This window comes from Mustela nigripes, chromosome 5 (assembly GCF_022355385.1).
Source record: "Mustela nigripes isolate SB6536 chromosome 5, MUSNIG.SB6536, whole genome shotgun sequence".
Taxonomy (NCBI): domain Eukaryota; kingdom Metazoa; phylum Chordata; class Mammalia; order Carnivora; family Mustelidae; genus Mustela; species Mustela nigripes.
In genome coordinates, this window is record NC_081561.1 from 80771965 (window position 1) to 80832912 (window position 60948).

The following is a 60948-nucleotide window of genomic DNA, read 5'->3' on the forward strand; positions in this document are numbered from 1 at the left end:
CTTTCTCAAAGGGCCAGGTGAGTACCAAATGTGTTCTTGAATAACTGAAATTCATAACAAAGTCTCGGACTTCAGAATTAGTAAGGTAAGGTGTTAATGTTAATGTCTGCTAAGCTCTGTTCCCTCGGACAACTGGGCCTGAAATATATATATTTTAAAGTCCTTTTACCATTTTGCAATGTTGGAGAATTAGGGTCACAAAATCACTTATTCTTGTGGCTCCTAATCTCAGCCGCGGCCAGTTGTATTTGAATTTGCTACATTTTTTTTTTTGATTCTTTGAGAGAACATATTTTTATTTGAATGGAAATGGACTGTGTCTGTATTATAGTTACTCATTGAAATTCCCATGTTCTCGTTGCTTTGGGTTTCATAGTGCCTATGCAGAAGCGAGAGGCTTTTAAGAAAACGCATTGGTTTAGTCATCTGTTAATGCCTGGAAACCTCTCATGGATTGGCAGCAATTTTCAGACTTCTTTTAGTCTGCATAACCTAAATGTGATTGCTTTATGCAACTTGGTGAATGATTCGTGTTATTTTGAGGGCTTTCACAATCCTATGAAAGTGTTAGTTCATGCAATAGGTAGAAAACTTTATGTATCTCTTTTTGAGAGAGGAAAAAAGAAAAAGGAAAGAAAAGAAAATCCAACTGGAAGTTGGCAACATTGAAGGGACTAATGCATTTATGAAATCCCCAGATTGCCAACATGTTCCAGCAGCCTTGAACTTTGCAGCCCTTTCTTCTGGGGAGTGCACTCATTCTGGAAAACATAGTGTGATTAGAGACCTCAGCCTTCAGCAGGTGTCTGTGCTTAAAGGGGGAAAACAAGGAACAAAAACAAAGCAAGTAAAACTCTGAGGGTTGATATTTTGTCATCGTGGTTGTTTCAAACGGGGTCGTCTCCGTCTTCCAGAATTCTCTTTGCCTATTTGGGCAGCAGTTCACTCCTCTTAGTTTTGAGCTCGTGCTTGGCACTCCGGTGTGTTATTGCAAAATAGATTGGGAGAGGTCAGAGGGTAGAGACCCAAACTGCATTTGGACTATCAGTAAACACTGCTGCACCTCTCCTGGTCATCCTTCAAAGCTCTCTTCCGGAACACAGGGACATTTTGCCGACATGGAAGTGTCTAGTGCTCAGATTAATCATAAAAACCACAATATACTCACCTCTTCTTGCAACAGGTTCTAAAGAAGGCAGAGTGAAAATAACTGATTGAAAGGAAGAAAAGGAGGAAGGAAAATAAAAATTTAAGAAGGAAGAAAGGGAGGCAGAAGGGAGGAAGTGGGGGAGGTAGGGAGGCAGGAAGGCGAGCACAGCCTGAATATACCCTGGCCCTTGGTCCTCACCAGAAGATTTTATGCTACGATAATAATGGCCCTTTGATAGTATTTTGAAATACAGCCTGAGGTTCAAAGAAGAGGCAATTACATCTGCTCTGGGAAGGAGGTGTCTGGGGGTGGTCACACTAGAAAGCATGCATGGGACAGAAGGGTGGTGGAAACTTGCCGCCTGGAACAGGAATGGGACACCCACCATGTGCTTGGCCACGGAGGCAAGTCAGCTGTCATCAGAATTAGATAGACATAGCTGCTTTGTTTGGGGCCACGGCCCCAATCTTAGGGACAGACACACGTGTCTTTTGGCACCTCTTCTGTTGGGTAACCCAAAGTAGCTTCCTGTGTCTACAAGCCTTGCTGGAAGTCAGAATCCGAGAGCTACAGAAGAGAACTCTCTGTTTAGGCTTCTATTCTGCCAGGAAGCTGGAGAGGATGTGTGGCAAGGAGGAAGTGTGTTTGCTTCTCTGACCTGTGAAAACAGCAAGGGGAGGATTCTTGTCAGTCGTGCCGAAGCAGGTCAGAACCTGAAATACCGGGTTGGTCTTTGTGGATTCAGCTCCCAGGTGATGAATTTCTGTGGCCTCTTTTCTCCCCGGGAGCTCTCTGACTTATCGCCCGTGTGGACACTCACGTAGAGCTCTCTAATGCAAGGCTCGATTGTTTTCTTAGGCTTTTACTCAAGTTTTTCTCTGGGTTTGCAAAGTAGCTCCACCACGCCACCCCTGTTCCTGAAAGCTTACTCATGTAGCAAGACTCAGCTGAAATGTCATCCACTCCCTGCAGCCTCTCCTGGCACCCTCTGTTTCTGTCCTGTTTCTGGGTCCTGTTTCTGTGGTTGCGACCTCTTGTACCGGCCCTGAAGCACATCTCCAAGGACTGTAATTGGGGTTAAATATACAAATTCCCCCATTAGCTCATGAGTTACTCAACACGAGGCCTCTCTTTTCAGTTGATTGCCTCTCTGACTCTCAGAGTGCTTTAGCACAAGATACGCGTTCACCATGTTGATAGCGTGGTGTCTGTCACAGGAGAGGAGACACGGGTTCTGGAATCCAAGGATATGAGCCGAGGCTCTGCTGTTTGTTAGCTGCGTGCCTATCGGAAAGTGACAGCCTTTCCCATTCGAGATCTGACCCGGGACTCATTCACTCTGCCTGACTTGGAGATGGGGTAAATCCCTGGCTCTGGAGGAACTCTGAAAACGATAGTTACTCTTCACCTGATTAAAGAATGAATAGAGTTTCCGTTGTGGGCATCTGATCATGTCTGAATTATTTTGTTTTTTTAATCATTCAGCCGCGAGGAGGGGTGGAAGAAGGCCCCACAGCGCTGAGAAAGGCCGGCCTGCTGGAGAAACTGAAAGAACAAGGTAATTTTTCCACTGGAAGATGACCAGCCCGCTTTCCTTCCCACAGAGGGGGTTGTATGTGGAATGGCATTTCTCACACAGAATGGCAGCACTCGTGGTAACTTGAAAGGTACAGCCTATTAAAAAAAAAAAAAAAAAAAAAGCAATGTATGGAGAAAATGCTCCATAAGTATTGTTGGATGAATGTTCTCACTCAGATATTTTGTCTTTCCAGCCAGGAGATATAAAAGAATAAAAAAGTATAAAAGAATGTGTGAGCTAGAACTGCAGTTGGGTGAGGGGTAGGGGCGTCAGGGGAATTGCAAAGGGAAAATAACGAGCAGCAGAAAGTACCGGGCTAGCAGGAGGACTCCTGTTTGTCAAAGGAAATAAAACAGTGATGGTGATGAGGAGGAGGAGGAAGAGCTATGTGTGTATGTGCATTTGCATACATGATACATACACAGAGTGTGAGCTTGCAGATAAAAAATCACATGGAGGGGCGCCTGGGTGGCTCCGTGGGTTAAGCCTCTGCTTTCAGCTCAGGTTATGACCCCAGGGTGCTGGGATCAAGCCCCACATCGGGCTTCCTGCCCAGCGGAGAGCCTGCTTCTCCCTCTCCCACTCTCCCTCCTTGGGTTCCTTTTCTCGCTGTGTCTCCCTCTGTCAAATACATAAATAAAATCTTTTTAAAAAAATCATATGGAGTTTAAAAGTATAGGCTAAAGCAGATACTGTCTTTATATATAAAATCCTGATGAAGTGTTGGCAAGAACACAAAGCCACTGGAACTATCACGTTTCTGGGGGGAAAGCTTAATGATACAGCCACTTTGGAAATCAGCTTGGCAGTTTCTTGAATAAACATCCAACTGCCTTCTGGCCCATCAGATCTACTCCTAGGTATTTCCCCAGGAGATATGAAAACACATCCACACCAGGACTTGTATCTGAATGCTTCTAGCAGCATTATTTATAATAGCCAAAAGAACGGAAACCACAAAATATCCACCGCCCGGTGAAGGGATAAATGATGGGAGGTACACCCATACTGTGGGCTAGGACTCAACCATAAAAAGGAAGGGGTCACGGACATGGGCAAGAACAGGGATGAACGTAAAAGACAACATGTTAAGTGAAAGAGAGCAGACACAAAAGACTACCTACAGTATGACTGCTTTTACGTGAAATTCTAGAAGAGGCGAAAGTCTAACAACGGAAAAGCTCATCAGCAGTTGCCTTGGGGTGGGCGCAGGGAATGAAGAGGGGCATGAGGGAATTTGAGGGGGGGTAAAGGAAGTGTTCTAAATCTTGATTATGGTGGTGGTGCCAAAACTGTAGATGTTCCTAAAACCCATTGAACTGCAGTTAAAATGGGTGAATTTTAGTAAATAAGAATTATAGGTCATGAAGCTGAGAAAAGGAGGGGGATGGAGAAGAGAAGGGTTGTGTAAATGGACTGGACTAGTCTCTCCGTCAACAAGCATCATCTGGTCAGATTTTACATCGGGTTCAATCTCTTAAGGGTGTTACTGAATCCTGGATACGCACAAATATATAGTAAATATATCAGATGATGAGCTTAGTTCAGAACACTGAACTGATCTCATGTCACAGTTCTACCGGAAACTCTGTGCTTTGAAGCCTAATGAAGGCCTTCTGGGAGGTGCACCCAGGTCCTTAGGAACCTTGGGTTACCTACAATTTCTCCTTATTAAAAAGGTATAGTAATTAACCTTTATTTCTTGAGCTCAGTGAACTGTTAAGCTCGTTGCTATCATATGCTTACTGAATTCTAACAATACCACTCTGAGGCAGGTACAATCCATAGAGGAGGGACCCGAACTGCTTCAGCACAGGTAACAGATTGGATTGAAACCAAGGACTGTCAATCATAGTCAGAAAATTTAGAAAATAGTGGTATAACAGGTGTATTTCCTTCTGGGCATCTATATAATACATAATGCATAGTACATAATATATAATAGGTAATCTATATATTCTTTAAAAAAACTATTTGTTACAAATACAAAACATGCTTATTGGAGAAAGGTAGAAAGCACATAAGCAGAGAGGGCCACACGGAGATAAACACAGCGAGGCCGCTTATTAAGCCCCAACTGGAAGATTATCATGGTCCTACTCTGGTGTCCAGCCTCCATGGAAGGATCACAGAAGTATTTGCCGAGAATCTAGTGTACAGATGAGATGACGATATCAGGCAAAAACAGACACGGTTTCTACCTTTGCAAATTTTATGGTCCTTCTCGATGTTTTCTCTGCGTATCCTTATAAAAAGTACACTGTTTTGTAAATTTGGAATCATCTTACACAGACTTTGTAATCTTTTTTTATGTAGTAACGCGAAGCTTTTGGTTTTAACTACAGAGTGTGATGTGAAAGATTACGGGGACGTGCCCTTTTCTGATGTCCCTAGTGATCCTCCCTTTCAAATTGTGAAGAATCCGAGGTCTGTGGGAAAAGCGAATGAGCAGCTGGCTGGCGTGGTGGCGGACGTCAAGAAGAGTGGAAGGACTAGCCTGGTGCTGGGTGGAGACCACAGGTCTTGTTTCATGATCCTCTCTCTGAAGTCTGGCACAAATGGCGTAAGGGAGTATAACCAAAACCCCAAGAGAAGAGAAAATGAAAGGGAAAGCACGGATCCATACTTGATACCAAAATTTCTGCCTTTTCTTTTAATTGTTTCAGTTACTATTTTCTTTTTTTTTCCCCATTTAAAAAAGTATTTTTTTTTTCAGTGCTCCAAGATTCATTGTGTATGCACCACACCCAGTGCTCCATGCAATATATGCAATTACTATTTTCTTTTGGAAATAGAGAACTCTATTTGAAGTCTTGCATTATCTTTATTACAGCAGAAAGTATATGACATGAGTGGATTTCAGTAAAATCCTCAGCACAAATTTACATTCCTAAATGAATAAGCATGAGGAAGTTCTTAGCCAGGTTATTGTACTTGATTCCTGATAGCAGGAACAACTCATTTAAGTCAGTATTTTAAAGTATGTTTCCCATTATAAAAGTAATCATTTCCAACTCTTTGAAACACACATACACACACACACACACACACACACACACACACACACACACACACAAAATAGTAGTAATTATATTTCCTAACAAGCATTTCAAGTGAAATTGCAAATCGGGCATCTTTCCTTTGCCATACTGTTTCCCTTGTACCCCTCTTTGTTTAACATCCCTGTTATCTGATACTTTGTTCTTTTTTTTTTTTTTAAGATTTTAGTGATTTATTAGACAGAGATCACAAGTAGGCAGAGAGGCAGGCAGAGAGAGAGGGGGGAGCAGGCTCCCCGCTAAGCAGAGAGCCCGATGCAGGGCTCCATCTCAGAATCCTGGGATCATGACTTGAGCCAAAGGCAGAGGCTTTAACCCACTGAGTTACCCAGGCACCTCCCAATACTTTGTTCTTAACCTAAAGTACAGATTTCCTTATGTTACCTCATAATGTATATAAGCATAATTTTTATTATTGCATATATCAGAGTATTAAATCACTATACATATCCATATTGTCACGTACTCACGTAATTTTAAAATTTTCTTGATTATAAATAATGCGGCAAAGACCCTTTCTGCGTGTGAGCCTTTTTGATGTCTACTCTTGAGGTCCCCAAATACCTCACGAGAGGGCTGACCTGATCAGAAAGTACAAATGTGACAATGGCTCTTGATGCCTGAGTCAATCACTTCAGCTCCCTGTTTTCCTCCACAGCCAAGCCATTTCCAGGGCTCCTGTGTGACAGAACTTTAATTGAGAAACTGGGGCTCAGTGGAAAAATTTGTACGTGGAAATGTTAAGAGTGGCAAATAGCCACAAGACAAGAAATCTGAAGGGGAAACAAGTATTACGCTGGATAAGCAATATCTAAGCTTCAAGGCAGGTTGCCTTCACCTTGAGCATCTATCTATAAGTTCACAATTCCCTGAATGACACCTGACCATCCGCAGGTGGGAGAACACAGGCGCCAGATGGCAAATCCTGATCTTTGAACTTTTATGTAAGATGTTATTCAGTGCTTCCATCCTGATAAATTTTCTGGAGCTTGGAGTGTTTGAGGTGAACTTTGAGAGTTCTGGACTTGGCTAAGAGCGGGTCGTTAAATGTGTGGCAGGAGAGTAGAAAGTTCAGGCAGAGCCTCTGAGGGTTGAACAGCAAGTGAGCACCTAGGAAATGCCGGCTGAACTGGATGCAAGGATTTCTGAGTGGTTCTCCCCAGTTGTACAGTAATTGGATTTTAGGAAAAATGGACTCCGTGGTAATTCACTTGAGAGAATGAAGTACTTACCAAGACACAGGAGCATAAAGGAAACGAGCCTGATTTAATCTTGAGAATTAAATAATGTCTCATGCTAAGGAATTTCTTGTGTGGCTAGTGTTTTTATATAGATTTAATTTCTGGTTAAAACAATACTTTTATTAGAAGGTGGTTTCCAAAAAAAATAAAATCACAAGTTTTTTAGTAAGACCATTAATGGAAACTTAACTTGTTAGTAAGTAAGCATAACCTATGCTTTTCTATTGTTATTATTATTTAATTGGCACCTGCAATTAAAAACCCATTAGAAGTACCAGCCATTTTGACTTAAAGGAAAACCAAGTGGGAGCTGAGTTAATAATATGTTGGTTGGAATAGTAGTGCAAACCTGACGTTCACACAAACTTTTTTTCCTCTCAAGTATGGCGGTCGGAAGCATCTCTGGCCATGCTCGGGTCCACCCAGATCTCTGTGTCATTTGGGTGGATGCTCACACTGATATCAACACTCCACTGACAACCACAAGTGGGAACTTGCACGGACAACCTGTGTCTTTCCTCCTGAAGGAACTAAAAGGAAAGGTAAGGGGCTGGTTGGTATTCTATTAGAAAGAAACCATCTTCTCTTCAGCAGAAGTTCAGGAGATAGAAGGGAAGGAAGAAACTGGTGCCATCTCATTTTGGTGTAGTCTCCAACTATTTTCTCAGCACCAATAAGCTAAGGGTTGATAGAGACATAAAGGAAGTGAGGGTCTGTGCTTCTACCTTACATGACAGTTTGCAAACTGACTTTACATATGTCTTCCCTTTTGATTCTTAAACTACCCTTTTTAGTACATGAGGCAGAGAGTAATCTTTTCTAAGCAAGTTAGCATACGTTCAGAGGTTAACTGACTTGCTCAAGATCACATGCCAAGCACATAGCAAGGGAAGGGCCAGAACTGGTCTATAAACTACCTCTTTCTACATGTGCCATACGGCCTCTCCTGTTTCCCAAGCTTCCCCTCCACATCATGGGAACTTTTTCAAAAATGGGAGTTTTAAAATGTGGATTACAATGGTTTATTATTTTACATCTTTACTGTAGAAAGTTCATATCTACATCATAAGAAGAACTAACTCCTTGCTCCATTCTAAAAAGATGTGAGATGACATTCCAGATTAAGATTTAACGTTGTGGTTCATATTCACTAATATTCTGTAGCATATGGATAAAATGATATTAAATCACTATCCATATCCATATTTTACCATTTTTATCTACAGCTGTAGAATCTTGGTTTTTATTATGATACCTGGAGATTCAAACCCCCTTGTTAAGGGCTCAGAAGTAACACTTTCTGAACTGATGACCAAGTGCTAGGTTTATAAACTTCCAAAGTGTGTAGTTAGCACACGGGAATAGCCACCCTTGGCTCCAGGACATTTGGAGAGTAACAGAAGGGCTGCTTGAAAATCTCCCTCACTCTAAACGGTCCTTGGGAATAAGTCCTCACTGAGAAGAGGAATAAAAAAGGAAGCCAAAAGAGTCATGAGAGCACACTGATCTCTTTATAGCAGAGTTTTGGGGAAGCAGGGTGCTCTCCCATTCCCAGGGTACAGAGCCAGGTAAATGCTGACAAATGATTCAGGTCAGGTCAGGGCTACAGGGGGAAGGTGAGGAAGGCCAAAGTCATCTAGAGTAGCATAAGGAGAGGCAGGCATTCTCTTCTGAATTTTCTATGGTGTTTTAATGGTTTCTTCGAAACTTATAATCTAAATATAAGATATATGCAATCCAGTAAAGGCCCTTAACTTTCAATGTAAGATTTGCTCAAGAATCATATATTCTAATCAAATGAAAACATTGTAATTTTAGATCCCCGATGTACCAGGATTCTCCTGGGTGACTCCCTGCATATCTGCCAAAGATATTGTGTATATTGGCCTAAGAGACGTGGACCCTGGGGAACAGTAAGTTTATTCCTTGGAGTGAATTACCTTCATTTTCTCTCTGTTGCATGCTAGGCAACCTGGCCAAGCCTATGAGAAAAAAATTATTTTAAGCACCAAGTATATATATCAATACCTATATACCCATATAAATATTTGTCTATAAATCAGGTGATTTTTATACTAATTGCCTTGCTGTTAAAACACATTGATATAGGGACACCAGGGTGGCTCAGTTGGTTAAGCATCTGCCTGCCGCTCAGGTCATGATCCTGAGATCCTGGGATCAAGACCCACATCAGGCTTCCAGCTCAGTGGGAAGCCTGCTTCTCTCTCTGCCTGATGCTCCCCCTACTTGTACTTGTGCTGACAAATAAATAAATAAAATATTTTAAAAATATACTGATATATACATATAGTTCATAGGACTTATTTTATGTATCTTACCACAATCATCTTTTCTTTAAAAAGAAACAAGAGAGCATAGACTCTTTATTAATTGCAGGATTATCTAATTATCTCCTCTTTCCTAGCTACATTTTGAAAACTCTGGGTATTAAATATTTTTCAATGACTGAAGTGGATAAACTGGGAATTGGCAAGGTGATGGAAGAAACACTCAGCTATCTACTAGGAAGGTATGATGCTTGTGTGTATGTAACGTAAATATTATTAAAAGGACTTACTACTGATGTTAATGTAAATTATTAATAAAGCCTTCATGTAAAATTACGGAACGTCACTGGATTGTTACTTTTTATAAAGCGAGGCAAGAACTATATTTATGTGCTATGTATTAAACCACCAACTTTAAACTGAATTTCTTTCCCACCTCTTAAAAGAAAAAAAAGGCCAATTCATCTGAGCTTTGATGTTGATGGACTGGACCCATCTTTCACACCAGCTACGGGCACACCAGTTGTCGGGGGTCTGTCTTACAGAGAAGGTCTCTACATTACAGAAGAAATTTACAAAACAGGTATATATTTATACCTTCTGATCTGAAAATCAAGCCCCCATTGGATGCTTCCAGAATGCCTATCACATGATGTAATCACCACCTGTTTACACTCCTGGAGTGTACAGAGTACTGAGTGGACAGAGTTAAAAATGTCAATTATTTAACAAATTATATTATTTTCCATTGTTGTTGCAGGGCTACTCTCAGGATTAGATATTATGGAAGTGAACCCATCTCTGGGGAAGACACCTGAAGAAGTAACTCGAACAGTGAACACAGCAATAGCAATAACCTTGGCTTGCTTTGGAGTTGCGCGGGAGGGTAATCATAAGCCTGTTGACTACCTTAACCCACCTAAGTAAATGTGGAAACACCATGTAAAAATCTCACAGCTAATGTCATAATTAGCCAATCTAATAATTTACTTAAGCTTACAGTTATCCTCCCCCAAATTTGGTCTTTCTGAAAAATGTTCTGCCTTGGTAAATACTGGTATAATTAATATGAACTATCAATTCCCTCTTGGTGTGAACTCAAGATTTGGAAATTGTAAGTTTTGTATAATTAAAGACACACACAGAGGCGGACTCCTGATATCAGGAGATAGAACTATCCCACCTGAAAAGGGACCATAATCCCATGTTGTTCAAAAGATGTGATTTTTATAACAAAATCTTTATATTAAGGTTCTATTATGTTTATATGTTTCTAAACACACGGATTTACTAAGGATTTAAAAAGCCCTTAGTGAAATCATCATCCCCAAAACACTGTAAAACTGGTGAGACAAAACTCTGCCTCCTGGTTTCTTCATCTCTAAAACAGGTTAACAGTAAGGCCTTGTGAATCTTTAAGTTCATTAATGTTAGATGACCATGATTTACTTTTTTCTAAACCTCAGACATGATATTGGCTTACATTTGAAGCAAGCCTGCTATTCAGGTAGCCTTTTTGGAGGTAGAAAAGAAATCAAACTCCTATTTGTGTCTGAGACCTTCTAATTCAGACAGGAATTTCACCTAAAATTATCTTTGGCTTTCAAACACTTCCCTCTCCGCCCCTTCACTCATTGCAATTAGTGTCTCATTGGCTGCAATCTTTAAACAACCCCAAAACTCATCTCAGCTCTGGAATATAGTAAGGGAAATGGAATAAAATGAATAAAGAGTAAACTACAGTTGACCCTTGAACATGGATTTGAACTGTATCTGCATGGGTCCACTTACACACGGACTTTTTTTTTTTTTTAATACAGCACAGCAATGTAAATGTATTTTCTCTTATGATTTTCATAACATTTTCCCTCTAGCTTTATTATAAGAATGCAGTATGTAATACATATTATATATGTATGTTTCAATAAAATATGTTAATTGGCAGCTAATGTTATCAGTAAGGCTTTTGGTCAAAAACAGGCTATCAGTAGTTAAGGTTTTGGGGAGTCAAATGTTATAAATTTCCGACTGTGTGTGGGGGTCAGCACCCCTCACCCCTGCGTTGTTCAAGGGTCAGCTATATAATCAAAGTCAGGGAAATAAACTCTTCCCCTTTCCCCCAGCTTATACAGAACTCCAGAGGACTCTGTAAAGAAGCTGGTCCCATGAAAGGATTTTTATTTCTGTAATGGCTATGTGTTAAAGAGCCTCTATAATCTGATGTTTCAAATGCAACCCAGAATCTTAAACCTAAGTGTTGACACTAAAAACTCAATAAGAAATATCTTACTGAATTACTTATATGGAACTTAAAGAATAATGTTCAGTAATGTAGGCACATGGGGTTATTTAAATTAATTAAAGCTTAATAAAATTAAAAATTCAGTTCCACATTTCAAAAATTCAATAGGTACGTGTAGCTTCTGACTCTGTACGAGACAGCACAGACACAGAATATTTCCACCACTGCTGAAAATCCTTTTGGACAGAGCCACTCTGAAAATGACTATTAATTTTCAGAAAGAAAAACTTTTAGGATACAATGAATATAAAGGCATTGTTTTCCCCTCAGGTGCATTCCAAAACCAAATATATCTATCTCCTTCTAGTGTCTGATTAATAATTATTTTAAAAGCCTATTTTGGAAAAATCATATTCCTATATTTTTAGTAAGAGAGGAAAAAGGGAACTTTTAATAAATTAACTGGAATGTATTTGTCCTTGAGAAAAATGGTACTGATTTTCATTTCTTTTATTCTGCTTGTATAATACCAGTGTCACAATTATTCCTATTCTATGATCTCAACACAATACATTCTTTTTTTTTTTTTTTTTAAGATTTTATTTATTTGTGAGAGAGAGAGAGAGAGAGCGCAAGCACAGGCAGAGAGAGTGGCAGGCAGAGTCAGAGGGAGAAGCAAGCTCCCTGCAGAGCAAGGAGCCCGATGCGGGACTCGATCCCAGGACGCTGGGATCATGACCCGAGCCGAAGGCAGCTGCTTAACCAACTGAGCCACCCAGGCGTCCCCATCAACGCAATACATTCTTCAAGGCAGCAAGAATATATTGAAACTATGTTAAAAGTAATACCTGAATTCATTTCTAGCATTAAACTTCTGGAGAATTTTAAGAATATCATTAACACAGAAAAATTACTTATACTGTTATAGAAATTTTAAGCTGGACTTGCATGGCAAATAAAGATTTAATGATCAGAATAATATGAACCACAAGGAAGACAAAGGTCTAAGAGAAATGTATTTGGATATAAAGATTTGAAGTAGAGTTCAAACTTCTATGATTCTTTAAAAAAAAAAAACAGTAACTCTTAAGTCCCAAGCCAATGTTAGTCACCAACTGTAGTGTACATCCCATAGCAACGGCCCAGTCTCTGCAGTCAGCGCACTGCCTGGAACACAGCAGACACTCACTCAGATTGAGTAAGTCATCAGTTTATTCATTAAGCAGATTTTACTTACTTTTCAAGGCTTTTACAATCTTAATGCCATTTCCCCCCTCCCCAAATTAACAGTTTGTCTCTCAAAATCTGATAAACCTTAAAGAACCAAAATGTATGCTATATTTAAAAATATAAATACTTAAAAATTTTAAGATTATAAAAATTTAAAGAATTGCATCATTGGCTAGATGAAAGTGTCAACCTGGAAAGGCAAGTAATTTATTTTTAAAAACAGAGATTGGAGAGCACCATTTAAGCATAATTTTATTAAGTTTATGCATTTCTATGGTATTTTCTTACAAGGCTTCCAACTCATTTCATACAGTAAGTTTGAGTCCACAGCAAAGGCAAAAACTTGCCAATCTGCCTTGATAGAAACATTAACCCATTTCTTTGGAAACCTATGGTAAAATTTTTAAGTCATTTTTAAAAGAATATGAAACTGTGCTCCTGCAGTGCAATGAAATCTAGAGTCCTTCGCTTGACAAAAATCTCTTATCCCAAAGATACACCAAGAGGTTTACGTATAAAATGATCAGATAACTATTTCACATGTGTGGTGCCTTTAAAACAATGTATTTGAAGACTGAAGTCATTAACAATAAAAACTGAAAATAAGACCAGTGGCTAGAATAGTAAAGACTGAAAGTATCTACAAAAGTCATTTGATCACAGACGCCTCCTTATTCCTAGGCAGATCCAATAAACTATTATGGATATGAGCAGCACGCAGCTTACTTGATCTCTTAGAGACAAAAATATAGATAGGGAGATGGGAGCTATAAAGTATCAATAGATTCATCATTAGAATCAAAATAAAACAATCTGAACATCACTGCTTCTACTACACCACTATGTAGCATGACCATGTTCAGATTTAACAGGTTTGAGTCCACTTTCAAAGACAAATGTGTTTCCATTTTCACCACCATACACCCGGACTTCATGGAGTTACTGGTCAAGACCCTGGCACCTGATTCGCCTGAGGTGCCGGAGACCCACTACTCATGGCCTGTGGAGGCACGGCAGCTGGTTCCATCTTGCTAATGTGTGTGATGAATCGAAGACGGAGTTTTAAAGCTGGTTTTAAGTTACAGATAATCTTCTCTACCTAAGAAATAAAAACGTTAAAAAATATTTCAACCAGGGACACCTGGGTGGCTCAGTGGGTTAAAGCCTCTGCCTTCAGCTCAGGTCATGATCCCAGGGTCCTGGGATCGAGCCCCGCATCGGGTTCTCTGCTCAGTGGGGAGCCTGCTTCCTCCTCTCTCTCTCTGCCTGCCTCTCTGCCTACTTGTGGTCTGTCAAATAAATAAATAAAAATCTTAAAAAAAAAAAATTTCAACCAGAGAACTTCAATTTCCCACCTTTAAAGAAGTGCTTTACTTCTATCTGGAGATAATAAACTAGGTAGTGGAATAGGCTACATGAGAAGTTTCTTTCAGCGTTTTATGTTTTAACAAAAGCAAATACAATTATTTCTCTCTCACATGAGTAAAAAAATGTGTTCTCCCTCACACACATTATATGTGTGCATATAATCTATGTATGTCCACATTTACAAAAACATACTCACCTAGTTAGCCAGTTATCCCACTGTCAAATGCTATTATAGTTTACACTGGAAATTTTATGTATCCAACCAGTTCACCATCCTTTTCTTTTTCTTTCTTTGATATATATTTTTTTAAGATTTAATTATTTGAGAGAGAGAGAGAAAGAACAAGTTGGAGGGGTAGATGGAGAGGGAAAGACTCTGAAGCAGATTCCACACTGAGCACGCAGCCAGTCACAGGGCTCCATCTCACGACCCCAAGATCACAACCTGAGCTGAAACCAAGAGCTGGACACTTAACCGAATGCACCACCCAGGGACCTGGTTCACCATCCTTTAAAATGCCATCATCACAGAAGCATGAATCATGATTATATTTTGAAGTTCTTTGAATAACTTAGGTCTGTAACATTTACCTACAAAGCTAATTTTTTGGTTTTGATTTATACTTGGAATTCAAACAAAATAATATTAGATCTACTTTTACTTAAAATACTAAAAAAAAAAAAAAACAGTAAGCAGTACCATGGCTTTCTTAGCTTTATTCAAATGCTCTTTGACCTTACCAGGAAAGAGCAGCTCAATAATTTTTCCTTTCTGTATTCCCTTGTGTCAAAGTTTCTCAAGCCCAAATACAAAGGATATGCTAAATCAAACATTTCTGTACTGGTTTCCACTCAGAGAACTCTGACAATCCTGCTGAGGAAATAAAGAAGTGAACACCCTCCCCACTCCATGTCCCTAGCTCCAAGGAAAGAATCCAGTAGACTGAGGTTCATAAGTTTATACATCAGTTTACCTTCCTTTCCTGCCAGAGAAAGAAATAACATTAAAGTATGGAGGGGAAGTCACCTCATCTATCTGCCCTACCTCCACCCTTCTAAAAGAGCCAACCTTTCTGTTTCCCACAGATAGGACACAGTCATGATTCAAGTTACGATGCCCTTTCCACTTACAGACGACTTTACCAGAAAGTGGCTCTTTATATGCTGAGTCAGAATGTGCTTCCCTTTAACTTCACTGGAGTTTATATGCCTTTTGAAGCGGCACAGAACAAATCTAATGCCAGTTCCAAATGGCAACCCTCCAAATAGTGAGAACATGTACAATTCCCTGGGACTTTGAAAATTTAAGTTAAGTATCTCCAGTTCCTTCAAATACCCTTTATGAATTATTCTTTTAATTCCCCTGGCTTCCATCTTCTAGTTATGCTGTAATTTGTCCAATGTCTCCATGGTGTACCCTAGTCACTGTGGGGAAAAGTGGGATCTTCTTCACTCATTACACAGCACCTCTCTGGTCTTAAAAACGTAGCCATTCTGTACTGTTTCTTCCTAATGAGATTACTGTTAATCAACCACCTAAGTCTTTTTCAGATGACCTGTTGCAAATATCAAAGCGAAAAAGTGTGAGAAATTATAAAATATATTCACTAGTACTTGAATTATATATGCAGAATAATGTGTTCACATAGTCTAAAAAGGTCTAATAATATCAATCCTTTCCCCTAAAAGAAAAAAAAATAACAAAAGTACTCAAAAGTTATCATCATATATTGAAGTTTTCTAAACTAAACATCATTAAAAGATAATTAACTTACTTGTTCTTTTACGCTGTCACCAGTAAACATATACTTCATATGATACAGGAAGTCACAGATGGGATCCATGTAATTTAAGTGGGCACTACACTGGTCTACATTCAGCAACATGTCATAAAATGCCACTCCGATCTATTTAACAAATAATATAAAATTATTTAAGTGGGCAAAAAAGGTTCAATTATTTGGAATGATGTAGCGGGACTCCATAATAAGACTAACACAGGGATAACACATTTGTTGAAGAACTGTCACTGATTACAGAAATCTGGATGGGCTATACGATAGGATCTGCATTTTTTTTTTTTTTTAAAGATTTATTTATTTATTTGAGAGAGAGAGAGGAAAAAAAAAGTATGTGAGAGTGTGCATGTGAGTGGGGGGAGGACCAGAGGGAAAGAATCTCAAGCAGACTTCCCACTGAGCAGGAAGCCTAACATGGGGCTCGATCCCACTACCCCGAGATCATAATCTGAGCTGAAATGAAGAGCTGGATGTTTAACTGACTGAGTCTCCCTGGCACCCTGATATGGTCTGCATTTACAAAAGAATCCAGACTGCTACAAAATGTCCCCTAACAGGGCTTAAATGCAATTTCTCTTCATAACTCAGTAATGTCGTTTAAAATATAAGAGAGAGACGATTTCCATTCTAGAAACCATTTCTCCATATCTGAGATAACTGCAGTCTCAGGGATACTCTACGTTGTATCTTCTTGGTTCCATTTGTTGGCTCAGACTTCAAAGTTCTATTCTTGTCTCATTTTCTTTTCTCTGTCCTCTTGTTAGGTGACTGATTTATCCATTCCCATGATTTTAATTAATTCCTCTGTACTACAGCGCAGGCTCTCAAATGCACTTCTCCATCCTTAACTTTCTCTTCAGCCTTAAGAATGAGTATTTCCCCTGCATTTCCAATTTAATACATCCCACATCAAACTCATTAGAGACACGGGCACACTAAATCCCTTAAATTGTTCTTAGATCCTACTAAACTAATTTCACTAATGGTTATGATATATAGTTTGGAAAACCCCGGGAAAGAAACATCAATAGATCTTTTAGAACTTAATCTTATCACAGACAACACAGGTTATATTTTACCTCTATCATACAACGTGTTCTCTCTTGCTGAAATCTTTGTAAAAATGGTCCCACAAGATGGTACACATAAAGCAACTGGAATTCAGTCTTCACTATAGGAAGAAGGACTTCAGTGAGAAACCTAAAATTTGAAGATTAGAAATAAAAATTTCTTGTCACTTCAAATCAGCTGAATTGTTTGAACTTTGTTGATACAGCCTACCCAGGCATTTCCTAAAATTTGTAATTTTTTGCAAAGTTTCTTTTTCTAATTAATCTTACATTCACACTGGCTATGGTTTTCCTTTGATTATCAAAATAAATAACTTCAGATTGAGGAGTCATTCTCAACAGTAAAAGTACTGAATGTGAACTACGGTATCCCCTGCCTGCTTTCTGAAAATTTGTGTTATGCCACTTTGCTTTTACAAAAGGCCTACATTATTATAGCAATGGCTTTTCTCGTAACAGGAAAAATTCTCTTTGGTTTTCTTTAGGTTATCAAAAAGAGATACTAATGTAGGTTTTCTGTACAAGTAAATTGGTATGACATGAACTTTCAGAAAGGGCGGCATGTGCTTCACTTTATGTCATTTTGGCTTATGGAAGGTTTCACAGGAATACTTTACTTTTGAATAGCAGGAAAAACCTGTATTTGAAATAAAAAAGAGAATAACCAATCTAATATAAATGTCATTCTCAAGAAATTTGACTCTAATTACTACCAATTTTATAGTCAAGAAAAGTAATCAGAAAATAGCTATTATGAGTTATTCAGTTCAAAATGCAGCTTTTGGGATATATTCTGGAAAAAGCATGCATTTGACTAAACCTCCTGAAACTGTAATGGAAAACTAGATGCCAGACTATTTTTTGCTCATACAAATTAATTTTTTTAATCTTTTTTTTTTTAAGATTTTATTTATTTGACAGAGAAAGAGATCATAAGCAGGCAGAACAGTAGGCAGAGAGAGAAGGGGAAGGAGGCTCCCCGCTGAGCAGGGAGCCTCATGGAGGGGCTTGATCCCAGGACCACTAGACCATGACCTGAGCTGAAGGCAGAGGCTTAACCCAGGGAGCCACCCAGGTGCCCCATACAAATTAATTTTTTCAAACAATTTTGAAATATGAGAGCTTTCTCATTATCTAGAAACTCTACTTAATTAAAACTCACTTTGAAAGCTACTCTATTGAGATATATACCTCCTGTGTAAATGAGATTAATAAACACAAAATGAAAAAGGTCCAGTTTACTTACAAAATCACAATACCTACTTGGGAATGAGAGAGAGCTGTCCAATGCTAGAATGGTGCCACACAGCGTGTGCAAGAGCTAACGTATAGCTGCAGCTCATCTCAGAGTAGGACTGATGACAAGCAGTGAAGTCAAAGAGGCGGAATGGATAGCCAACCCACTCTGACTCGGATGTCAGGCTGGGACTGCTGATAACACTCACAATTCGATCATGCAGGACAATCCAATATGGTTCCTTTAAAATCAGAGGAAAGCCTGATGAAAAATATCCCTTATCAGGTATTCCACCCCATTTCCAATATTCCACTCCAAAGCCTAAACTCATGGCACTTTATTGTTCTTTAAAGTTTTTTACTTCTCTAGCACGTTGTCTTGTGTAACGGAGATTTTGAAAGCAAAATTGGGTGTCTTCATCGTTAAGTCAAATTAAGTCAACAAGAACCTGGGGATAAGTGTCTGTGAGTTAAGAGGGCTCTATACATGTGTCTGCCTAGTTCGTTTAGTATCTGGTATTTACTACACAGTAAATTGCTTTTACCAATACCTATTATATAAACAACACTACTACACATAAATAACTCAAATAAATATATATATTTTGGAGGCATATAAGGAAAAAATGACTGATTTGGAGAGGTGAATAATCAAGTCGTAGAGCACAGAGCTAAGACAGTGTTACTGACACTGAAAGATAACTGCAACAGTCAACTGTGTAGTGCCGAGTAGACACAGGTGGTCACAGAAGGGGGACCTCACATGAGGGAAGGTCAGGGAATGGCTCACTGAAGAAGCAGGACCTAAGCTGGCAAAGAATGAATAAGCTTTAGAAAAACTGACAGAAGGAAAGGGGTTCTGCATGTCTTATTATGCAACACATCAGAAGTACTTAAAACATATCTCAACAAGAGCTATTAGCATGAGCAAAGCCTCTAGATACATAACATGTTAAGTGGTCAAAAGTTGATCAGACTTTAATGTCAAAGCAAAGTTGGATAGATAAGGTGGGACCAAAGGATGCAGGGACTCATAGGTCAGATAGGTTTTTAGATCTCAGGGAGAAGGCAAACAAAATACTCACCGTAGGTTTCTGAAGCAGTAATACCATAAAAACTTAAAAAATATGTAAACACTTAATTGTGTGATGTCCTTGTACAGGCCATCTTACATGCATCTTATTCTTGTGACCAACAGGGACAACTGCATTCCATTACTACATATAAATCACAGTTGTTAACTCACTGGTAATGCAGTAATGATCAGTCCAATTGCATTCATCCATGCTGTAATATTCTCTCTTGGCACTAATGGCTGACTAAAAGTGAAGAAAAACAATTAAAAATGTGAAATTACAAAAATATTTTTATATGGTTGATAATGGATCTTATTTTGAGAATACATATAATTCAGGCTAACAACTGACCTACTTCAATAAAACTACAATGGAATTTTTTGGGGGTGCCTGGGTGGCTAGTCATTGGGCGTCTGCCTTTGGCTTGAGTCATGATCCCAGGGTCCTGGGATTGAGCCCTGAATTGGGCTCCCTGCTCAGCGGGAAGCCTGCTTCTCCCTCTCTTACTCCCCCTGCTCATGTTCCCTTTCTTGCTGACTCTCTGTCAAATAAATAAATAAAATATTAAAAAAAAAAAAAAAACAAGCTATACTGGATTTTTATTGAGTAAAAATTTAACATACCCAAAAACTAAGTAAGGCTTTTCTTAGTTGTCTCCTTTAACAATGGTTGCTGGGATGAAAGACTATTTCTACTTATTTATACTTTTCCAATCATTACCCTCTACTTTTTGTTGATCTTCAAGAAAGGAATCTTGAAGGCTATCTTCAGTGAGATGTTAACATTATTCCTAAATTTATTAAATGTCAAATAGCTACTGAAGAGTAGAGGTGGGAACAAACCCAGGTCTTCTGACCCTGTCCAGGGCTCACTCCATTACATCTATATCACAAAGATAAAATCTGGGACCAAAAGACAGTTATGCATCAGCCCTGGGAAACAGGTTTGTCTAACAGTTCCAAATAAAATATCATTCTTTTTTTTAACAAATAAACAATGAATGTTATTGCATGAAACAGGATACATACCTTTTCAGGACGACATTTAGAAGAGCATTTCCAACATCTTCACCTGAAACGGCCAAGGCCATGAGCTCCACACAAGTAACATGCAGTGCATGCGCAGCTGGGTTGGGAAACTCATTGAATCTCCAGTCACAGTTTGGAAATGGACCAGGAGATTTGCCAGCCATCGGTGCAGATGGTTAAAGCTATAACTGTTTGTTTATTTTGAGATTAACAGCTCACATCTGTAGTGCTTTATAGTTTTAAAAGTGTTTCCCATGTAAACATCTCATTTTATTACCAATTTATCTGATTATAAGTCCCCAAGAAGTGACTGAACAGAAATTAGGCAAATAATAGGAACCAAACACACATCAGTTTGACATAACTGAAATGTACTGACAGCAACAATGTGATTAACCACAGGTATAAATGGTTGTTCTTATATACCTGTGGTTTTGTAACTGTGACAAGATAGCTAGAGAGGCAACAAGAGTAGCCCCAGGCTGCATCCAACCATTTCTTTTAATAGTTATAAGACAGCTGATAAGATTACTTTATAATGAGTAATTCTTTTACTTCAGGAAACAAATGCCTTCATGTAGCAAAACAAATCACAAAACAGTAGCATGATGTACAAACATGATAAGCACAGTGTGCTAATAACTTAAAACATGAAATCAAAATAAAGAAATAAAAATACATATATAGCAGCCTTTTCATTATAAAAGAGAGAAAATAAGTTTTATTGTCTATTAATATTTTAAAAAAGCATTTAAGGATTTATTTAAAGCAAAAAAATTCTATGTTCTCCAGTAGCAAACAGATACATTTACTATAATACAGAGTATTTTTTTTTTTAGGAATATAATTTTTTTCTTTGAAACAGCCTCATTAGGTCTATTTTTTAGATATAAAATTTAATGAAGTGAATGTGTGCCTATCAGGCAGCTAACCTGATGCTAATTTAAGCTTTCAAAATCTTTACAAAAGTAAAAATAAAAATAATTGCAAAAAAGAACTGAAGTTTTGGAATATATAAAAATATTACCTTGAAAGGATAATATGTATTCTTACAAATCAACATTTAGTTATTTCTGAAGGGTCTGGAAAAATCACAATGAAAAGGATATTATCTACTAGTCTGCCAATCAATCTGCAATAGTAGGAGTCATCTGGGACCCAAGGATTTTCTTCCCGTGCATTCATGCCACACTTTAGGTATGTGTCACTTAGACACCAGCCTTGTGGTCGATTATCCTTGAGTGAGCCAATGATGGCATGGACAAGCTTTCTCTTGAGATGTGGGCGTTCTCTCAGATGCATTTCATAATAGTGCAGAGTATTATACAAATAAGTCACGGGGCGATCTGCCAAGAAGAAAACACATTATCACAATGTTAATCTGGTTACCCACAATGAAAAACTAACCCTCTGTTTTCAAGATTACCAAAAAATAGCTCAGAAACTCATGAAACTATTTCACATGCTGGGCAATGGCATACAATGAGTATTTTTATTTTAGGACAAGGCAGAAAGCTTCTAATAATATATACATGGCACATAAAGGAATATCCACTGCAATGCTGCTTATACTAGCAGAAAGATTCAAATAGTCCAAATGGTCAAAACAAGGTAAATCATGGCATGTGTGGCACGAATGAGTTTTTTAGGTACTGATACAAAATAATCAATCCTAACACATTATAAAGGCATTGAACACAACATGCAGAACAATGTGTATATCCTATATTATTTGTGAGGGAAAAAAAACTAACCCCAGGATATCTAAGGAAGGATACACAAGAAACTGGTAACAGTGGTCTCCTACAGAAAAAGAAACTGGGCAGCTAGAGATCATGATGGAGTTAACTACTTTTCACTGCATACCCCTCTCTACCATGTGGATGTTACCTAATTCTCCCGCCCCTTCAAAAAATTTTTTGAAAGGAATGCTTGCTTGAACTTCATACCTCTTCTGTAGTGCTAAAATGCAATTCAGACTTCTGGTTAGGAGGACGATATCTAGACAAAGGACTGAGAAGAACTGCCCCCCAGAGAAATTTACTTTGTCCCCACAGTTGCTGCTCCAGGCCTTTCATGCTCCTGTGGCTGACTCCACCATTCTCCAGTCACCTGGTTTAAAGCTTCACAGTTGTCTTTGACATCTTCTTTTCTATAGTCTCTCCATGAGCAGCTAATCAAGCCCTGTTCCTTCTTCCTTGACTATCTGTCGCTTCCTTATTTCCAATATTATCATAGCTGTTCAGGTACTAATCATATAACTGAATTTTTTGACGGAAGTCTTTGAAATTGCTTCTTCTTTCCGAAACATGCTGCCAACTACAATTAGATTTATCTTTCTCAAGTAATGCTTTTTATCTGCAGGTTATAAGATCAAAACTTCTCAGCCTGGCACTGAAGGTGATTTATAGGTGGGTACAAAGTTTAAATTCTCAATTTAGCCAACGAGGAGACTGTCTTCAAAATGCTGTGATTTTTCCAAAGGATTCCTTCTGTCTAGAGTGTTCTCTTTTTCTGCCTGTTTATATAAATCACACACATCAACAGCTTGAATCCTATCATCTAGGAAGCCTGCTGAGTTAGTTCAAAGTCACATCAGTCTCTTCTGAGCTCATATCATACCATTCTCCTTCTCCACTTATTTGGCAACTAATCACACTCTATGTAAAAGGGGTCATCTCTTGCATATCACTTTTATTTCTGCTATTTAATACATTTGCCATGACCTACCTATTCATATTTTTATGTCAACTATTTTATACTTCACAGCATCACTATATAGCACTATTGTCAAAACACTTTTATTGAAAAACGATTAAAATATAATGTTTAAACCATGATTACCCATATGGTCATGTCCAGACTACTTTTGTTTATTGAGTTATTAGATGGAATTATAATTTGAAAAAGCTTACCGTGAAATTTATATAAGCCACCAAGGTGATCTAGTAGAGTTTCCAGTGATTTGGAAACTGGAAGCAACTCTAAAAATCTGTGGATGACTATATCAAATACTGGGAGAAATCGAAGACACACATTTCCAAAATAGATGGGTAGATAGGGAGACTGGATCTGCACAGGAGGATCAACCTGCTCCGCCAGGCCCTCAAAATACAGTTTCTCAGGGTATTTCTATGGAAGTGAATAAATGGCAAAAGTTCAGGACATCTTTTTCTATTCTCTTAAAAAAATAAAGCTAAATAAACTTGTCATTTTTAAAAGAATATGAAAACATTTTTGTTTTTACAATGCAAAGAAATAAATCTAGAGTGCTTTACTTGAAGAAATATTATCCCAAAGACATAGCAAAAGAGATTTATGTAAAAAGAATTTGTAATAACCCTTTCATTTTGTAACTATTCACATCTACTAAAACTGCACTTTCAATAAATTCCTAACAAAGAGCTACTCTAGAACCTTGAGGCAGTTTAGAGAGCTAATTTCCTTCTATATAGATTAGAGGGAAAACAGAGAACCAAAGAGAAAATAGCCAAACCAATTAGCCAAATTCCTAAGAACAGCATAAACAAGATTCACTGAAGCACTGAACTGAATTAGTACCTTGTGATAACTCATGTGCTTGGTGTGCCAGTCATTCTGTAGCCAGTGTTCTGGAGAATTTTCTTTCACAAAGTCACTTACTCGATTTCTAAAATCATTTGGTTTGAGTAATAGCAACTGAATTATGAAATAACAAACCTGGGCTTCATTTCCTTCATGACTACGCATGGCCTTTGAAGAACAACAGAAAAATGGTATTAAAATGTCTGACCTGTGCAAAAGCATGGGTCTGCTACTAGATAGTCTATATGTGAATATAGTAATATCTCACTATTATTAGAATTTTATTATATGTCTAGTCTACCCCTAACCAACTGTTCAGAATTCCCTAAACATATTTGACTTTCTTGCCCATTTTTGGTTCTCACCATTGCTTTTGCCCAAAATGTCCCTCTTTTTTTTTTTTTATTAATTTTTTATTTTTTATAAACATATATTTTTATCCCCAGGGGTACAGGTCTGTGAATCACCAGGTTTACACACTTCACAGCACCCACCAAAGCACATACCCTCCCCACTGTCCATAATCCCACCCCCTTCTCCCAAACCCCCTCCCCCCAGCAACCCTCAGTTTGTTTTGTGAGATTAAGAGTCACTTATGGTTTGTCTCCCTCCCAATCCCATCTTGTTTCATTTATTCTTCTCCTACCCACTTAAGCCCCCATGTTGCATCACCAAAATGTCCCTCTTTTTTGGTTGAAATTCAATCCATCCTCCAAGATCTCTCACCTAGATAGAGATGGTCTCTTATTGTTGGCAGGCAATATTTTCCTTACACCTCTATCTTAGCCTTCTATTTTACTGATTTATAGATTTAGCTCATTTCTCCTACTATATCATAACCATACTTATATTTGTGTTTCACAGCTAAGAGGTTAATCAACTAAGTCACTCCAAACATCGTCATTATAGTTTTTAAAAAGTAGCATTTTCCAGCCTGGTTCTGTGTCTTCTCTTAAAATTTTGCCTGAAATAGACATCAAGTGAAGAGGAAAAATAATATGGGGAATATTGAGTGGCTATGAGAAATATTCAGTTCTGAATATGGTTGCCAAAGTGTAGAGTAATGATTATTAGCACTCTGCAAAAAAATACAATGACTTTTTTTTTTTTTTTTTAAACCACTTTCTGCCTCTAGTGGCAGCCTTTGGAATTCAACTCAGGGGCTAATTGCTTGTACTTTTACAGTATCACAAGGCCAGCACCATGACTGTCTTATTTATTTATATATTTTCTATGCATAGAACACAGTAGAAATTTAATACACACTTGCTGAATGAATGAATAAAGACAATGGGAAATCTCTAGTTCCTTAGGGAAGTGATAGCAATGCTTGATAATAGTATAATTTCATTAAATCCTTAGAAGCAATATAGCTAGATTAGCGCAAGACCTGTCAGTAGCACACCTTGATCCAAAAGAGAATGAAGCAGCTTAGAAACTTATTCTCAAATAAGCATATTCTTACCAGGCAGAGAATTAATCTGTCCAGTGTAACAATGTTATACTTCCATACCATGTCATTAAGAATTTCAATGCATTTGTTGAGTTGCTGACCCCCAGCTGATGTAGAGAACTCATATACTAAGAAATCTGCAAATGTTCTCACATGGGCTACCAGGGCCCTGGCTCCAATTCTTTCTAATACTCTAGAAAACAAAGAGTAAAAAATAAGTTATATTGCTATATGGTATAACAGTTTGTCAAATGGAATGCAGATCTAGGTCTCTGGCTTACCTATAGCCAATTTGATTAATATGATCTGTTTCTAAGAGCATTTTCCAGAGAAGACAAAGGAAGAGAGGAGGAGAGCCTTGCATAGAGAAGTGGGTAATGATGTCATTTTCATTGGTCATTGACTTCCACTTCCTATATTCCTCCTCCACATTTTTTTTCAGATTAAAACGGCTTTCCTGAGGTACATTATTTTGCTTGAAGAATGCCTAAAAGGAAGATCAGAAGTTTACGTCAAGGGTTATATTAAAAAGAAGAGCACTCGCTATATTGTCAAGAAACCAGTTCTAGGCTTGATTCTGATACTAATAAACTTTGTGTGACCTCAAGCAACTTAGTAATCAAGACCTGAATTTCTATAATGGGAAAATACACAGGCTTGAGGAGATTATCTCAAAAATTCCTTTCCTAGATTTCCTAAGCAGAAATTCCAAGCAGCCTGAATTCAGAGCCTCCTCAATCATCTGATGATCTTCTGTTCATCTTTGAAAAAGAAAGAAAGAAAGAAAGAAATGTATGTACATTTTCGTTACATATTTTGTTATCTCTATAAGGAAAATCCATTATACTACCTCAGACCATCAGTATCAGTATCACCTGGGACCTGTAAGAAATGTAGACTTGGGCCCCATTCTAGACCTAACTGAATTCTAAGTTCAGCAGTCTATCTGAACAAGCCCTCTAGGTAATTCTGGTAAGTTTGAGAACTACTGCTCTAGCCCTATTGGCAGTTTTAAAAAGCAGATGCCCACGGCGCTTAAACTTTTCTCTGAAAAGCAGAGGACAAATGAGGTTTTCCTTTCTCCATATCATAAAAGCCAAGTTAATAGTTTTTCTGTGTGATTAAAAAAAAAATTCAGGGACGCCTGGGTGGCTCAGTTGGTTGGACGACTGCCTTCGGCTCAGGTCATGATCTCAGGGTCCTGGGATCGAGTCCCACATCGGGCTCCCAGCTCCATGGGGAGTCTGCTTCGCTCTCTGACCTTCTCCTCGCTCATGCTCTCTCTCACTGTCTCTCTCTCAAATAAATAAATAAAATCTTAAAAAAAAAAAAATTCAGTCAAGTGTAACAATGTGTATTCTGTGAGGCTCTCTTAAGCTGTATTTCTCCCTATTTCAATTCTAAGAGAGAGACACATTTTTTCAGGTAATGTGTTAATTCTCACAAGATTCCTAAACTGTTAACTAATAAGATAAAACAAAAACTTTATTTTTAGGAATATATTTAGTTCTGGAGTAGGAGAGGGAACAACTCAAGAGACTATGGAATAGCAAAGATTTTTTAAAAAGGAAATATAAGCTAATTTCCTTTGGAAATCACTTAAACAAGCTCTCTAGAATAACACTAAGTGGGAAGAAATGAGTTAATGGGGAAGAATGATTTCATATATATTAAATGGAAAAATGACTTTGTATACATTCAATATGTAATTAAGACCAAATTACCTGTAGTGGGCCTGGAAAACAGCTAAGAGTGTGTGATGCCCAATTATGAGGAGTAAAACTCATGATGGTCTGAAGAATGTCTTTACACCAAGTTCCTTGAATTGAATCAGAGCCTGTAAAAAAATCTAAACATAAACAAATAGATGTAATCCAGATATAAATGACCCACAATTTATAAGTGATATCATAAGGAAAGTAACAATTATGTACACCCATTGAATTGCATAGCAATACGCTCACTGCTTAACTAGTTATATTCAATTTAAACTTTCGTTCTCTTAGTTTATAAATAATTTGAATGATTAATTAGTAAATATGAGCACAATTTATGAAAAGAAGACAAAAGATATTGCAATCTTTTTTTTTTTTTTTTTAAGTAGGCTCCATGTCCAGTGTGGAGCCCAACATGGGAATTGAACTCATAACCCTAAGATCAAGACCTGAGCTGAGACCAAGAGTTGGACACTTAACTGACTGGTCACCCAGGTGCCCCTGCAATTTTTTTTTTTAAGGTTACAGAGCACCATGACTGCTCATGTAGTTCACTCTGACAATGAGGTATCACCACTTTCTTGAGCCAAGGAAACAGAATTAAGAAAGTATCTTTTCTAGTGGTTGAAATAGCTACAGACTTTAACTCTCTAAATCAAGAAGGTTAATTTATGTAAAATAAGATAGTTCACACAAATGTATTTGAGGTTACTAAATTCAATAACTACTTCTTTAAAACAGCAGTTTTCAAAGTATGGTCTGCAGATTCTGTGGGTCCCCAATATATCCTTTCAAGGATTTGATGAGGTCAAAACTATTAAAGTAATAAGAAGATAGTACTAACCTTTTTCTCTGTTGATATGTGCACTGATGGAGAAAAGGGAATGGTAAATAAAACTGCTGGCCCCTAGAACATTCAAACAGTGGCACCAGACTATACTAACAGCCACTGTAATCTTCACTACGCTCTCATAGGAGAGAGGGGCTATAGAGGGGAAGTGCCAGTTTTATTCAATAATATCCTTGAAGTAGTGAAAGGAATGTATCTTATCCCTTAAGTACATCTAATTTTATGTTATGATAGAAATGGAAATATGCATAAAGTGTCTTAGCTACCCTTCAAAAGATGATGGGTATCTTAAGGAAAAATACTTGCAATGTTGTTTAAATATTCAGTTAAATCTCTTAATGGCCTTTTGGCTAAGATCATGTGTGGAATATTGAGTTAAGTTAGCTCCTTTTTTTTATTGGAATTCCACTTTTATTTGAAAGAACATCTGACAGAAAACTACAGTTATTCGGATTTGGGCATTAAGCAGAAATTTTCTTGAAAATTAACAAAGGGAACTTGTTACTTCAAGGAAAACAAATGACAACATCTTTTGCCAATGATAAAATTTGACTTTTCCAGTGAAGAATCAAAATTTTGGAAAACCTGTATCCACTACTATAAGCCTTATAGTTTTCCAAAACTTAATGATTTTCCTAATAAAATGTGCAGCGATATTAACAAATGTGATTTTAAGATACTGCATAGTGAAGTGTGCCCACATTTATAAGATCTATGTAACACAGTAAACCAAAGCTTTCCAAAAACTAATTCATGAAGTTATAAAATACACGTTTTTGTTTTTTTTTTAAGATTTATTTATTCGACAGACAGAGATTACAAGTAGGCAGAGAAGCAGGCAGAGAGAGGAAGGGAAGCAGGCTCCCTGCTGAGCAGAGAGCCCAATGTGGGGCTCGATCTCAGGACCCTGGGATCATGACCTGAGCTGAAGGCAGAGGCCTTAACCCACTGAGCCACCCAGGTACCCCAAAATATACATGAACTTAAAAAATCCACTAGGTGTGCAAAAGAGATCACAGGATTATAAAGTAAGAGTACACAAAGGTCACTGATAGAACTTTGGATTCTATGCTGCAACTAATGTTTGAGAAACCATCACTTGTCCAATTTTTTGTGACATCAGAGAATATTCACAATTATTGGAAAAGGCCATTAAAACACTCCTCCCCTAAAACCTCTTACCTGTATAGGGCCATATTTTTTTTTATTTCTAAAATAACAGATTACAGTAGATGATATGTAGAAGTAAATATGAGAATCCAGCAAAGCTTCTTTTACAACAGGTATTAAAGAGAGATGCAAAAAATGTGAAACAATAGTGCCTCTTCTCATTAAAGTTTTGTCTGGAGAATATACAGTTTATTATTCACAAAAATATGCCATTTATGTTAATATATATTAAGTTTATTATTTTTAAGTGAGTCAAAAAACATTAAAAAAGCATCCAACTAATAATACATTGTATATTACCTAAATTGAATTTAAATGTAAAAAATTTTTTAAAGTGTCTATCTTAGTATCTAATAAAGTAAATATTGATAGATAAAATCCATATAAATAGAAAATCTTTGGGAATTTCATTTTTTATTTTTAAGAGTGTAAAGTGGTCCTGAGACCAAAAACCTCAAGAACCACTACCTAAAAATGATGTAAAATGGCTGAAAACTGAAGCTCAATTCAGTTAAAATAAGAGTACACAGAAGAACCTACATTAATGACTAAACTGGTGAAAGTATTAAAACAAGCATTATTTTTTCCAAACAAATGAAATGGGTCTTTTCAGTATGTTATCCCCTTAATAATCAGTAGGGACACTGCATGCTCTAATTCATCTGTTTTTGTCAGTGGTAACCATCATATTCACTGTACCTGTTACGTGAGTTGCTCTAGCTAAGGTCAATATCAAGGCTCGGTTCAGCTCTTCGGATTCTGCGGACAGCACTGTTTTGGGATCACTTAGGAAGCGTGTGAACTGTGGCTGGACCTCCGAGCTCCCTAATGCTGTTATAAGCCTAAGTGCGGTGCTCTCAACACTGAAAGGTGGGAAAAAAAAGAAATGAAAAAGTTAAGTTACATATAAAGTTTCAGAATTATAGATTTAAATCTAATTCTAGATTGAGTAAATGGAAAAACATGAAAACCATGAATTTCTGTTCTTTGATTAAAAAAACACCCTCCTCCTTTGTGTGAGAATGAGCTTTGTTTAGTTTTAAAAACCTGAGATGCCAAAATAAATAAATAAATACATACATACATACATACCGAGTTGCCAAATTTTATAGCAAAACCATCTAACACTACTCATTTGAAAAAGGTAGCTCATAGCTTATAGGATTACAAAATTTCACCTGGATATATAACATTTCAAAAATCACATTTTTCAATCTGAAAATATATTTTCACTTAAAGCTAAATCAAAGTGACATGATAATTTAACCATAATCTGAAATGTATTTAAATCAAATATTCTTTTTTTTTTTTAATTTTTAAAATTTTTTGTTTTTAATTTGACAGAGAGAGAGATCACAAGTAGGCAGAGGGGCAAGCAGAGAGGGGGGGGGAAGCGGGTTCCCCACTGAGCAGAGAGCCTGATGTGGGGCTTGATCCCAGGACCCTGAGATCATGACCTAAGCCGAAGGCAGTGGCTTAACCCACTGAGCCACCCAGGCGCCCCTAAATCCAATATTCTAAAGGAATAAACTGGAACATTTTGTCAAAGGCCTTGGAAGTACTCATTCTCAGGCCAAAGATCACCAGACGAGGCCTGAATTACCTTAATAACTTCCTATTTAAAAAGCTGTCCTTGGGCGCCTGGGTGGCTCAGTTGGTTAAGCAACTGCCTTTGGCTTAGGTCACGGTCCCGGAGCTCCGGGATCGAGTCCCACATCAGGCTCCCAGCTCCATGGGGAGTCTGCTTCTCCCTCTGACCTTCTTGCCTCTCATGCTCTCTCTCACTGTCTTCTCTCAAAATAAATAAATAAAATCTTAAAAAAAAAAAAAAAAAAAGCTGTTCTCTATTTCTTCTGTATTGGAAATAAAATATCCTAGAAGCAGAGGAGATTTATGACACATGAATACAAATACTATAAGGGATTAAGTTCCCCATGTCCAACACAGTTTCTAAGAAATCTTAGGGAAAGACTGTCATCCCAGAACTCACCAGAGATGGAGCTGGTTCTGGTTGGTTTGTGCAACGGCAGCTAGAGTATGAAGATGGCTCAGGAGCTGCACCCTGTAATGCGGCTGGATGTGGTGCATCCGGTAGCTGAACATCTCAAGAAGTGTGTGTAAGATCCCCCAAGCATGGGACTTGAAAACAGTAGGCAAAAGTTGACCTCGAGGAACAAGACAATTTAAGGTACCAATTATAAAAGCTATGTTTAAAAGACATTGAAGAAAAGTCACATGGAGTAAAATCTGTGTGAAGATTTGATCATGAACACACACATACACACTTTTTCTCCATTAAATTTTCTCCATTAATTTTTCCTTAATGGTAAGGAAAAAAGATCCATATCCTAATTAGAATACCAAGTTTGCTTTTTTCTTTTTTTGTTGGACTATAATAAATGGTACTCAAGCTCATCTGAAAAAAATGAGACAACATATGAAAAAAAATTACCCTTCCTCACTTATCAGTTGTTTTTTAAATTACTTTCATAACATTAATATTCCCAATCTTCTGAAGCATGAGGATCATTTTTTAACATACATATTGCATGACACCCACTCTTATTCTTTCCTCTCTCCCAAAAAAGCTGTATTCAACCCTCAATTATCTGGGAAGAAAAGTAATTATGTTCAAATTAAAATTACACTAAACTATAACTAAAAAGTTGTAATTACCATGAAACAGAAAAACACTTCTATATTAGAAAGTATCTATTATTTAGAACTGCATAACAATTAACAGACACTATAAGCTATCTACTGAAATGCAGAAAACTTTGCCAGTCAGATATAGCCCCAGGGCCAAACCAGCAGAAGCAGCACATGGGACCACACATTCTTGCATGAGAATAGGGACCATGTCTGTCTAGCTCACTGTATCCCAAGCACTTAACAAAATACCCCTTTTAAAATTTCATTTTATTTTCTTTTCAGTGTTCCAAAATTCATTGTATATGCACCACATCCAGGGATCCATGCAATACGTGAACTATACCCCTTTCTTATCATAACTTTAAAGTACAACTCACTCTCCTGACTCTCACACTCTTACCCCTCTTTTTTGCTTGGTTTTTCTCCATAAAACCTATCATCTGACATATTCCATACTTCATTTATTTTTCTGTCTCCCTCATTAGCAGGTAATCTCTATGACAGCAATGACATTTGCCCACTATTGTATCCCCAGGGCCTAAAAGAATCCCTGTTGAACTAATGAATGTGTTAATGGTTATAAACACCAGAAAAGTCCTGTCTTACTGATAAATCCTTTGATGCCCAAGGACTCTATTTCCATATACACCAATAAACGACTGTAAGTTTCCACTAGGGCTGGAGCCAAGGCCACGCTGGATTTTGCATGAGCAAGTTTTATCACTCTGGTAGCAATGCTATGGATAAGGCTGAGGAAAAACAAAAGAAAAGAAAAAATCCATATTTTTGAAATAGATAAGCAGTTACTCATAAGGAATCTGGTATATATCTAAACTTAAATACATGAAATGCACGAGTTCCATTTTAATATTTAAGTTGTGCAGGACACTTGATAGTGATGCATTGAGACTAATTCTGGTTTTCATGGTGCTTTCAATGTGCATCAGGATCCCTTTGCTCACACAAAAGCAAAATTTGGGTATGACTCATAAAAACATACTTGAATTAAAAAAAAAAAAAAGACTAAAACACACACAAACCAAAAACCCCAAAATCATTTAAACAAAAAGAGCATGTATAAATAGTTTTAGTCTGGTTTTCTTTTTCAAATATGTAACTAAAACTATTTGAGAAATTAAATGACTTTTATTACAGAATTACTTAAAAAAATCACTGCTAAGATCCAAACTCAACTCTGGCACACAGCAGGTAAAGCACATGTATAATGCCATGACAACATTTACCATTAGAAAGAGTATGATTCTTCTAGAACCGATGTCCCACAAATGCATTCTCTTGTATCTACAGAATGTCTAAACTCTGAGCCAATACTTAACAGCTAAAAGACTAGAAATAAAAATCTGGATTTCTAGGGTGCCTGGGTAGCTCAGTGGGTTAAAGCCTCTGCCTTTGGCTCAGGTCATGATCTCAGGGTCCTGGGATGGAGCCCCGCATTGGGCCCTCTGCTCAGCAGGGAGCCTGCTTCCTCCTCTCTCTAGTCTACATTCTTACATTATAGAAATGAGCTAAAATGGCAACACCACGAGGTAAGCCTTGCACGCTTCAGTCAGCGTCAATTCCTTCTAGATACACATACTTGCATGTGCATGAATATCTGCCTCTCTTTCACTCAGCAGCATGTGGGACTCACCTACATCATCAGCTTGGCTCTTAGGGGTACTTGAGTTCTAGAATCACAACCAACAGAGCCATTTCTGTCTTTTTAAAAAACGATAATGTCAATTCTAAAATCATCCCTGTTTATAATCAATATAGTATAGGCATTACAATTTTCGCATCCCTGGACTCAGCAATTCTACTTCCAGCAAATTATTGAATAGAAATATAGGTAGGTTTTATAGGTAGGTGCAAAGACAGTCTTAAAGGTAGTTTAGACATCATTATAATACTAAGACCCTGAAAATAATTCATGTCCAACAATGTGGAACTGGCTAAGTAACCACATATAGCCACACAAAAGACTTCTTCACAGAAATTAAAAACAGACATTTTTTTTAAAAACATCTGGAAAGAGTTGTTTGACAGATCCTTATGGAGAAATGATGGTTATGAAAGAGTACTGCAGGGCGCATGAGTGGCTCAGTTGATTAAGTGTCTGCCTTCTTCTCAGGTACTGATCTCAGGGTCCTAGAATCAAATCCTGCATCTGGCTTCCTGCTCAATGGCGAGTCTGCTTCTCCCTCTCTCTCTGCCTCTCCTCGCACTGATATCACTCTCTCTCAAATAAATAAATAAAATCTTTTAAAGAAAAAAATATCACAGTAAGAATCCATTTTGTTAAAAGAAAAATCTCAACCATTAAATGCATATATTTGGGCGCCTGGGTGGCTCAGTGGGTTACGCCGCTGCCTTCGGCTCAGGTCATGATCTCAGGGTCCTGGGATCGAGTCCCGCATTGGGCTCTCTGCTCAGCAGGGAGCCTGCTTCCTCCTCTCTCTCTGCCTGCCTCTCTGCCTGCTTGTGATCTCTCTCTGTCAAATAAATAAATAAATAAAATCAGAACATACACCAAAAAATTTTATAATGCTCGTTTCTCATGAAGAGATTATGGTAATATTTTCTTGAGGTTTATTTGTATACTTCAGAATTCCTATAATAAATATTATTTTTGTAATAAAATAAATCTAATCATTTTTTTAAAAATATACCTGACCATAAAACACACACACAATCATGAAATAAAGCCTATACTACACTGGTATCAATTTCCTGATACAGGACCAAATAAAAAGAACATACCTCATTTTGGCATGAACTGTCAGTGAATCCAGGAGGTTCATGGGTAGGGGAGTAATAGATGCTGAAGCCAAACAGCTTGTTCCAGGAAGAGGTACTCTCATAATTCCATTTCCATAAATAGTTTCTACCAGAGCTCCCATGGGTAATGTAAAACATTCTGAATTTGTAGAGTATGCATTACACAGCAAGGCAATCTTATAGTCATTCATTTGTAAACTTTTATTTCTAAGACTCTGCTGTAGGAACCTGAAATTTCAAGTACCATTAAACAGTAAAAAATGCAGATCATTTCCAGAAAGTTAAGCCTGTGCTTTAAAAACATTTAATTTCATGAAATGATTTACTAATACTATCTTTATTTCTACAGGTATTACAGTTTCTGCCCCAAATGCAGAGTGGAAACAGAAAAGTTTGAGTAGAATTTCAAAAAGAACTTAAGTAATCACAAGTTATCAATTAATGGATATTTGCTAAGTATTACTACATACATGGAAGATTCAGATAATGAAGAAATAACTCAAAAGTTCATGAACTTGATTTCTATTTATTATCTATCTGGTTAAGTACAACAATGTGGCATCATTATAGATGCCACTGTGAAAACATATTAAGGAATATCTCATAAAGGGAAAGCCAAATGAAATGTGAAGTCTGCGTACCCTACAGTTTTCTATGAAGAGATTCGGCAGTCCTTGTCAGAAGTTCTAGGTGGGAAGTTCAGGTGTTCCTAACATCGGTGACTGTCTAAAACTAAGTCTATCTAAGGGGCACCTGGGTGGCTCAGTGGTTTAAGCCTCTGCCTTCAGCTCAGGTCATGATCACAGGGTCCTGGGATCGAGACCCGCATCGGGCTCTCTGCTCAGCTGGGAGCCTGCTTCCCCCTCTGTCTCTGCCTGCCTCTCTGCCTACTTGTGATCTCTCTCTCTGTCAAATAAATAAATAAAATATTTAAAAAAAAAATAAAATAAAATAAATAAAATAAAACTAAGTCTATCTAACAAGGGAATCTTCTCTGGGTAATCATAACTCTGGAAATGGTGTAAGGGAGCACACCAGCCTGAGCAGCTCAAATAATCCTGGCTGCCCAGGGAGTGAAGACATCTGTCAGATCATTCTCAGATCCTGAGTACTTAAGAAATTTTGAAACACTTTCACATACTTTTGGAAAATAAGAACTTTAATTAAGGTAAAATATGTAAAAGCAAAAATCAGATCTGGAAATTAAATATATATATGTCTGCATACATATAAAAATTTTCTAGTTGTTTTCTGATACAGGTATTGGTCAATTTTTCTTGGTAGGCCATTGCCCATTAAATATTCACCTTTACCCCCAGTCCGTGTGGGAAGATTTCCATACTTGATACAAATACTGAGAATAAGATTAGCCTATAATACACTACTTATTAATTAAAAAAATTAACTGCTGGGGCGCCTGGGTGGCTCAGTGGGTTAAAGCCTCTGCCTTCGGCTCAGGTCGTGATCCCAGGGTCCTGGGATCGAGCCCCACATTGGGCTCTCTGCTCCGCAGGTAGCCTGCTTCCTCCTCTCTTTCTGCCTTCTGCCTATCTGTGATCTCTGTCTGTCAAATAAATAAATAAAATCTTTAAAAAAAAAATTAACTGTTAAGCTATAAATTACTTACTCATGGTGAAGCTTTAGGGAATGAGGTATTGGAATCTGCAGCTTAGAGTTGTCATTTTGGGCTTTTCTATTGAGATGAATCCAAATGCAAGTCATTGCAAAGGCATGAGTTGACTGGGGTTTGTTAATATCAGGAACTGGGATATACTGGAAAATAACAATAGGCATATGATAGGAAAGAGAAGAATTAACTAATTATATGTATTCTAATAATCGATTATTGATATACCTCTTTTTAAAATATCCTTTATTAATTTAACTTCAATTGTTCTTTGAATATTCAATACTACAAATCAAAAGATCTAACAGCTATAAAATAATAAAAATGTAATGACAGGATTATTTTTTCTTGCCAAGAAATTAACAGAAATTCAAAGATGCTTAGCCGAATTTTCCTACTGTCATGAGGCATTCACAATCATTTAAAAATTACATTCTTTAAAAAACAAACACATTATAAAATTTTACTGAATGTGATGAATATACTGAAAACACAGAATTTCTAAAAGTCACATATATGCTTTTCAGGAACATCTAACAATTAAGAAATATACAATCTAAATAAGTATGATAATATACATGACACATAAACATATATTGTATACTGATGGGGGAAAGGACATGGATGTCTGCAATTTGCTTTAAAATTGTCTAGTGTTGGGATGCCTGGGTGGCTCAGTGGGTTAAGCCTCTGCCTTCGGCTCAGGTCATGATCTCAGGGTCCTGGGATGGAGCCCCACACTGGGCTCTCTACTCAGCCGAGAGCCTGCTTCCCCCACTCTCTCTGCCTGCCTCTCTGCCTACTTGTGATCTCTGTCTGTCAAATAAATAAATACAATCTTAAAAAAAAATTGTCTAGTGTTAACAAAAATTATGAGTGGAAAGATGAAGCAAGGATACTTCTTAAAACTACAATGAGCTATCCCCTCACATCTATCAGAATGGCTAAACTCAAAACACAAGAAACAAGTGTCAGTAAGGATGCGGAAAAAGAGGAACGCTCTTGCACTACTGGTGGGAATGCAATCTGATGCAGCTACTATGGAAAACAGTATGGAGGTTCTTCAGAAAATTAAAAAAATAGAACTACCCTATTATACAGTAATTGAATGCACTACTGGGTATTAAAATACAAAAACACAAATTCAAAAGAATGCATGCACCCTATGTTTATTGCAGCATTATCTACAACAGCCAAATTATGGAAACAGCTCAAGTGTCCATTGAGAGAGGGAATGAAGAAGATATGGTGTGTGTGTGTGTATACATAAAATGGAAAATCATTCAGTCATAAAAACTACTGAAATCTTGTCATTTACAACAACATGGATAGAGCTAGAGAGTATAATGCTAAGTGAAATAAGTCAGTTAGAAAAGACAAATACCACTCCAGGATTTCACTCCTATGTGGAATTTAAGAAACAAAACAACTGAGCAAAGAAATAAAAAAAAAAGAGAGAGAGAAACAAACCAAGAAATACTCTTAACTATAGAGAATAAACATGGTTACCAGAGGGGAGGTAGATAGGGGGATGGGTGAACTAGGTAATGGGGATTAAAGAGTACACTTATCATGATGAGCACAGAGTAATGTATAGAATTGTTGAATCATTCTATTACACACACCTGAAACTAATAAAAAACAAAAAATATTTCTTGGTAATGAGTACATACTTTATTTTTCTATTCACTCTACCTCTTAGTGCATCTAAAATTTCCATAACAAAATGTATTTTAAAAAACTGGCAATCATCAAAATATACCATAGATTACTCAAATACTCATATATTAAAATAGGGGGAACATACTCAATTGGCAAACAAAAAAGATATTAATACTGATGTCAGTTGATCTTTCAATAATGTATACCGATTAAAACAGCTTAATGCTTTCAAAACTGTAAACCTATTTAGAATGTAGAGAAAGAGCTTGCTATATAAGATATTCAACTGTAATTTAAAATAAACTTCAGAAATAATCTAGTTCAATTTCTTCACTTTACATATGAGTAAACTAATGTTAAGAGGGATTGATGTCCATCCCAATTATGGTTAGTCACAGAATTGGGAAAGAACTCAGGTTTTCAGCTTCCAAATCCAGTGATCTTTTCACAAAATCACACTACATATAAATAAGACATAATCCAATCACCATACTGTTAACTATTTTATAAAACTTACTTCTTTTTCTGGATATAGGAGGTCAAAGAGCTTCATGACAGGGAGAAAATCAGCTAGCGCATTTTTCTGAATACTTCCAGAAATGAATTGCAGGAGAACCCACATTAGATGATCTCTGCCTTTAATCAGTCCTCGCCCTGCTAACTGTAAAAGATGTTTAAATACACATCTACACAGCTGGTTAAAGAGATGGATGTAGTAAAATTTAAAGAAAAACAAAACAAAACAAAAACCAGGAGAAACCCTGGTGTCCAAAAGTTAGCATCTAGCTTTGGCATTTATAAAGTATTTAGTTTCAACTCAAGACACACCAAGCAAAGCCTTTTAAATTATTTTTACATTCTATATATGTTTCCTCCCTGACTTCCAAAACAGCTGTGCAAACCAAAAGTTAAATGTTTTAGAAATAGGATTAGGACTAGGTTGACCATGCATCCAAGAGAATCAAGTTTAATATGAGATAATTACTTAAAATAGCTCATCAGGGATGCCTGGGTGGCTCAGTTGGTTAAGTAGCTGCCTTCAGCTCAGGTCATGATCCCGGCGGCGTCCTGGGATCGAGTCCCACATCGGGCTCCTTGCTCAGCAGGAAGCCTGCTTTTCCCTCTGCCTCTGCCTGCCACTCTGTCTGCCTGTGCTTGCTCTCACTCCTCTCTCTCTGACAAATAAATAAATAAAATCTTAAAAAAAATAAATAAATAAAATAGCTCATCTAACACAAGCAATACCTCATGATACCAAAAGGATTTTTTTTTTTTTTTTAATTTAAAATCTTCAGGGTGCCTGGGTGGCTCAGTGTGTTAAGCCTCTGCCTTCTGCTCAGGTCATGATCTCAGGGTCCTGGGATAGAGCCTCGCATCGGGCTCTCTGCTCAGCAGGGAGCCTGCTTACTGCACCCCCCCACCTGCCTCTTTGCCTACTTGTGATCTCTCTCTCTCTGTCAAATAAATAAATAAAATCTTTAAAAAATTTTTTTTAAATCTTCAAGAAGTTGTTATCAAAAACAATTTCTTGTTTCCGGCAGATTGTAACAGAAATAAAACATCATGGGAGTGGCAGTGGGGGTAACTAACTGGTGGCTGGAAGGATTTTAATAATGCTTACAAAAAAGTTTCCCCCAAATAATCCATGTTGTAGAGATGTTACAATATAACAACATTTATTTCCATTCACCGTGTCTAAAATCTTACAATAAAACCAACTTTTCCACAAACATACTCTTCTACTTGTAGTCTCTATTTTGGATTCATTGTCCCACTTTTTCATTCACAGCCAAAGTAGAAACAACCGAATGATCCTAGACTCCTGTACTCCCTCTGTTACCTATCCATGTCCAAGTCCTATTCTCAGCATACCTCTATCATCATATCTGGTCTTGGACTCCTCCTCTCTGTTCTGGTTTGGGCCATCAGCATCTCCCACTCATATCACTGCAAAGGCCCCCTTAACAATTTCCTTGTCTTTGATTTTGTCCCCCTCCATCTCTTTATGTCACCCTCTACCTACATGTGGCAATTAGCAGTAATTCTTCCCACTTGTGTATGATGATGTCATTCCCCTCATTTGCCTTCCAAAGAGGATCTAAACACCTTTAGAACAAATATGTGGCCATATAAAGTTTTCCATGTCTGGTCTTGCCTTCTCGCCTTCCTGATCTCACCAACACTTTCCTGTTTATATTTTTCTTTCTAGTTCTCACACCCATTAACCTTTTTCCAAATAGTCATCTTATTGCAATGAAAAAACTTTCTTATCTTTTCCTCTTGGCAAATTTCTACTTGTCCTTCAAGTGCTAGCTTTAAGATCTCTGATAAAGTCATACCTGACATCTTGAATAGGAACTATTCTTCATACCTACTGCAGGAAAATATGCTTCTGTTATATAAAATATTAATTTATAATCAAATTGTTTACTCTTATATCTTCCCAACAGTAAGCTGCTCCTTAAGGGTAGCATGGAGCCTTTTCATTTTGTATTCCCTGGTCCTTGCACTATGAATATGTGGAAGAAATGACTGAAACCAATATTTATAGTGACAAGAAAGTGAAAAGTTTAGAAACCACAAAAGTACTGCACAAAACGGAAATTAGGGCTCAGAACTTCTGTTGTTGCTGAAATCACCAGGCAAAGTCCATTATCAGTCTAAAACATACTCATCAACAGGTGAAGTTGACTCTGATGAAAGATTTAGTACTTACCTTCTGATGAAGAGAAAGGACCATATGTGGAAAACTTGCAAATTGGAAAAGCACAAAGAAAATGAGCTGACTTGAGAGATGCTGCCATAGGAGTTGGCTTGTGCCGCCATCATCAAACTTCTCCTCGGTCTCGGACCGCTCCATGGCATAAACCACCAGATCCACCAACTGGTCCTCCAGCACAGGGCAGCGCTGCTTGTGCTGTAGGGCAGAGATTAGATACAGTATTCCAAAAGCCTCCGGGTTAGTTTTAGAAGTTACTGGTTAATGGACATTAATTGTAACAAGAGGCTGAGAAGCATGGAATGAAGTTGAACTTAAGTTGAGTTAAGGTTAGATTTAGTCTATTAAAGCTGCATCATGTTACATTATCATAGAGGATAAGTTCCATAAAAATAATTACTTTCCAGATCTCATAGAAAACAGACTCCTTATTAACTTTTGACTTTCAATCACACGTCATTGTTTCAATTTGACAAGGGGAACTACACAATAGAACATTTTGTTATTTATCCTTTGAAAAAAGATAATTTACAAAGCATAGGAAATGATGATTAGCAGTATTAATTTTGCATTCTAACTCAAAATATAAAAAAACATGAATCTCGAGAATCAAATATTGTGATGAAAGCAAACAAAGCAGAGAGAATCTATGTATTTTAAAGCAACCACCACAAGTTTGTACTAACTTCACATACAGAGATGTATCTAAATAGCTGCAATTACTCAGTATCTGTTTTTCAATGTGTGTTACTGATCCTGATACTGAAATGGAAACTTCCTCTACAAAAAAACTGATCTCAAAGTTAATCTCTGCTCTTCCTTCTTAGAAGCCAAACATAATGCAGCTTTAATTTTAAATTAGACTATTTTAAAATCTAAAACAAGAAAAAGAATTGAATTTAAACACTAAAAATGAAAATGCAACTTCCCTTTCTAGAGGCAAAAAGATTTATGCTTTTAAAAGTGATTTAAAAAAATATACTTTTACCAAAAGAAATATGTTAAGCCATATTTTAAGCCATTTTCATATTTCTTTTATAAAATATGTTATATGACTTAATGGCCAGGCAGTTGGAAGTCTTTCTAGTGAATGCAATTACTAATACAGATGCTTTCCCTCTAAACTTTAGACATGATTATTAGTCTTTTGCCATGAAAAAGGGATATGATTTCTTCAAATTTAGGGAAAAAATGCAAAATGGGGACGGATTTGGAAAAAAAAAACAAAACATAATGAGTAGCATCCCCTCTTTTGCATGCTCTTTGCCAGCTCCAAACTTGTAAAGCTCCAATATAGCTGCACTTTCTTAAAGCATGCAAATAAAACAAACATCTATCCAAAACAGTAAGCATCAATGGTTGTTTCATAGTTTTTCCAAAAACACAATGCCATGATCACAGTTCAACCACATTACAAGTTTACAAATAGCAATATTAACACCACCAGTTGAGACTACAGTACTTTCCCTCCAAATGTAATTATCATTATGAAGCAGAGCAAAGTGCAACAGACAACACTACAAACTATTTCTTAAATCAGCATGCAAAACTACTGTGTACAGGGCTTGAAATTCACTAGTTCTGCCAACCACCAACAACCTAAGAAATGTGTCAGACAACACAAATTTAGAGTGAAATCATTCAAAGTATACAAGAGTCAGAAAAATTTGTGAAAAGAAGTAAAGCCAGGATTTCCAGTAGGAATTTTTCATTAGTGATGGGAATTTGCCTCTATTTTGGAAACTAACCAATTTGTCATCTATTTCTCCATCCACAATGGTCTTCCGTTAGTCTACTTCAGGAAAAAAGAACAAACTAAATAAAATTGGTTTTTAGCACCTGAGTCGTTTTGGAATTTTCCTTTTTAGTATTAGTTATTTATTTTAAAAAACTAAATGTTTACCTACATATCTTTAACCGTGTTGTAATAGTCATACAGTTAACGATTTAAAGAGGAAAACCAAAAATATTAAGATTTTGACAAAGTAAGGACTGGGAAATTTACAGTTAAAGCTGATGATCTTTCAATACATATCACAACTTAAATTACCTCTAAATTTTCTGTTAAGAATTACATGAGTCCGGAATCTCTATGGCATCCAATGCCCTGGTGTCTGAGTGTGGCAGAACATCTATCAGGATTAACTCTATGTTTCCCAGGTGTTTTGGTTAAAGCCAAGGATATTTCTCAAACTGAGTTTTGGGATAGCTTAGTTCTTTGTTTATTTGCCAATTTTATTAGTACAAAAATAAAAATAAAAAAAAGAAAAAACCCCGCTGAAATATAAAATGATCTGTGTTAACTACTTGAAGGTAAGTTTAGCTTTAGTTTACTTCACTAAAAAATAAGTACATTAAAATTAATATTCTCCACCACGTAGATTATTTTATAAAGTGGAACAAATGAAAATTTGTAAAGCAGTTTAATAATCTAATGAAGATTAAGTATCAATCACTAGGCTATGGTAATTTGGTAGGCCACTGGATGCTTTGTCTATGGCTATTTACCATGTGCTTTCTGAAGCTTTTGTAAATTTAAGTCCTCAAGGCAACAGGCATGTAAGTGAAACTAGCTAGTTTACATCATATCTATATGCAAATTTAGTTAAAACCTGTTTAAACAATAAGAATCCAAGCTCAATATTTTAACAATTTAACTTCTGCATAATAGCTCAAACTGCATTGGAAACTTATTTTTCAGCTTTGGTAAAAGCTGAAAATGAGGCACAGGCATTAACTGAGACACCAGCATTAACCTCTACTCATGACCCTGATTCTTTCCCACCACTATTCCAAACAACAAATGGTAATGCTTTTCAGTCTAAATAACCATATCCTATATTAAGTGGCCCTGATAATTTTGATTTAATAGTTCTGGTACTGCTTTTGTGGTAAAACTTTAACATATTGTAGTTAGGTGGGCTTAAGTTAATTTCAAATCATTATTTCAGTGCTAGAAATCAATTTTAGAGCAACACCCATTCAGGACAAGTTGGGAAGAGAAATCCCTTTGTATGCCATTTATCATATTCTCTGCCAATTAGAATTGGAACCCTATGCCAGTGAATACAACTTTCAATGGTGCCTTTCAAAAATAACCAAGTGATTAGTCTAGTACTTTACTGTCTCAGGGTAGCCAAAGTTTACACACCACCACATAAGAGCTTGAGGAGCATCTGTTTTGTAATATTCTTATTTGGCAGAAAGAACACAAAGTTGTGTAAAGACACAAAACAGGATTCTTCCACTGTGAACACTCCACCTTGATGGTCACAGAACTGGGCTATTTATGACTTTATGAATGTGACCGACTTTAGATTAAAATATAGCCCAATTCCTACTGGAAAATGCAATATGGACAGCTCTTAAAAGGTTTCAAGCTTTAAGTAAATTATTGCATTGCTAGAGAAAGGATAAGAAAGTATAGTGCAGGATATAGTTCTGTAATGATAAAAGATGTGATAAGATAACTTGTTTATTTTTAATCATATATTTATACTTTGTATTCTCATTTTCTACTCTACTTTCTAGGTGGTAAAAATAATATATCAAGTCAATTCAGCATATATCTTTCATCTACAAGTTCATTCACTACAGAGTTTTCTACCAAAACAATTATTGATGAATTGTGAGCTTTTGACAATGTTTACAGTGGGACCAATACTTATAATGTTCTGTCAGCATTTCCATTATAAACTTTATTTTTTATGGATTTATGTCTTAGTCATAAACTTATTTTAGGTTGAAACTTGTTACTAAAATAATCAAATCAGAAATACTCTTCTATGAATTGTTTTGTCAATTTCTACTTTAAGAAGAGCTGCATCCCAAGTGAAAAAAGCTAATGATAACTAAGGATATCTGGGGGAAGGTACTCGCAGCTTGAATGACCACGGGTACATTTATCCACCGAACTGTAAAAAAAATTGAGTCAAATATGACTTAAAGTTCATTGCAAAAATTAGTTTTAAGACATAGCATGAAGCATTCTTTCAAAGTTGACTAAATACTTACCTCTAACTCAAGTGAAAGTTGATCAGTATTAATGACTTGGTATTTAAGATGTTAAATTGACAGGTTATATGAAGTAACTGTCAGATACTGTAGTGTGAAGCAGTTTCAGTTTCACATGTACATAGGCTTGTCCAAACAAGGAAACTTGGTAAATTTGTCAGAAGAAAAAACTTAAAATAATAAAAGAGATACTGCTACTAGGGTGAGGTTTGGCATGCAAAGTTTCAACACTGAGCAAGTTTTATGGCCAAGCTATATGTCCTTAAAAATAGGGCTTTATAAATGGAAGCACTGGCACAACCTTCACTATAGTATTGCAAACAGTAACGCTATTTTATATAACCTAGACAAGAACGTCTTTTTAAAATCAAAAAGCTGGTCTATTTTAATATGTTGGGCTCAAAAATTTTTAACAAAAATAATTGGAACCACTATTTTGTTTAAAATCTCAAAGGTGAAAAGTCCTGGAACAGACTTGGGACCGTATAAGAGTTTGGTTTATAAAGTTTGGCCACAGTGTTTTTCTCCCACTACAGGTGAGCTTCAATTGCAAGGAGCCCACTCTAGGAGGAGGACACTTCTGGCAAAGACTGACAAAGAAGGGTGTTTGTCAAGCAGGTGTGGGGTCACCTAAGAGTGTGACATTTCTTAGTCAATCCCCATGTTTCCAAAAAAACCTTCCCTGCATAAAGTTTACCACTCCAACTTTTAAAATAATGCATCTCTATTAAAGTTTTTCCTCTTTGTTTTGTTTTTAATTTGTTTTTGTTTTAAGGCAAAGCAACATAAGTACTTTTATAGATGTTATTTATTTATGTTTTAATAATCTGGAAAGATAAAGGCCACCATCCATCTTTCCATCTCTGAAAATTCCACAAGGCGAGCTTTGGCCCTAAAGTATTTAAAAAAAAAAAAAAAAAAGTAAAATGGAGTGGGAAGGAAAAACAATCCATCAAAAAGTGACAGGCGTTATTGTGTGCCAGGTGTTGTCTCTTTGTTAAAAAAAAAAAAAAGAAAAAAGAAAAAAGAAAAAAAAAGAATATAAAAAAACAAACACCAAAAACCAAAACCAAAAACAATCCACCAAAAACAACTCTCATATCCCAAGAAGAAATTCATTTTAGTGGCCTTGGTCTCAGCATGGTCCTGCCAATTTCAAGCCCCGACCATACATGTATTTTCTAAATGGAATCAGTGGCTACAAAGCGGCCAGCGTATCGTTAGTCACAATACAACAGTAAGGTTGTGAACATACCTGAGCAATGTTCAAGGTCTAGAGCATTGGAGGATGGGCAGGACAAGACAGGACAGAACAAAAATAAAGGAAGAAAAAAAGAAAAGACAAAACAGTGACTATGAGGCCAGCCTCAAGGAACCCAGAGTCAGCACAAACCCTCCCACATGTTAAACCACCAAAAATAAACATATACCAAAAAGGGGGGAAAAAATCAGCAGTCAGGCCATGCTGAAGATACCAAGGGTTAAAAAATAGGCACCCAAACAACAACAACAAAAAAAAAAAATTAAAAAATTATGGTTAAGTCATGTGTAGGTTTCTCTGGCAAAAGGTATACTTGAAACTGGCCTTATAGAAAAAAAAGCAATGCAAAATAAACCAACTTTTAAAATATCTTCTTTTTAATTTAAACATTTTTAAAGCAATATATAAATGGTAGGAACAATACATTGTTTAAAAAACCATATATTAAAAAAAATCACTGAATAGTTCTTAACTGTTTTGCTCAGTTAGCTCTAGCAAAGAAAAGAGAAAAGAATAGTGCAGATTCTATGCAGAATTTACTTGGTTTCCAGCATAGTACAGTACCTGCTTATTTAAACCTAGCATATTGCAGACCATATCCCTGGAATAAGGCTGCTCCAATACATATCTCAACAAAGCAGTCTGTGGTTCAAACAGATCCTTTAAAGAAAATAAAAAAAATTATTGCTTCAAGATCAAAGTAAATGTTAATTCAAATAATTTGAAATTGGGATAAAAAAAATCTGCTAAAGGCACCTGTTACCTTCACACAGTAGGCAGTATCTAGTGGAAAAAAATCATAGGATTTTAGTGCTTACAGTTAATCTGATCCCACCCCTCAACTGATAGGAGATATAACTGAGGTGAAGGGACTTGCCCAAGTTCATATAGAGGCTCAATTTAGAAAGAGTTTAGTTACTGTCATGGAAGAGTCTTAGCATCACTGTAAGGAAAGGATTTTCTGCTCAGAAATCTAACCAAAGAGGAAGGAGGTAGTTTCCAATCATTTTCATACAAGTGTAAAAAAACAAACACTACTTCCCAATTTGGAGAGGACAACTGACTTATAGTACAGGGGTTAATTAAGAGTGTTGATCCTGGAATCAGACTGAGTTCAAATCCTGATTCTACCAATTCGGAAACATAGAGCCTTAATTAAGTTACTACCCTGCTCAGTGTCTCTGTTTCATCATCTGTATAGTGGAGATACTAAGATGACAGTTGAGAATAAGGGCTACTGAAAAAAGTTCTTACAACAGTGGCTGGCATACAGTAAGTGCATAATGAATTGATCTGTTTTCAATATTATTCCTATCATGATAATTGCAAGTTCCATTTAGTTTACCACTTTTTCACAGTCCCAAGTTTTGCAAACTAATATGCCAAGAGTCCAGGATTGTGACCTTAGTTTCGCTATTTCCCTCACTTCTGGACTAGTTTCCTAATCACTCCGTACATCATTTTTGACACAAAACACTTACATGAAAAATCTCTAGTCCTCCTCATACCCTCCTCTGTAACTATTTCAACTCCCAAGATACTATAATGAATATATCAAACTTCATTGTGGCTTTATTTCATGCTTCATTTTATTGATACTTGGAGATTTTTTTTCTCTTGAGAATATTCTACTCCACTTTCGTGTTTTCCAACCTCCCTTCAAAAACTCTAACACAATAGAGGCACCTGGCTGGATCAGTCAGAAAAGCATGTGACTCCTGATCTTGAGGTCTTGAGTTCGAGCCCCAAGCTGGGCATAGAGACTACTGAAATAAATTTTTTAAAAACTTAAAAAAATTAAAAAAAAAATCTAACAAAGGAGAGACACACTCTTCAAATTTTAAGAAAAGTGCAAATTCATTTTTGGTCCTCACTTTGCAAAGGAAAAATAAAAAGGTTTCCATTATAAAGATTCAGTTTTCTTAATCTAAGTGCTTTGTCGGGACCAACTGGAGCATAAACACCCAATATTACAAACTATAAGGTATACGTGGATATGAGAATCATATGATAAACCATAAACTATTTTTCATTAAATATATACTTCTTCATTCTGTGAAGAGACAATTTAGCACCACACATCATATAATCCAGGATGAAGACTGTTAGATGGACCAAAGTTCCATTATATTTATCAACATACCTTATCGTATGGCAAAAGGCCCTTCAAAGGAAAACGAAGAGTTGCAGGATCCAATTTCCATGAATTACAAATGGCTCCCGAGTTATTTACAACTGGCAGAAGGCTGCAGCGGCCTGTATTACAGAAAATGTTTTAAAGTAAATGTAAACAGAAATGCCTAGTCCTTCATTCACTCTATGAATATTTAATAAATATCTATTCTGAATCAGGCACTGGTTTTAAAAAGGTTGTAATCAGATATAAATTTTGGGAATTTTCTTTGATTATTTTAAGTCCAGATGGTTGGAGATCAATTTACAGGCCTTCAAAACTCAAAAATGTTGGCATTTGTGCCATAGGATAAAGATCAGCAAAGTATAATCCATGGGCCAGATGCAGTTTGCCACCTATTTCTGTAAAGTCTTATTGGGACACTGATGCTTTCCCACTCTAATGGCAGAGCTGAATAGTTGCAACAGATGGTATAGCTCACAAAGCCTCAAATATTTACTGGATCACTATTTATAAAAAAAAGTTCACAGATCTCTAGTCTAGGGTCACCATAATTGACTTTATGCATGATGTTCCTAGAGGCTCAGATGTAGCATATGACCATCAACTCATATACCCAACTGCCTAATGAATACTGTCACTTGGCTGTCTCCCAGGGACTTCAAGCTTAACAGATCTTAAAACTGAATTCATCATCCTTCTCAAACCTGCATCACTTCCAGAATTAAATTAAATGATATCAATATCCACTCAATTCAGCCACAAAAGCCAGAAGTCTGAAAACTATTTGTCTAGAGTCTGCTTGTTTTATATTTGCATTTCCAATCTAAAATAGCACCCAACTCACAAGAAGTGTTCAAAATTTGGTCACTGACTAAAAAATGGTCTATATACTCACACAGTAGTGGGCACTGCATAAATTGCGAAATCACATGCTTGTTTTTAAAAGCAAATTCTGAGAGTGAAATAAAACATGGAAAAACGAAAAAGAAAATAAATGAAGTACAGAGCAAAAGTGTGAATTGGAATGAGCTTAAAAAAGCCTGATAGTCTTGTGCACTATGGCCACAGAGGAATGGTCAGTTGAGACTTCTAGTTGCCTGGATATTCCATGGTGCTTTACTAGCTCTATTAAAAGTTCCCTCTAATCACCAGGAAATGTATCTTCTAGAATGATTCTATCTGAAGCTTAGACTCAGGCAAGATAGTTGCTTTTCCCCTCCCTATACTGTGCAAACAAAGTACCTGAAAACAAGTAAATGGCTATTATTTAAGCTTCTACAAATTACCAAAATGACAAACCACCAAAACATGTGTAAGATACCATCTGCCAATGCTGAATAGTTCACTAAAAACCAGGTACTATTTTGTATATCTTAAATTATAATCCTACCACAAATAGAGTTTATCCTTGCTGTGGGCCTGAAGGTATCCACAAAGTCTGATACCAGGTTTCCAAGTAACTAAAAACAAAACAAAAAATATGTAAGTATAAAAATAAAATCAAGATTTCTTTTAATATAACCATCATTTATGTAAAATGAGACAGCATGTAAAAATCTAATAATACCTGGCATGTAAAAATTACTCAAAAGTCAGTCCTCTTTTACTTTCTTTTAAACAATTCCTTCCCAGTCCATCTGTTTCTAAATTAAGGCAAATAATACCACCACATCCTGTGATATTTCATGAAGCTGGCATATTTTCACACATGATACAGAAACTGTCGTGGGGTTTTTGGGTGGCTCCACCAGTTAAGCATCCAACTCTTGATTTTGGCTCAGGTCATGATCTCAGTGCTGTGAGATCAAGCCCTGGGTCAGGCTCTATGCTCAATAGGAAGTCTGCTTGAGATTTTCTCTCCCCCATTCCCTCTGTCCCCACCCCAGGCACATTCTAAGAAATAAATCTTACAAAAAAGAAAAAAACAAAAAGACAATAAACTGTTTTAACAGGATAGCAGAGAAATAAAAGAAACACATTATAACGATAAAAAAGTACATTTTATCTCAGGATAAAAGTGACCATTTTAAAGATAGGCACACAAAAATAAGATCAATATAGCTATTTTTTTAATTAGAATTTCTACCAAAAACTTGGAAAATATCATATTTACCCAGTGTGGAAGTTTTCCCTCAGGATATAGTTTCCTAATCTCTGTGACTGCAAAGTAGGCTGGCAATAAACAGGCATTTCTTTCTAAGATGTATGCTATAACCTAAGAAAAATAAAAGAGCAATGTTATTCTTCCTGGTTTGTTCCACATATAAGCTCTTTAAACGCAACAGTTACAACAACAAAGATATTTAAAAGCAAAGATATTATTTCATGGATTTACTGGGCTTAATCTGTAGCATAAAAAGTCCATTTATATGTAAAGACTCTCTAAAAATGGAGATTAATGAACAATGAAATGGATGTTACTAAGTAACATTGCTTTAAATGTTGACAGATTCTAACAGGAAAGCAACAGACCAAAGTAGTAATTCTTGGAATATCAGTTATAAAACACAAAGAACTTTTAAGCAGTCTATAGGCTAAAGCCTTATAGCAGCTAAAAATATTTGAATGTCTATATTGTTATTTTCTTAATTAAAAACCATGACTTAATCAAAACTTAAAAATTTTTTTCTGAAATATAATACAAGCAAAACAGCATCTTTAAAACTACAAGTGGTTTTTGTAGAAGTTCCCAAATGGAATAGTCCACAAACTACCACAGTCCACAAACAGTCCACAAACTACGTTTTAAAGGCACAAAACTATATAAAACTAGACTTTTTTGAGGTTATGATCAATGAATTGCAGACATATCTAAATTACCTCTCTTGCTGCTAGAAGCTGCTGTACAACCGCTGAGCTCACTGTATTGGGAATTGTCAAGATTTTCTCCAAAATCACTTTTAAGAGATCTCGAACCCCCTGTTACAAGAAAAAAACCCACAGGTTAAAACTAAGTAGTGCCCCCTGTCCTAGCTAAAACACCTAAAGGTTCAACACTTATATGCTCAGGAAAAAAGTGACCTCCCAGATCACATTTGCAATCAAAGCTAACACTCAAGTCCCTAACATTAGCCCATGAAGAGTCATGTTCCAAAACAGAATTCTAAAGAATGTCTAACAATATGAATGAACAAAGAAGTCCCTTACAAATAAAAATTAATCTTGCCACACTCCGTTTTCTGGACCCTCACATTACAAGAGTTTCCATTTTTACAATCGTCCAAAACATTTAAATTGGGCTGAGGGGCAAATAATTTGAACGGGATTTGAAAATACTCAGACATGGGCCTTAATGTTAAACTTTCTGGCAGGTGATTCCTTCTGCTCACTCCCTTTGTCATATTCTAACTTTATTCCCCCTTCTCATTCATCACATACCCAATCACTCAAACTTATCCAATAAAGCTATTCTGTTAAATGGTCATCTCTGCTAATCTATTATCAGTTACATTACTTCAGAGAGGAATCTGATACATGGAGAAGAAATTTCATTCAACATGCATTTATTGAGTATAAACTGTGTGATCAATCTTGTAAAAAAGAGACAAAACATAGACATGACAGGAATTAGAAACAATTATAAAGCACCATACAAATAAGAAGGTAAAAACTTCATGTTAACCTGCTAAGGAAACTAGGTGGGGGAGAAACAAAACAAAACAAAACAAACAACTTCTTAGATTTAATTTTGTATTAAATCATAATTCAAATCAGTAATTACCAGTTAAGTCATTTAGACTAGAGAAAATAGAGACATAAAGCACTGGGTCAGGCATTGGCAATTATTTCAAAAAGGACAGCAACAAAAGTGATTTGAATGAAGGAGAATGGTTGTGCAGCAAGGAAGATCCTGAGTTGTATTAAGATACACAGAGAGTATATGCTATGCTGTTAATTTGGCTCAAGAGAAAGTGCTGAAGGACATGTCTTCAAAGGAGGTCAAAGCAGAAGTGAAGCAGGACTTTCTCCCTTTATCAGTTGATGCCGACAACACTTCTCAGTTCCACACACCCCTGCTCTGAGCTCTTTCATTTGCAACAGGCCACCACATTCTCAATCTGTGGGATGAAGGGGCCCAGAGTTTGCCTGGTGACTTCTCTATTCATCATAAATATATATTAGCCATCTGCATTTTAAAACTTTTGGGAGGAAAGCAGATAAGCTGTGGGAAACACTAAGCAATTTTAAAACCCTTTAGGAAATACAACAAAATAATTTAGGAAATATAGGAAATTTGTTTAGAAAATTTGTTTCCTAAATTAATTTAGGAAATACAACAACAACCAGATTTTGTAAACACTTCCATTTCATTTCTCTCATCAGAAATTAAGATACTACTGCATAAGATAAGATACTACTACATAAGAAATTAAGATACACACTGAAAAATTACTCATGTCTGAAAGTGATTACTTTTTATAATTAGGAAAAAATACCTTATAATCCACTCCCCCAATTATTTTCCGAACCAGTTTAAATGTTAAGGCCCAAAGTTGTGTTCTTTCCCATTCAAGTGTGTCGGAGTTTATCAGGGATTCACAAACCATCCTAGAAAATAAGAATACCCATTCCAGTTACAAGACACAATTTTGCCAAGTTCTCCAATAGCCAAGGTCTGTGTACTTTGGATATTATATCTGTCATAATGTTCTTCAGAAAGGTATATAACTATTCAATAATACTTTTTAAAAATTACATACATAGTATATTATGTGTTTTATTAGTGTGAAAAATAGAACACAAAATAGAACTAAATAATATTATATTTTTACTAGAAAGAAATTTACCAAATGCTATTGATTAAATGTTTACCATCTATCAGTTTGTGGTAGATTACATTTTTCCAAGATGGCTGCAACAAGACTTTCAATCCCACATGTTCTTCTGAAGGGTGGTAATGATACTCCTCCCATGAAGAAGTGGGAGAAGTATTGACGTTCTCTTCCCTTAAACATGGGCAGGCCTAAGATTATGGCAAAAGGGACACTTACGACCCCCAGGACAAGATAATGCAACTTCTGCCTGGCCTTCTTTTGAATGCTTGGTCTTGACACCATCGTGCTGTGAAGAAGTCCAGGTCACATGGACAGGGCCTATGTAGGTTCCAGCTGATAGGCCCGGCTAAGGCCCAGATGAGAGTCAGGCATCAACCACCAGATATATGAATGGGGAAACCTTTGTCCTAACTACAACTATAACCACGATCAGATTGCAATCACAAGACCCTGAGATAAAACTGCCTACTGAGCTCAGTCAACCGCCATCACCATGAATGTTAATAAAATTTTATGTAATCCTAGCCATTGGACTGAAAGGCAAAGCCTGCCTGGTTTTGAGCCTTTAAGTATACAATTCTAGGAATACTATATGCTAGAAACTAAAACCTGAGGTTTTATGAAGGATTATTTGTTGAGCCTAACTTCCTTCTTCATTCCTTCATCCTTTTATAACAACCATCTAGATCAATTTCCAAATATTAATTTAAAAAATTCTTTGGATTGCTCATATTTGGCATTAAACATACCTGGGTGGAAGAAGACCAGTCTCCACTGCCATTGCTAAGCAGTCATAAAGAAAAGAAATTCTTTTAGGACTATGCTGGCCATGAATAAATTTAACAATCCACTGGATGCATTGTTCATGAGATTCCTGGAAAATTAGAAAATGATTACACTTTAGATCTAAAGTGACATTTTAAAACTGACAAATACCTAATACTACGTCTGGGAGTGTATCAAGACCACGAATTAAATACTCCACTATAAACATTAAAGGACGGAAACAATTTTTAAAAAATGGAAAAATTCAGATTTAGTGTTTCAGTTATATTAAGCATAAAATCATACAGTTCTATAAACTCCCACCATTTTTATTACATGGACCTCCAAAAGGGGTAAGATTTTATTAATATACCCATGGTCAACAGAAAACTCTAACAAGGATGTGTCAATGGGGGGAAAAATCCACTATGAGCATATAAGCCTTATGAGAATTGTGTGAATCTAATCCCTAAGAGCTCAATTGTGAATCCAAAGACATCTTAAACTTCTAGACCTGTATAGCTTTAAATCTGATAACAAAATATAGTCCCCACTTCAGTCTTACTTCTAGGATGCCCTCAAGAAGAACCTACATGTCCCCTTGGTCTGCATTGCTACTGTCTCTCAGACACTGCTATTGTTGAATGTACATTGCTGATTTAGAAATAGCTATTTTCTTCCTGGCTCCGCCATTAGAATACAAACTTCTTGAAAACAAGGGCCATCCTTAATTTATAAAATGTTCAATGGATTAATTAAAAAATTAAAATATGTTGAAAAGATGTTCAACACCAAAGAAATGCAAAATAACCTATGAGATATAATTTCTGTTTTAGATTGGCAAACATCAAAAAATTCAAGAATACCCTACTGTGAGACCCTAGGGAACAGATACCCCTAGACACTGCTAGAGGAGTATAAATTGCTCTGACTTTTATGGAAAGCTATTAGGCAATTTCTATAAAAATTATAAGTAGACATACCCTCTATCCTAGCAATACTACTTCCAGGAATTTATTCAATGTCCTGTGCATAATATTGTTCATTATATTATTGTTGAAGGTGGAGAAGTTAAGAAATAACCTGTGTCAGTCAGTAGGGGACTGGTTAAATAAAGGAAGGTGCAGCCACATAATAGATTCTGCTGCTGTAAAAAAGAAGGCAGAAGTAACTTTCAATGGACTGATGTAGAATTACTTTCAGAAATGAACAGGAGGAAAAAAAGATGCTAATGAACAGTGAACACATTATATGAATGTTCTATAAAACTGGAATCCTATACGTGTAAAATATTTCCAGAAGGCAACAAACTGGGGATACTGGCTGGTGATATGAAAAAGAGCAGTAATTAAGCTAAGGGAGATGGAGGTGGATTATACATTGGGTTCTCCTTTTGGTACCTTTTGCATCTGGAGTCATACAAAAAGATTACCTATTAGAAGAAAATTAAAACAAGATTTTAAAAAAATGAATGTATGCCATGATGTGAGCCATGTCTGAGTAGCAAGTCTTACCACCAGAGGTTCAAATGCAAACAGTTCTCATTTTCCTACCAAGAATACACCATGAAAAGATAATAGACTACTGAATACCAGCTCTTTAAGGATCATACACTTTGTCTTTTTCATGTATACATTTTCTAGTGACTGTTCTTTGTTACTAAGTTTTACTGCTCCTTTCCTCACTTTTGTTAGAGTATCTCTGTAGAGACGCCTGGGTGGCTCCCTCAGTTGTGTCTGCCTTTGGCTCAGGTCATGATCAAAGTGTCCTGGGATCGAATCCCAATCTGGCTCCTTGTTTAGTGGGGAGTCTGCTTCTCCTCCCGCCTGCCTTTCCCCCCACTTGTGCACACACACTCTCTCTATCTGACAAATAAATAAAATCTTAAAAAAAGAATACATTTGTATCTTTATTATAGTATCCTTATTGTAGCATCTTTGTTTCTTTACTATAGTATCTTTAACCAAAATATCTTTGTATCAATGCTTTAGCTAGTTGCTTTGTTGAGTAAATTAATGTAATTTATATCCCTTACAATCCCTACCGGAGCTGTTCTCACATGCACCAAATAAATCAGAATAGGATGAAAATGGTTTTATGGAAGGTAACAGGGTGGAGATTATTTTAAAGACACCTCACATTGTGCTGTCATCAGTTTGAATTCTTACTACCAGTTCTGCACTGGAAGAATGCAAACTGAGGGGCGCCTGGGTGGCTCAGTGGGTTAAGCCTCTTCCTTCAGGTCATGATCTCAGGGTCTTGGGATCGAGCTCCACATCAGGCTCTCTGCTCCTCTGGGAGCCTGCTTTTTCCTCTCTCTCCGCCTGCCTCTCTGCCTACTTGTGATCTCTCTCTCTGTCAAATAAATAAATAAAATCTTTAAAAAAAAATGTTCCAGGGGCACCTGGGTGGCTCAGTGGTTTTAAAGCCTGTGCCTTCGGCTCAGGTCATGACTGCAGGGTCCTGGGATCAAGCCCTGCTTCGGGCTCTCTGCTCAGCGGGGAGTCTGCTTCCTCCTCTCTCTCTCTCTCTCTCTCTCTCTGCCTGTCTCTCTGCCTACTTGTGACCTCTGTCTGCCAAATAAATAAATAAATAAATAGAATCTTAAAAAAAAAAAAAAAGAAATCTTCTAATAAAAAAATAAAATAAAATAAAAGAATGCAAATTGAAACAAATGGAAACCAGAATATACAAACAACAAATGAGGACATTTCTCTGTCTCCCTTTCTGGAAAAACCCTAACAGCAACATCAAAGTAATGTAAAAAAGAAAGCGTCAAAACCCCTCGGCTGAATGTGGTAACAACGCAGTACTCACCTGAGAAAGACCTCCCCAGAACTGTCTGAAGGCCCCCAGACAGCTAATTAGTTTTGTCTTTTCATCTTCGGGGGTGTCCATAAACATTCTAAAAAACAAAAATCACAGTATTTGCCACTAGTTCTAAAAGGGTCATTCCACATAACCAAAATAGCTCATGGACCTGAGCTACCTCCAAGACAAAGCTTGGGAAAATCTGACCAAGACACACTTCCACTTACTGTGCCACGCACAGACAACTCACCCAGGAAAAGCCTCTTCTATAATTTCCGTTTTCTGTAAAAAAAAAACAAACACAAAAACAAAAAGTCAGCGATGTTAAAAACAGAAAGAAAAGAAAAACAAAACAAAACAAAACAGGGACCTCCCTGAGGAAGCTATCACAATGTAATAATACAGGGCAGGCCACCTCAACCGCCGACCCGCACAAAATATCACTTCCGGCCTGGCCTGTCACGAAGGGCGCTGTGGACTTGAAAGGCGACTTTGAATTTGACAGCATTTTGGGACTCGCTAACCCCCGGCAGGCACACTAGGTGTTACGACAAAGGAAAGGTAGGAGAGGGGTCGGCGGGGGGGGGGGGGGTCGAGCTCCCGGGGTCTCCCCCCGGCAGCCACCGCCCCGCATCCCCGGCGACTCCACTCACCACCACATCCTCAAAAATGCTCTGCAGTTGCGTCTCCATCTGTACCATGGCCCCTGCCGGCCCTGGACGCCCGGCGCGCGGCCCGGGTGAGGCCCGAGCTCCGGGAATTGACCGGCAGGGGGGCGGAGACGCCCGCAGGAAACCTCCGCTGGCGGGGGTGGCTTTTTCTCTCAAGCGTCCCGCGGAAGAGGATTCCCCCGCCCCGTCCCAGCTAGCCGCCGGCGCCCACACGGAAGCCGGAAAGCGTCTGGTGCGCGCAGATAATGAAACCTGAAGAAACCAGGATTCAGCCCCTTGGTTCTGCCGGGGAAGGACGGCCCGCCGAGTCAGACGAGAGCGCCCCCAAGTGGAGCCTTGAGCCTACGTCACGCTTAGGCATCGTCGGCTGCAGGCCGCCACCTCCCGGCTGGAGCGGGAGTTGCTTCCTGCCCTGGACTAATACTTTTGCCTGCCGGGAAGGAAAGAAGCTTGGAACCCAGAGAATCGCAGGCAGGGACAAGAGCTCCCTCCTGCAACCTAGGTCAACCTGGTTGGTGTCTATGAGCTGCTGACTTTCCGGAGCCAGGAGTTGAAACCACGATTTCCTTGACGACAGGAACCATATCTTCTCAAGTATGCCTTGCACAGTGCCTGACACATAGCAGGCTTTTAATAAAGGCTAAAAAGAAAAAAAGAACGCATTATTACTGATTTTTAATTAATCAAACAATAATGTCTACAGTTTCTAGTTATAATCATCTAAAATAATATTTATCAATTACTGAATACCTAGAGCATCTTTGGTGGAGGTAGGGGTAGAGAATGATTGGCAGATGGGAAGGCTGATCCATTGGTGGGTCAGATCAATGGCCGAGTGCATCGCGGGAGAGTGCCCCCCACCGCCGCGATCTTCTAAGCATCGGTTTGACCTATTTCTGGAAGCCTGCCCTCCTCGTTCAACTTGATTTAGGGTTTCTTTCTAATCCTCATAAAACTCCTTAATGCATTAGTAGTGGAGTTCTCCATGTATGAAATATATGTTCACCCTTTGCTCAGTGCTGGACACAATGTTAGGTACTTAATGAACTGTATTGGCAGGAATCAATTTTGTAGAATGTTCCAGCCAGAAGAATGACAGAGCCAGAATTATTAAAATCTAAGTAGCCTAACAATCTAGGGTTCTTTCTTTCTTTTTTTCTTTCTTTCTTTTTTGTATGTTAAACACATTATTTTATTTTGGACTATCTTTAATCAGATAACACTTCTAAGAGTTTTCAGTTACTGTCGGCAGATTTCCATGCCTCAATGCTGTTTCCAAATCAGTATGTTCTCAGGAAACACTAGCAAACCTTAATATTAGCCAGGGCTTGTATAGTTAAGAAGGTACAGTGGTCAGGAAAGAATTATATCTTTTTTCATAACCAAATATAATTTAATTTTTATATCATGTTTGCTGATGCTTCATCCGTTGAATAAAAATTGACCACCTAGTCCCAGATCTTGATGTGTTTTCCCCCAATAATCATTTTTTCAATTGATGTATAATCCATAAACAAGGAAATAACCTAACTTTTACATGTTCAGCTCCCGTGAATCTTGATAAGTATTTACACTGGCTTAACTGCCCCTTCAATTGAGATATGAGGCAGTTTCATCACACCAGGAACTTCCTGGTGTAACTTTGCAGCCAATCTCCCTTCCAGAGGCAAACACCGTTTTAATTCCTGTAACCACTAATTAATTTGCATGTTTTTGAAGTTTATATAACTGGAATCATGCAGTCTGTACTCTTTTGTGTCTAGCTTCTTTCACACAACTGCATATTTGGAGACCCATCCACATGTATCATTCTACTTTATGAGTATACTAGAGGTTGCTTATCAATTCACCTGTTGGTGGACATTTACATTATTCTCAGTTTTTGAATAATGTGAATAAAGTTGCCATGAGGTGCAGCCACTGTGGAAAACAGCATGGAGTTTCCTCAGAAAGTTGAAAATAGATCTACCCTATGACCCAGCAATTGCACTACTGGGTATTTACCCTAAAGATACAAACGTAGTGATCCAAAGGGGCACATGCACCCAAATGTTTATAGCAGCAATGTCCACAATAGCCAAACTATGGAAAGAACCTAGATGTCCACCAACAGATGAATGGATAAAGAAGAAGTGGTATATATATACAATGGAATACTATGCAGCCATCAAGAGAAATGAAATCTTGCCATTTGCGATGACATTGATGGAACTAGAGGGTATTATACTTAGTGAAATAAGTCAATCAGAGAAGGACAACTATCATATGATCTTCCTGATATGAGGAAGTGGAGATGCAATGTGGAGGGTTTGGGGGATAGGAGAAGAATAAATGAAACAAGATGGGATCAGGAGGGGGACAAACCACGAGAGACTCTTAATCTCACAAAACAAACTGAGGGGGGTAGGGAGAGGATGGTGGAGTTATGGACATTGGGTAGGGTATGTGCTATGGTGAGTGCTGTGAAGTATATAAACCTGGCAATTCACAGACCTGTACCCCTGGGGCTAATAACACATTATATGTTTATAAAAAATTATTAAAAAAATAAAGTTGCCATGAACACTCTTGAACAAGTCTTCCTACAGACATATGTTATCTTTTCTGTTGGGTAAATGCCTAGGAGCAGAATTTCGGGGTCATGTGGTAAGTATATGTTTAACTTTATAAACTTTATAACTTTACCATTTTATACATTTTATACTACAAATGTGTGAGAGTTCCAATTATTATACTAATATCATATTGTCTCAATTGCTATAGCTTAATAGCAAGTCTTACAGTAGGGTAGCCTAAGTTCTCCAATTTTAATAGTTTTTTCAAGCTTATTTTGGTTATCCTAAGCCCTTTGCATTTCCATATAATTTTGGAATCAGCTTGTCTATTTGACAAAAAAGCAATACTGGGATTTTTATTGGGATTAAATTGAATCTATAGAGTAATTTGGGGATAATTGTTACATAAACAATATTGAGTCTTTTAGTCCACAAACATGGTAGATCTCTCCATTTAAGTATGTCTTCTTTTATTTCTTAGCAGTATTTGATGATCGCAGCCCTAAGTGAGAGAGTGGTTTTGTTAATTCTATATGCCATAATCAAGAATTGGTCCATTCTGTTAAAATAGTCTTCTAAATCCTTACCTTGAGATTTCTATAAAATGGGACATAATTCCCTCCGCAGAAAATGTCAAGCCACTAAGTGTTCACTAGAAGGAAGGAAAAAAAAGGAAAGGACTGGTTGGAGATCTGCTTGAATGTGTAAACATATCAACTGTGTTAGCTTTCCTCAAAAATGACGAAACCTTCAGCAGGAAGAATAATTACCTGGAGCAACTTAAAGAGAGTGGGCAAAAAGACGAACATGTAATTGCACCCAAGCCAGTGTGCTAATGATCAAACCAGTGCAGCTGAACTGGTTCCAGGTGGAGGCTTAGTGCTGGGAACAGGAACTAAGTCAGAAGTTGAGGAAATAAGTAAAGGCATAAATGGAGGTAGAGGTGACCAGCAAGAATGGAACAAACTGAGAACACCTAGGACATCTCTGTGGAAAAGGCTGGTACATTCAGATTTTTGTGAGTGCTGGACTCAAGACAAAGACTTGAATCAGCCTGGGGAGTGAGGCCAGGGCAGGCATCATTCCGAATTGAAGGACCCTAAAAGCCTAGGTGGGTAGGCTGAGTCAGCAGCTAATGATAAGTTTGTTTGGGGTTTGTAAATAGTGGAGTGAGCTATAAAAAAGACAAAAGAAAAAGAAAAAAGAAAGGCAAAGAGAAAAAAGAAACTTAAAAAACAAGCACATGGTTTAGAAGAAATACTAGGCTAGATTTGAGGGTCCAAGGGTCTACCTACCTCCCTCAGGAATAGGATATGGCAAATGTAATGGGGAGCTGGGAACCCTAGATTTCCTGGGTGGAGACGAAACAGCTTAGGGTCTTTGGAGGATGGGAGTAGAGAGGA

General features: G+C 37.2%; 2 protein-coding genes across 3 annotated transcripts in view; one reads left to right on the forward strand and one right to left on the reverse strand.

Annotated features, from left to right (window-relative positions):
* Positions 1-11261, forward strand: part of ARG1 (arginase 1) — an 11754-nt gene extending 493 nt beyond the window's left edge. Inside the window, exons 1-8 of the mRNA XM_059400738.1 lie at positions 1-17; positions 2636-2708; positions 5075-5249; positions 7412-7571; positions 8848-8942; positions 9455-9559; positions 9764-9900; positions 10078-11261. The exon at positions 1-17 is cut by the window's left edge and continues 493 nt beyond it. Of these exons, the coding sequence (XP_059256721.1) occupies positions 1-17; positions 2636-2708; positions 5075-5249; positions 7412-7571; positions 8848-8942; positions 9455-9559; positions 9764-9900; positions 10078-10244 (929 nt within the window). The 3' untranslated portion in view covers positions 10245-11261. The remainder of the gene's footprint in view (positions 18-2635; positions 2709-5074; positions 5250-7411; positions 7572-8847; positions 8943-9454; positions 9560-9763; positions 9901-10077) is intronic.
* Positions 11262-12753: 1492 nt separating this feature from the next.
* MED23 (mediator complex subunit 23) lies at positions 12754-57556 on the reverse strand. Of its 2 annotated transcripts, XM_059400736.1 has the most exons (30): positions 56973-57556; positions 56570-56601; positions 56326-56413; positions 53493-53617; positions 52405-52516; positions 50789-50887; positions 50082-50183; positions 49359-49428; positions 47975-48087; positions 46396-46491; positions 45826-45843; positions 40554-40754; positions 38355-38498; positions 36176-36321; positions 34531-34776; positions 32377-32519; positions 31109-31283; positions 29818-29981; positions 27108-27232; positions 25665-25870; positions 25396-25576; positions 23928-24098; positions 23282-23498; positions 21476-21712; positions 20367-20532; positions 19509-19581; positions 18290-18504; positions 17036-17156; positions 15933-16064; positions 12754-13888 (listed from the first exon to the last, which is right to left on the reverse strand). In XM_059400736.1, exons 1-30 carry the CDS (start codon positions 57018-57020, stop codon positions 13736-13738), a joined length of 4119 nt encoding a protein of 1372 aa, XP_059256719.1. In that variant the 5' UTR covers positions 57021-57556; the 3' UTR covers positions 12754-13735. The 2 variants fall into 2 exon arrangements, with proteins under 2 accessions (XP_059256719.1, XP_059256720.1); XM_059400737.1 differs by lacking the exon at positions 45826-45843.
* Positions 57557-60948: the final 3392 nt, after the last annotated feature.

Coding starts and splice junctions, on each gene's coding strand:
- MED23 (XM_059400736.1), bottom strand. CDS start 57,020: ATGGTACAGATGGAGACGCAACTGCAGAGCATTTTTGAGGATGTGGTG. Junction 56,414..56,569: donor ATAGAAGAGGCTTTTCCTGG/GTGAGTTGTCTG, acceptor TTTGTTTTTTAG/AATGTTTATGGACACCCCCG. Junction 29,982..31,108: donor CAGAACCAGCTCCATCTCTG/GTGAGTTCTGGG, acceptor CCCACCTTTCAG/TGTTGAGAGCACCGCACTTA.